We start from the raw sequence: 71,193 nt of genomic DNA on the forward strand, positions 1-71,193 counted from the left end.
TTGTCAGGATTTCACCGGACACTTTGTTTCCCCGAGGCAAAAACGAGCCTTCACAATAGCTAAAGTCTAACACTGCATACTCGTTCCACTTCCAGAACAGGCTACCGCAAGACACTTCTCTAGGGGAAACGTTCCCTTCGCGATGGGCAGGTTTGCCGTGCTCAGTGCGGGGAAGCGAAACCAAATGACGGTTTTCTCTTTCTAACTGCTTTCGTCAGAGGAATGGACGAAGTCAGAGTGTTCTTTCTTTCACCGAGATGCACAAAATCTGATGTTGCCTCTGAGCTCTGTTCTTGGCAAAGAGCTGAAATTGGCATGCCTTCAAGTGGGGAAAGACATGAGTTTCCTAGGATTTTACCGTGCACTGCGTTTTCCCTGGGCCTCACTCTGCTTAAAGTATCTGTTCACGGCAACACTACATAGGATTGACTCTGCCAGGAGAGAGGTTACTGCTTTGCAGTTTGTGCTTGGAAACCTTGCCTTCGCAAGTGCAAATTCACAGAGTTCAGGCAGGATAGATAAGACAAAAGGCCTTTTTCTCCCTGGGTGCTGTCACAATCTCTTAAAGCTAAGACTATGTAGTTGCTCCTCTGGAAGGATAAATCCACTGCGATGCGGTTTTTCAGAAGAAGGGCTGCGTTTGCAACAACAAAAGGGAATTCATTGCAGGAAGGAGGAAGGAAAGAAAAGTTTCTCTCATTACACTTCCCTTGCTCAGAGGACTGGATGAAGAGAGGGAGTTCTCCCTTTCACTGAGAAACATGCAGGCTGCTGTTGTCTCTGCGCTGTCTTCATCGGAAAACAGTCTGTAGTTACACATTTTGCAATGTGGAAATGCCCCAATGATTGTAAGGATTTCACCAGGCACTTTGTTTTCCCTAGGCAAAAACGAGCTTTCGCAGTAGCTTAACGCTAACACTGCATGCTCGTTCCACTTCCAGAACAGGCCTACAAAAAAGGGACTTCTCCGGAGGAAACCTTCCCTTCGCGAAGGGCAGATTTGCCGAGCTCATTGCACGAAAGCGAAACCAACTGACGCTTTTCTCTTTCTACCTGCTTTCGTCAGAGGAATGGATGAAGTCAGAGTGTTCTTTATTTCCCTGAGATACCCTAAATCTGATGTTGCCTCTAAGCTCTGTTCTTGGCAAATAACTGAAATTGACCTGCATTCAAGTGGGGAAATGCATGGGTTTCCGAGGATTTTACTCTGCACTGCGTTTTCCCTGGGCCTCCCTGTGCTCAAAGTATCTCTTCGAGGCAACACTACATAGGATTTGCTCTGCCAGAGGAGAGCTTACTGCTTTGCAGTTTGTACTTGGAAACCTTGCCTTCGCAAGCGCAAATTCACAGACTTCAGGCAGGAAAGGGAATACAAAAGGCCTTTTTCTCCCTGGGTGCTTTCACAATCTCTTCAACTAAGACTATGTAGTTGCTCCTCTGGAAGGATAAATCCACTGCGACGCAGGTTTTCAGAAGAGGCCTTGCCTTGGCAAGAGCAAATGAGGACCTCATTGCAGCAAAGAGGAAGGAAAGAAAAGTTTCTCTCATTATGCTTGCTTTGCCCAGAGAACTGGAGGAAGTCAGGGAGTTCTCCCTTTCCCTGAGAAACATGCAGGCTGCTGTTTGCCTCTGTGCTGTCTTCTTGGAATAAGAGTCTGTCGTTACACACTTGGAACTGTAGAAACGCCCCAGTGTTTGTTAGGATTTCACCAGGCGCTTTGTTTTCCCCAGGCCAAAAGGAGCCTTCACAATAGCTTAACGCTAACACTGCATACTCGTTCCACTTCCAGAACAGGGCTACCGCAAGGCGGAGAAAACCTTCCCTTCGCGAAGGGCACGTTTGCCGTGCTCACTGCAGCAAAGCGAAACCAACTGACGGTTTTCTCTTTCTAACTGCTTTCGTCAGAGGAATGGACGAAGTCAGAGTGTTCTTTCCTTCACCGAGATGCACAAAATCTGACGTTGCCTCTGAGCTCTGTTCTTGGCAAATAGCTGAAATTGACATGCATTCAAGTGGGGAAAGACATGGGTTTCCTAGGATTTTACCGTGCACTGCGTTTTCCCTGGGCCTCACTGTGCACACGGTATCTCTTTAGGGCAACACTACATAGGATTGACTCTGCAGGAGAGAGGTTACTGCTTTGCAGTTTGTGCTTGGAAACCTTGCCTTCGCAAGTGCCAATTGACAGACTTCAGGCAGGAAAGAGAATACAAAAGACCTTTTTCTCCCTGGGTGCTTTCACAATCTCTTAAAACTAACAGTATACAGTTCTCCTCAGGAAGGATAAATCCACCGCGATGCAGTTTTTCCGAAGAAGTCTTGCGTTTGCAAGAGCAAATGAGCAATTCATTGCAGGAACTAGGAAGGAAAGAAAAGTTTCTCTCATTACACTTCCCTTGCTCAGAGGACTGGATGAAGAGAGGGAGTTCTCCCTTTCACTGAGAAACATGCAGGCTGCTGTTGTCTCTGCGCTGTCTTCATCGGAAAAGAGTCTGTAGTTACACACTTTGAACTGTGGAAACGCCCCAGTGATTGTCAGGATTTCACCGGACACTTTGTTTCCCCGAGGCAAAAACGAGCCTTCACAATAGCTAAAGTCTAACACTGCATACTCGTTCCACTTCCAGAACAGGCTACCGCAAGACACTTCTCTAGGGGAAACGTTCCCTTCGCGATGGGCAGGTTTGCCGTGCTCAGTGCGGGGAAGCGAAACCAAATGACGGTTTTCTCTTTCTAACTGCTTTCGTCAGAGGAATGGACGAAGTCAGAGTGTTCTTTCTTTCACCGAGATGCACAAAATCTGATGTTGCCTCTGAGCTCTGTTCTTGGCAAAGAGCTGAAATTGGCATGCCTTCAAGTGGGGAAAGACATGGGTTTCCTAGGATTTTACCGTGCACTGCGTTTTCCCTGGGCCTCACTCTGCTTAAAGTATCTGTTCACGGCAACACTACATAGGATTGACTCTGCCAGGAGAGAGGTTACTGCTTTGCAGTTTGTGCTTGGAAACCTTGCCTTCGCAAGTGCAAATTCACAGAGTTCAGGCAGGATAGATAAGACAAAAGGCCTTTTTCTCCCTGGGTGCTGTCACAATCTCTTAAAGCTAAGACTATGTAGTTGCTCCTCTGGAAGGATAAATCCACTGCGATGCGGTTTTTCAGAAGAAGGGCTGCGTTTGCAACAACAAAAGGGAATTCATTGCAGGAAGGAGGAAGGAAAGAAAAGTTTCTCTCATTACACTTCCCTTGCTCAGAGGACTGGATGAAGAGAGGGAGTTCTCCCTTTCACTGAGAAACATGCAGGCTGCTGTTGTCTCTGCGCTGTCTTCATCGGAAAACAGTCTGTAGTTACACATTTTGCAATGTGGAAATGCCCCAATGATTGTAAGGATTTCACCAGGCACTTTGTTTTCCCTAGGCAAAAACGAGCTTTCGCAGTAGCTTAACGCTAACACTGCATGCTCGTTCCACTTCCAGAACAGGCCTACAAAAAAGGGACTTCTCCGGAGGAAACCTTCCCTTCGCGAAGGGCAGATTTGCCGAGCTCATTGCACGAAAGCGAAACCAACTGACGCTTTTCTCTTTCTACCTGCTTTCGTCAGAGGAATGGATGAAGTCAGAGTGTTCTTTATTTCCCTGAGATACCCTAAATCTGATGTTGCCTCTAAGCTCTGTTCTTGGCAAATAACTGAAATTGACCTGCATTCAAGTGGGGAAATGCATGGGTTTCCGAGGATTTTACTCTGCACTGCGTTTTCCCTGGGCCTCCCTGTGCTCAAAGTATCTCTTCGAGGCAACACTACATAGGATTTGCTCTGCCAGAGGAGAGCTTACTGCTTTGCAGTTTGTACTTGGAAACCTTGCCTTCGCAAGCGCAAATTCACAGACTTCAGGCAGGAAAGGGAATACAAAAGGCCTTTTTCTCCCTGGGTGCTTTCACAATCTCTTCAACTAAGACTATGTAGTTGCTCCTCTGGAAGGATAAATCCACTGCGACGCAGGTTTTCAGAAGAGGCCTTGCCTTGGCAAGAGCAAATGAGGACCTCATTGCAGCAAAGAGGAAGGAAAGAAAAGTTTCTCTCATTATGCTTGCTTTGCCCAGAGAACTGGAGGAAGTCAGGGAGTTCTCCCTTTCCCTGAGAAACATGCAGGCTGCTGTTTGCCTCTGTGCTGTCTTCTTGGAATAAGAGTCTGTCGTTACACACTTGGAACTGTAGAAACGCCCCAGTGTTTGTTAGGATTTCACCAGGCGCTTTGTTTTCCCCAGGCCAAAAGGAGCCTTCACAATAGCTTAACGCTAACACTGCATACTCGTTCCACTTCCAGAACAGGGCTACCGCAAGGCGGAGAAAACCTTCCCTTCGCGAAGGGCACGTTTGCCGTGCTCACTGCAGCAAAGCGAAACCAACTGACGGTTTTCTCTTTCTAACTGCTTTCGTCAGAGGAATGGACGGAGTCAGAGTGTTCTTTCCTTCACCGAGATGCACAAAATCTGACGTTGCCTCTGAGCTCTGTTCTTGGCAAATAGCTGAAATTGACATGCATTCAAGTGGGGAAAGACATGGGTTTCCTAGGATTTTACCGTGCACTGCGTTTTCCCTGGGCCTCACTGTGCACACGGTATCTCTTTAGGGCAACACTACATAGGATTGACTCTGCAGGAGAGAGGTTACTGCTTTGCAGTTTGTGCTTGGAAACCTTGCCTTCGCAAGTGCCAATTGACAGACTTCAGGCAGGAAAGAGAATACAAAAGACCTTTTTCTCCCTGGGTGCTTTCACAATCTCTTAAAACTAACAGTATACAGTTCTCCTCAGGAAGGATAAATCCACCGCGATGCAGTTTTTCCGAAGAAGTCTTGCGTTTGCAAGAGCAAATGAGCAATTCATTGCAGGAACTAGGAAGGAAAGAAAAGTTTCTCTCATTACACTTCCCTTGCTCAGAGGACTGGATGAAGAGAGGGAGTTCTCCCTTTCACTGAGAAACATGCAGGCTGCTGTTGTCTCTGCGCTGTCTTCATCGGAAAAGAGTCTGTAGTTACACACTTTGAACTGTGGAAACGCCCCAGTGATTGTCAGGATTTCACCGGACACTTTGTTTCCCCGAGGCAAAAACGAGCCTTCACAATAGCTAAAGTCTAACACTGCATACTCGTTCCACTTCCAGAACAGGCTACCGCAAGACACTTCTCTAGGGGAAACGTTCCCTTCGCGATGGGCAGGTTTGCCGTGCTCAGTGCGGGGAAGCGAAACCAAATGACGGTTTTCTCTTTCTAACTGCTTTCGTCAGAGGAATGGACGAAGTCAGAGTGTTCTTTCTTTCACCGAGATGCACAAAATCTGATGTTGCCTCTGAGCTCTGTTCTTGGCAAAGAGCTGAAATTGGCATGCCTTCAAGTGGGGAAAGACATGAGTTTCCTAGGATTTTACCGTGCACTGCGTTTTCCCTGGGCCTCACTCTGCTTAAAGTATCTGTTCACGGCAACACTACATAGGATTGACTCTGCCAGGAGAGAGGTTACTGCTTTGCAGTTTGTGCTTGGAAACCTTGCCTTCGCAAGTGCAAATTCACAGAGTTCAGGCAGGATAGATAAGACAAAAGGCCTTTTTCTCCCTGGGTGCTGTCACAATCTCTTAAAGCTAAGACTATGTAGTTGCTCCTCTGGAAGGATAAATCCACTGCGATGCGGTTTTTCAGAAGAAGGGCTGCGTTTGCAACAACAAAAGGGAATTCATTGCAGGAAGGAGGAAGGAAAGAAAAGTTTCTCTCATTACACTTCCCTTGCTCAGAGGACTGGATGAAGAGAGGGAGTTCTCCCTTTCACTGAGAAACATGCAGGCTGCTGTTGTCTCTGCGCTGTCTTCATCGGAAAACAGTCTGTAGTTACACATTTTGCAATGTGGAAATGCCCCAATGATTGTAAGGATTTCACCAGGCACTTTGTTTTCCCTAGGCAAAAACGAGCTTTCGCAGTAGCTTAACGCTAACACTGCATGCTCGTTCCACTTCCAGAACAGGCCTACAAAAAAGGGACTTCTCCGGAGGAAACCTTCCCTTCGCGAAGGGCAGATTTGCCGAGCTCATTGCACGAAAGCGAAACCAACTGACGCTTTTCTCTTTCTACCTGCTTTCGTCAGAGGAATGGATGAAGTCAGAGTGTTCTTTATTTCCCTGAGATACCCTAAATCTGATGTTGCCTCTAAGCTCTGTTCTTGGCAAATAACTGAAATTGACCTGCATTCAAGTGGGGAAATGCATGGGTTTCCGAGGATTTTACTCTGCACTGCGTTTTCCCTGGGCCTCCCTGTGCTCAAAGTATCTCTTCGAGGCAACACTACATAGGATTTGCTCTGCCAGAGGAGAGCTTACTGCTTTGCAGTTTGTACTTGGAAACCTTGCCTTCGCAAGCGCAAATTCACAGACTTCAGGCAGGAAAGGGAATACAAAAGGCCTTTTTCTCCCTGGGTGCTTTCACAATCTCTTCAACTAAGACTATGTAGTTGCTCCTCTGGAAGGATAAATCCACTGCGACGCAGGTTTTCAGAAGAGGCCTTGCCTTGGCAAGAGCAAATGAGGACCTCATTGCAGCAAAGAGGAAGGAAAGAAAAGTTTCTCTCATTATGCTTGCTTTGCCCAGAGAACTGGAGGAAGTCAGGGAGTTCTCCCTTTCCCTGAGAAACATGCAGGCTGCTGTTTGCCTCTGTGCTGTCTTCTTGGAATAAGAGTCTGTCGTTACACACTTGGAACTGTAGAAACGCCCCAGTGTTTGTTAGGATTTCACCAGGCGCTTTGTTTTCCCCAGGCCAAAAGGAGCCTTCACAATAGCTTAACGCTAACACTGCATACTCGTTCCACTTCCAGAACAGGGCTACCGCAAGGCGGAGAAAACCTTCCCTTCGCGAAGGGCACGTTTGCCGTGCTCACTGCAGCAAAGCGAAACCAACTGACGGTTTTCTCTTTCTAACTGCTTTCGTCAGAGGAATGGACGAAGTCAGAGTGTTCTTTCCTTCACCGAGATGCACAAAATCTGACGTTGCCTCTGAGCTCTGTTCTTGGCAAATAGCTGAAATTGACATGCATTCAAGTGGGGAAAGACATGGGTTTCCTAGGATTTTACCGTGCACTGCGTTTTCCCTGGGCCTCACTGTGCACACGGTATCTCTTTAGGGCAACACTACATAGGATTGACTCTGCAGGAGAGAGGTTACTGCTTTGCAGTTTGTGCTTGGAAACCTTGCCTTCGCAAGTGCCAATTGACAGACTTCAGGCAGGAAAGAGAATACAAAAGACCTTTTTCTCCCTGGGTGCTTTCACAATCTCTTAAAACTAACAGTATACAGTTCTCCTCAGGAAGGATAAATCCACCGCGATGCAGTTTTTCCGAAGAAGTCTTGCGTTTGCAAGAGCAAATGAGCAATTCATTGCAGGAACTAGGAAGGAAAGAAAAGTTTCTCTCATTACACTTCCCTTGCTCAGAGGACTGGATGAAGAGAGGGAGTTCTCCCTTTCACTGAGAAACATGCAGGCTGCTGTTGTCTCTGCGCTGTCTTCATCGGAAAAGAGTCTGTAGTTACACACTTTGAACTGTGGAAACGCCCCAGTGATTGTCAGGATTTCACCGGACACTTTGTTTCCCCGAGGCAAAAACGAGCCTTCACAATAGCTAAAGTCTAACACTGCATACTCGTTCCACTTCCAGAACAGGCTACCGCAAGACACTTCTCTAGGGGAAACGTTCCCTTCGCGATGGGCAGGTTTGCCGTGCTCAGTGCAGGGAAGCGAAACCAAATGACGGTTTTCTCTTTCTAACTGCTTTCGTCAGAGGAATGGACGAAGTCAGAGTGTTCTTTCTTTCACCGAGATGCACAAAATCTGATGTTGCCTCTGAGCTCTGTTCTTGGCAAAGAGCTGAAATTGGCATGCCTTCAAGTGGGGAAAGACATGAGTTTCCTAGGATTTTACCGTGCACTGCGTTTTCCCTGGGCCTCACTCTGCTTAAAGTATCTGTTCACGGCAACACTACATAGGATTGACTCTGCCAGGAGAGAGGTTACTGCTTTGCAGTTTGTGCTTGGAAACCTTGCCTTCGCAAGTGCAAATTCACAGAGTTCAGGCAGGATAGATAAGACAAAAGGCCTTTTTCTCCCTGGGTGCTGTCACAATCTCTTAAAGCTAAGACTATGTAGTTGCTCCTCTGGAAGGATAAATCCACTGCGATGCGGTTTTTCAGAAGAAGGGCTGCGTTTGCAACAACAAAAGGGAATTCATTGCAGGAAGGAGGAAGGAAAGAAAAGTTTCTCTCATTACACTTCCCTTGCTCAGAGGACTGGATGAAGAGAGGGAGTTCTCCCTTTCACTGAGAAACATGCAGGCTGCTGTTGTCTCTGCGCTGTCTTCATCGGAAAACAGTCTGTAGTTACACATTTTGCAATGTGGAAATGCCCCAATGATTGTAAGGATTTCACCAGGCACTTTGTTTTCCCTAGGCAAAAACGAGCTTTCGCAGTAGCTTAACGCTAACACTGCATGCTCGTTCCACTTCCAGAACAGGCCTACAAAAAAGGGACTTCTCCGGAGGAAACCTTCCCTTCGCGAAGGGCAGATTTGCCGAGCTCATTGCACGAAAGCGAAACCAACTGACGCTTTTCTCTTTCTACCTGCTTTCGTCAGAGGAATGGATGAAGTCAGAGTGTTCTTTATTTCCCTGAGATACCCTAAATCTGATGTTGCCTCTAAGCTCTGTTCTTGGCAAATAACTGAAATTGACCTGCATTCAAGTGGGGAAATGCATGGGTTTCCGAGGATTTTACTCTGCACTGCGTTTTCCCTGGGCCTCCCTGTGCTCAAAGTATCTCTTCGAGGCAACACTACATAGGATTTGCTCTGCCAGAGGAGAGCTTACTGCTTTGCAGTTTGTACTTGGAAACCTTGCCTTCGCAAGCGCAAATTCACAGACTTCAGGCAGGAAAGGGAATACAAAAGGCCTTTTTCTCCCTGGGTGCTTTCACAATCTCTTCAACTAAGACTATGTAGTTGCTCCTCTGGAAGGATAAATCCACTGCGACGCAGGTTTTCAGAAGAGGCCTTGCCTTGGCAAGAGCAAATGAGGACCTCATTGCAGCAAAGAGGAAGGAAAGAAAAGTTTCTCTCATTATGCTTGCTTTGCCCAGAGAACTGGAGGAAGTCAGGGAGTTCTCCCTTTCCCTGAGAAACATGCAGGCTGCTGTTTGCCTCTGTGCTGTCTTCTTGGAATAAGAGTCTGTCGTTACACACTTGGAACTGTAGAAACGCCCCAGTGTTTGTTAGGATTTCACCAGGCGCTTTGTTTTCCCCAGGCCAAAAGGAGCCTTCACAATAGCTTAACGCTAACACTGCATACTCGTTCCACTTCCAGAACAGGGCTACCGCAAGGCGGAGAAAACCTTCCCTTCGCGAAGGGCACGTTTGCCGTGCTCACTGCAGCAAAGCGAAACCAACTGACGGTTTTCTCTTTCTAACTGCTTTCGTCAGAGGAATGGACGAAGTCAGAGTGTTCTTTCCTTCACCGAGATGCACAAAATCTGACGTTGCCTCTGAGCTCTGTTCTTGGCAAATAGCTGAAATTGACATGCATTCAAGTGGGGAAAGACATGGGTTTCCTAGGATTTTACCGTGCACTGCGTTTTCCCTGGGCCTCACTGTGCACACGGTATCTCTTTAGGGCAACACTACATAGGATTGACTCTGCAGGAGAGAGGTTACTGCTTTGCAGTTTGTGCTTGGAAACCTTGCCTTCGCAAGTGCCAATTGACAGACTTCAGGCAGGAAAGAGAATACAAAAGACCTTTTTCTCCCTGGGTGCTTTCACAATCTCTTAAAACTAACAGTATACAGTTCTCCTCAGGAAGGATAAATCCACCGCGATGCAGTTTTTCCGAAGAAGTCTTGCGTTTGCAAGAGCAAATGAGCAATTCATTGCAGGAACTAGGAAGGAAAGAAAAGTTTCTCTCATTACACTTCCCTTGCTCAGAGGACTGGATGAAGAGAGGGAGTTCTCCCTTTCACTGAGAAACATGCAGGCTGCTGTTGTCTCTGCGCTGTCTTCATCGGAAAAGAGTCTGTAGTTACACACTTTGAACTGTGGAAACGCCCCAGTGATTGTCAGGATTTCACCGGACACTTTGTTTCCCCGAGGCAAAAACGAGCCTTCACAATAGCTAAAGTCTAACACTGCATACTCGTTCCACTTCCAGAACAGGCTACCGCAAGACACTTCTCTAGGGGAAACGTTCCCTTCGCGATGGGCAGGTTTGCCGTGCTCAGTGCAGGGAAGCGAAACCAAATGACGGTTTTCTCTTTCTAACTGCTTTCGTCAGAGGAATGGACGAAGTCAGAGTGTTCTTTCTTTCACCGAGATGCACAAAATCTGATGTTGCCTCTGAGCTCTGTTCTTGGCAAAGAGCTGAAATTGGCATGCCTTCAAGTAGGGAAAGACATGAGTTTCCTAGGATTTTACCGTGCACTGCGTTTTCCCTGGGCCTCACTCTGCTTAAAGTATCTGTTCACGGCAACACTACATAGGATTGACTCTGCCAGGAGAGAGGTTACTGCTTTGCAGTTTGTGCTTGGAAACCTTGCCTTCGCAAGTGCAAATTCACAGAGTTCAGGCAGGATAGATAAGACAAAAGGCCTTTTTCTCCCTGGGTGCTGTCACAATCTCTTAAAGCTAAGACTATGTAGTTGCTCCTCTGGAAGGATAAATCCACTGCGATGCGGTTTTTCAGAAGAAGGGCTGCGTTTGCAACAACAAAAGGGAATTCATTGCAGGAAGGAGGAAGGAAAGAAAAGTTTCTCTCATTACACTTCCCTTGCTCAGAGGACTGGATGAAGAGAGGGAGTTCTCCCTTTCACTGAGAAACATGCAGGCTGCTGTTGTCTCTGCGCTGTCTTCATCGGAAAACAGTCTGTAGTTACACATTTTGCAATGTGGAAATGCCCCAATGATTGTAAGGATTTCACCAGGCACTTTGTTTTCCCTAGGCAAAAACGAGCTTTCGCAGTAGCTTAACGCTAACACTGCATGCTCGTTCCACTTCCAGAACAGGCCTACAAAAAAGGGACTTCTCCGGAGGAAACCTTCCCTTCGCGAAGGGCAGATTTGCCGAGCTCATTGCACGAAAGCGAAACCAACTGACGCTTTTCTCTTTCTACCTGCTTTCGTCAGAGGAATGGATGAAGTCAGAGTGTTCTTTATTTCCCTGAGATACCCTAAATCTGATGTTGCCTCTAAGCTCTGTTCTTGGCAAATAACTGAAATTGACCTGCATTCAAGTGGGGAAATGCATGGGTTTCCGAGGATTTTACTCTGCACTGCGTTTTCCCTGGGCCTCCCTGTGCTCAAAGTATCTCTTCGAGGCAACACTACATAGGATTTGCTCTGCCAGAGGAGAGCTTACTGCTTTGCAGTTTGTACTTGGAAACCTTGCCTTCGCAAGCGCAAATTCACAGACTTCAGGCAGGAAAGGGAATACAAAAGGCCTTTTTCTCCCTGGGTGCTTTCACAATCTCTTCAACTAAGACTATGTAGTTGCTCCTCTGGAAGGATAAATCCACTGCGACGCAGGTTTTCAGAAGAGGCCTTGCCTTGGCAAGAGCAAATGAGGACCTCATTGCAGCAAAGAGGAAGGAAAGAAAAGTTTCTCTCATTATGCTTGCTTTGCCCAGAGAACTGGAGGAAGTCAGGGAGTTCTCCCTTTCCCTGAGAAACATGCAGGCTGCTGTTTGCCTCTGTGCTGTCTTCTTGGAATAAGAGTCTGTCGTTACACACTTGGAACTGTAGAAACGCCCCAGTGTTTGTTAGGATTTCACCAGGCGCTTTGTTTTCCCCAGGCCAAAAGGAGCCTTCACAATAGCTTAACGCTAACACTGCATACTCGTTCCACTTCCAGAACAGGGCTACCGCAAGGCGGAGAAAACCTTCCCTTCGCGAAGGGCACGTTTGCCGTGCTCACTGCAGCAAAGCGAAACCAACTGACGGTTTTCTCTTTCTAACTGCTTTCGTCAGAGGAATGGACGAAGTCAGAGTGTTCTTTCCTTCACCGAGATGCACAAAATCTGACGTTGCCTCTGAGCTCTGTTCTTGGCAAATAGCTGAAATTGACATGCATTCAAGTGGGGAAAGACATGGGTTTCCTAGGATTTTACCGTGCACTGCGTTTTCCCTGGGCCTCACTGTGCACACGGTATCTCTTTAGGGCAACACTACATAGGATTGACTCTGCAGGAGAGAGGTTACTGCTTTGCAGTTTGTGCTTGGAAACCTTGCCTTCGCAAGTGCCAATTGACAGACTTCAGGCAGGAAAGAGAATACAAAAGACCTTTTTCTCCCTGGGTGCTTTCACAATCTCTTAAAACTAACAGTATACAGTTCTCCTCAGGAAGGATAAATCCACCGCGATGCAGTTTTTCCGAAGAAGTCTTGCGTTTGCAAGAGCAAATGAGCAATTCATTGCAGGAACTAGGAAGGAAAGAAAAGTTTCTCTCATTACACTTCCCTTGCTCAGAGGACTGGATGAAGAGAGGGAGTTCTCCCTTTCACTGAGAAACATGCAGGCTGCTGTTGTCTCTGCGCTGTCTTCATCGGAAAAGAGTCTGTAGTTACACACTTTGAACTGTGGAAACGCCCCAGTGATTGTCAGGATTTCACCGGACACTTTGTTTCCCCGAGGCAAAAACGAGCCTTCACAATAGCTAAAGTCTAACACTGCATACTCGTTCCACTTCCAGAACAGGCTACCGCAAGACACTTCTCTAGGGGAAACGTTCCCTTCGCGATGGGCAGGTTTGCCGTGCTCAGTGCAGGGAAGCGAAACCAAATGACGGTTTTCTCTTTCTAACTGCTTTCGTCAGAGGAATGGACGAAGTCAGAGTGTTCTTTCTTTCACCGAGATGCACAAAATCTGATGTTGCCTCTGAGCTCTGTTCTTGGCAAAGAGCTGAAATTGGCATGCCTTCAAGTGGGGAAAGACATGGGTTTCCTAGGATTTTACCGTGCACTGCGTTTTCCCTGGGCCTCACTCTGCTTAAAGTATCTGTTCACGGCAACACTACATAGGATTGACTCTGCCAGGAGAGAGGTTACTGCTTTGCAGTTTGTGCTTGGAAACCTTGCCTTCGCAAGTGCAAATTCACAGAGTTCAGGCAGGATAGATAAGACAAAAGGCCTTTTTCTCCCTGGGTGCTGTCACAATCTCTTAAAGCTAAGACTATGTAGTTGCTCCTCTGGAAGGATAAATCCACTGCGATGCGGTTTTTCAGAAGAAGGGCTGCGTTTGCAACAACAAAAGGGAATTCATTGCAGGAAGGAGGAAGGAAAGAAAAGTTTCTCTCATTACACTTCCCTTGCTCAGAGGACTGGATGAAGAGAGGGAGTTCTCCCTTTCACTGAGAAACATGCAGGCTGCTGTTGTCTCTGCGCTGTCTTCATCGGAAAACAGTCTGTAGTTACACATTTTGCAATGTGGAAATGCCCCAATGATTGTAAGGATTTCACCAGGCACTTTGTTTTCCCTAGGCAAAAACGAGCTTTCGCAGTAGCTTAACGCTAACACTGCATGCTCGTTCCACTTCCAGAACAGGCCTACAAAAAAGGGACTTCTCCGGAGGAAACCTTCCCTTCGCGAAGGGCAGATTTGCCGAGCTCATTGCACGAAAGCGAAACCAACTGACGCTTTTCTCTTTCTACCTGCTTTCGTCAGAGGAATGGATGAAGTCAGAGTGTTCTTTATTTCCCTGAGATACCCTAAATCTGATGTTGCCTCTAAGCTCTGTTCTTGGCAAATAACTGAAATTGACCTGCATTCAAGTGGGGAAATGCATGGGTTTCCGAGGATTTTACTCTGCACTGCGTTTTCCCTGGGCCTCCCTGTGCTCAAAGTATCTCTTCGAGGCAACACTACATAGGATTTGCTCTGCCAGAGGAGAGCTTACTGCTTTGCAGTTTGTACTTGGAAACCTTGCCTTCGCAAGCGCAAATTCACAGACTTCAGGCAGGAAAGGGAATACAAAAGGCCTTTTTCTCCCTGGGTGCTTTCACAATCTCTTCAACTAAGACTATGTAGTTGCTCCTCTGGAAGGATAAATCCACTGCGACGCAGGTTTTCAGAAGAGGCCTTGCCTTGGCAAGAGCAAATGAGGACCTCATTGCAGCAAAGAGGAAGGAAAGAAAAGTTTCTCTCATTATGCTTGCTTTGCCCAGAGAACTGGAGGAAGTCAGGGAGTTCTCCCTTTCCCTGAGAAACATGCAGGCTGCTGTTTGCCTCTGTGCTGTCTTCTTGGAATAAGAGTCTGTCGTTACACACTTGGAACTGTAGAAACGCCCCAGTGTTTGTTAGGATTTCACCAGGCGCTTTGTTTTCCCCAGGCCAAAAGGAGCCTTCACAATAGCTTAACGCTAACACTGCATACTCGTTCCACTTCCAGAACAGGGCTACCGCAAGGCGGAGAAAACCTTCCCTTCGCGAAGGGCACGTTTGCCGTGCTCACTGCAGCAAAGCGAAACCAACTGACGGTTTTCTCTTTCTAACTGCTTTCGTCAGAGGAATGGACGAAGTCAGAGTGTTCTTTCCTTCACCGAGATGCACAAAATCTGACGTTGCCTCTGAGCTCTGTTCTTGGCAAATAGCTGAAATTGACATGCATTCAAGTGGGGAAAGACATGGGTTTCCTAGGATTTTACCGTGCACTGCGTTTTCCCTGGGCCTCACTGTGCACACGGTATCTCTTTAGGGCAACACTACATAGGATTGACTCTGCAGGAGAGAGGTTACTGCTTTGCAGTTTGTGCTTGGAAACCTTGCCTTCGCAAGTGCCAATTGACAGACTTCAGGCAGGAAAGAGAATACAAAAGACCTTTTTCTCCCTGGGTGCTTTCACAATCTCTTAAAACTAACAGTATACAGTTCTCCTCAGGAAGGATAAATCCACCGCGATGCAGTTTTTCCGAAGAAGTCTTGCGTTTGCAAGAGCAAATGAGCAATTCATTGCAGGAACTAGGAAGGAAAGAAAAGTTTCTCTCATTACACTTCCCTTGCTCAGAGGACTGGATGAAGAGAGGGAGTTCTCCCTTTCACTGAGAAACATGCAGGCTGCTGTTGTCTCTGCGCTGTCTTCATCGGAAAAGAGTCTGTAGTTACACACTTTGAACTGTGGAAACGCCCCAGTGATTGTCAGGATTTCACCGGACACTTTGTTTCCCCGAGGCAAAAACGAGCCTTCACAATAGCTAAAGTCTAACACTGCATACTCGTTCCACTTCCAGAACAGGCTACCGCAAGACACTTCTCTAGGGGAAACGTTCCCTTCGCGATGGGCAGGTTTGCCGTGCTCAGTGCAGGGAAGCGAAACCAAATGACGGTTTTCTCTTTCTAACTGCTTTCGTCAGAGGAATGGACGAAGTCAGAGTGTTCTTTCTTTCACCGAGATGCACAAAATCTGATGTTGCCTCTGAGCTCTGTTCTTGGCAAAGAGCTGAAATTGGCATGCCTTCAAGTGGGGAAAGACATGAGTTTCCTAGGATTTTACCGTGCACTGCGTTTTCCCTGGGCCTCACTCTGCTTAAAGTATCTGTTCACGGCAACACTACATAGGATTGACTCTGCCAGGAGAGAGGTTACTGCTTTGCAGTTTGTGCTTGGAAACCTTGCCTTCGCAAGTGCAAATTCACAGAGTTCAGGCAGGATAGATAAGACAAAAGGCCTTTTTCTCCCTGGGTGCTGTCACAATCTCTTAAAGCTAAGACTATGTAGTTGCTCCTCTGGAAGGATAAATCCACTGCGATGCGGTTTTTCAGAAGAAGGGCTGCGTTTGCAACAACAAAAGGGAATTCATTGCAGGAAGGAGGAAGGAAAGAAAAGTTTCTCTCATTACACTTCCCTTGCTCAGAGGACTGGATGAAGAGAGGGAGTTCTCCCTTTCACTGAGAAACATGCAGGCTGCTGTTGTCTCTGCGCTGTCTTCATCGGAAAACAGTCTGTAGTTACACATTTTGCAATGTGGAAATGCCCCAATGATTGTAAGGATTTCACCAGGCACTTTGTTTTCCCTAGGCAAAAACGAGCTTTCGCAGTAGCTTAACGCTAACACTGCATGCTCGTTCCACTTCCAGAACAGGCCTACAAAAAAGGGACTTCTCCGGAGGAAACCTTCCCTTCGCGAAGGGCAGATTTGCCGAGCTCATTGCACGAAAGCGAAACCAACTGACGCTTTTCTCTTTCTACCTGCTTTCGTCAGAGGAATGGATGAAGTCAGAGTGTTCTTTATTTCCCTGAGATACCCTAAATCTGATGTTGCCTCTAAGCTCTGTTCTTGGCAAATAACTGAAATTGACCTGCATTCAAGTGGGGAAATGCATGGGTTTCCGAGGATTTTACTCTGCACTGCGTTTTCCCTGGGCCTCCCTGTGCTCAAAGTATCTCTTCGAGGCAACACTACATAGGATTTGCTCTGCCAGAGGAGAGCTTACTGCTTTGCAGTTTGTACTTGGAAACCTTGCCTTCGCAAGCGCAAATTCACAGACTTCAGGCAGGAAAGGGAATACAAAAGGCCTTTTTCTCCCTGGGTGCTTTCACAATCTCTTCAACTAAGACTATGTAGTTGCTCCTCTGGAAGGATAAATCCACTGCGACGCAGGTTTTCAGAAGAGGCCTTGCCTTGGCAAGAGCAAATGAGGACCTCATTGCAGCAAAGAGGAAGGAAAGAAAAGTTTCTCTCATTATGCTTGCTTTGCCCAGAGAACTGGAGGAAGTCAGGGAGTTCTCCCTTTCCCTGAGAAACATGCAGGCTGCTGTTTGCCTCTGTGCTGTCTTCTTGGAATAAGAGTCTGTCGTTACACACTTGGAACTGTAGAAACGCCCCAGTGTTTGTTAGGATTTCACCAGGCGCTTTGTTTTCCCCAGGCCAAAAGGAGCCTTCACAATAGCTTAACGCTAACACTGCATACTCGTTCCACTTCCAGAACAGGGCTACCGCAAGGCGGAGAAAACCTTCCCTTCGCGAAGGGCACGTTTGCCGTGCTCACTGCAGCAAAGCGAAACCAACTGACGGTTTTCTCTTTCTAACTGCTTTCGTCAGAGGAATGGACGAAGTCAGAGTGTTCTTTCCTTCACCGAGATGCACAAAATCTGACGTTGCCTCTGAGCTCTGTTCTTGGCAAATAGCTGAAATTGACATGCATTCAAGTGGGGAAAGACATGGGTTTCCTAGGATTTTACCGTGCACTGCGTTTTCCCTGGGCCTCACTGTGCACACGGTATCTCTTTAGGGCAACACTACATAGGATTGACTCTGCAGGAGAGAGGTTACTGCTTTGCAGTTTGTGCTTGGAAACCTTGCCTTCGCAAGTGCCAATTGACAGACTTCAGGCAGGAAAGAGAATACAAAAGACCTTTTTCTCCCTGGGTGCTTTCACAATCTCTTAAAACTAACAGTATACAGTTCTCCTCAGGAAGGATAAATCCACCGCGATGCAGTTTTTCCGAAGAAGTCTTGCGTTTGCAAGAGCAAATGAGCAATTCATTGCAGGAACTAGGAAGGAAAGAAAAGTTTCTCTCATTACACTTCCCTTGCTCAGAGGACTGGATGAAGAGAGGGAGTTCTCCCTTTCACTGAGAAACATGCAGGCTGCTGTTGTCTCTGCGCTGTCTTCATCGGAAAAGAGTCTGTAGTTACACACTTTGAACTGTGGAAACGCCCCAGTGATTGTCAGGATTTCACCGGACACTTTGTTTCCCCGAGGCAAAAACGAGCCTTCACAATAGCTAAAGTCTAACACTGCATACTCGTTCCACTTCCAGAACAGGCTACCGCAAGACACTTCTCTAGGGGAAACGTTCCCTTCGCGATGGGCAGGTTTGCCGTGCTCAGTGCAGGGAAGCGAAACCAAATGACGGTTTTCTCTTTCTAACTGCTTTCGTCAGAGGAATGGACGAAGTCAGAGTGTTCTTTCTTTCACCGAGATGCACAAAATCTGATGTTGCCTCTGAGCTCTGTTCTTGGCAAAGAGCTGAAATTGGCATGCCTTCAAGTGGGGAAAGACATGAGTTTCCTAGGATTTTACCGTGCACTGCGTTTTCCCTGGGCCTCACTCTGCTTAAAGTATCTGTTCACGGCAACACTACATAGGATTGACTCTGCCAGGAGAGAGGTTACTGCTTTGCAGTTTGTGCTTGGAAACCTTGCCTTCGCAAGTGCAAATTCACAGAGTTCAGGCAGGATAGATAAGACAAAAGGCCTTTTTCTCCCTGGGTGCTGTCACAATCTCTTAAAGCTAAGACTATGTAGTTGCTCCTCTGGAAGGATAAATCCACTGCGATGCGGTTTTTCAGAAGAAGGGCTGCGTTTGCAACAACAAAAGGGAATTCATTGCAGGAAGGAGGAAGGAAAGAAAAGTTTCTCTCATTACACTTCCCTTGCTCAGAGGACTGGATGAAGAGAGGGAGTTCTCCCTTTCACTGAGAAACATGCAGGCTGCTGTTGTCTCTGCGCTGTCTTCATCGGAAAACAGTCTGTAGTTACACATTTTGCAATGTGGAAATGCCCCAATGATTGTAAGGATTTCACCAGGCACTTTGTTTTCCCTAGGCAAAAACGAGCTTTCGCAGTAGCTTAACGCTAACACTGCATGCTCGTTCCACTTCCAGAACAGGCCTACAAAAAAGGGACTTCTCCGGAGGAAACCTTCCCTTCGCGAAGGGCAGATTTGCCGAGCTCATTGCACGAAAGCGAAACCAACTGACGCTTTTCTCTTTCTACCTGCTTTCGTCAGAGGAATGGATGAAGTCAGAGTGTTCTTTATTTCCCTGAGATACCCTAAATCTGATGTTGCCTCTAAGCTCTGTTCTTGGCAAATAACTGAAATTGACCTGCATTCAAGTGGGGAAATGCATGGGTTTCCGAGGATTTTACTCTGCACTGCGTTTTCCCTGGGCCTCCCTGTGCTCAAAGTATCTCTTCGAGGCAACACTACATAGGATTTGCTCTGCCAGAGGAGAGCTTACTGCTTTGCAGTTTGTACTTGGAAACCTTGCCTTCGCAAGCGCAAATTCACAGACTTCAGGCAGGAAAGGGAATACAAAAGGCCTTTTTCTCCCTGGGTGCTTTCACAATCTCTTCAACTAAGACTATGTAGTTGCTCCTCTGGAAGGATAAATCCACTGCGACGCAGGTTTTCAGAAGAGGCCTTGCCTTGGCAAGAGCAAATGAGGACCTCATTGCAGCAAAGAGGAAGGAAAGAAAAGTTTCTCTCATTATGCTTGCTTTGCCCAGAGAACTGGAGGAAGTCAGGGAGTTCTCCCTTTCCCTGAGAAACATGCAGGCTGCTGTTTGCCTCTGTGCTGTCTTCTTGGAATAAGAGTCTGTCGTTACACACTTGGAACTGTAGAAACGCCCCAGTGTTTGTTAGGATTTCACCAGGCGCTTTGTTTTCCCCAGGCCAAAAGGAGCCTTCACAATAGCTTAACGCTAACACTGCATACTCGTTCCACTTCCAGAACAGGGCTACCGCAAGGCGGAGAAAACCTTCCCTTCGCGAAGGGCACGTTTGCCGTGCTCACTGCAGCAAAGCGAAACCAACTGACGGTTTTCTCTTTCTAACTGCTTTCGTCAGAGGAATGGACGAAGTCAGAGTGTTCTTTCCTTCACCGAGATGCACAAAATCTGACGTTGCCTCTGAGCTCTGTTCTTGGCAAATAGCTGAAATTGACATGCATTCAAGTGGGGAAAGACATGGGTTTCCTAGGATTTTACCGTGCACTGCGTTTTCCCTGGGCCTCACTGTGCACACGGTATCTCTTTAGGGCAACACTACATAGGATTGACTCTGCAGGAGAGAGGTTACTGCTTTGCAGTTTGTGCTTGGAAACCTTGCCTTCGCAAGTGCCAATTGACAGACTTCAGGCAGGAAAGAGAATACAAAAGACCTTTTTCTCCCTGGGTGCTTTCACAATCTCTTAAAACTAACAGTATACAGTTCTCCTCAGGAAGGATAAATCCACCGCGATGCAGTTTTTCCGAAGAAGTCTTGCGTTTGCAAGAGCAAATGAGCAATTCATTGCAGGAACTAGGAAGGAAAGAAAAGTTTCTCTCATTACACTTCCCTTGCTCAGAGGACTGGATGAAGAGAGGGAGTTCTCCCTTTCACTGAGAAACATGCAGGCTGCTGTTGTCTCTGCGCTGTCTTCATCGGAAAAGAGTCTGTAGTTACACACTTTGAACTGTGGAAACGCCCCAGTGATTGTCAGGATTTCACCGGACACTTTGTTTCCCCGAGGCAAAAACGAGCCTTCACAATAGCTAAAGTCTAACACTGCATACTCGTTCCACTTCCAGAACAGGCTACCGCAAGACACTTCTCTAGGGGAAACGTTCCCTTCGCGATGGGCAGGTTTGCCGTGCTCAGTGCAGGGAAGCGAAACCAAATGACGGTTTTCTCTTTCTAACTGCTTTCGTCAGAGGAATGGACGAAGTCAGAGTGTTCTTTCTTTCACCGAGATGCACAAAATCTGATGTTGCCTCTGAGCTCTGTTCTTGGCAAAGAGCTGAAATTGGCATGCCTTCAAGTGGGGAAAGACATGAGTTTCCTAGGATTTTACCGTGCACTGCGTTTTCCCTGGGCCTCACTCTGCTTAAAGTATCTGTTCACGGCAACACTACATAGGATTGACTCTGCCAGGAGAGAGGTTACTGCTTTGCAGTTTGTGCTTGGAAACCTTGCCTTCGCAAGTGCAAATTCACAGAGTTCAGGCAGGATAGATAAGACAAAAGGCCTTTTTCTCCCTGGGTGCTGTCACAATCTCTTAAAGCTAAGACTATGTAGTTGCTCCTCTGGAAGGATAAATCCACTGCGATGCGGTTTTTCAGAAGAAGGGCTGCGTTTGCAACAACAAAAGGGAATTCATTGCAGGAAGGAGGAAGGAAAGAAAAGTTTCTCTCATTACACTTCCCTTGCTCAGAGGACTGGATGAAGAGAGGGAGTTCTCCCTTTCACTGAGAAACATGCAGGCTGCTGTTGTCTCTGCGCTGTCTTCATCGGAAAACAGTCTGTAGTTACACATTTTGCAATGTGGAAATGCCCCAATGATTGTAAGGATTTCACCAGGCACTTTGTTTTCCCTAGGCAAAAACGAGCTTTCGCAGTAGCTTAACGCTAACACTGCATGCTCGTTCCACTTCCAGAACAGGCCTACAAAAAAGGGACTTCTCCGGAGGAAACCTTCCCTTCGCGAAGGGCAGATTTGCCGAGCTCATTGCACGAAAGCGAAACCAACTGACGCTTTTCTCTTTCTACCTGCTTTCGTCAGAGGAATGGATGAAGTCAGAGTGTTCTTTATTTCCCTGAGATACCCTAAATCTGATGTTGCCTCTAAGCTCTGTTCTTGGCAAATAACTGAAATTGACCTGCATTCAAGTGGGGAAATGCATGGGTTTCCGAGGATTTTACTCTGCACTGCGTTTTCCCTGGGCCTCCCTGTGCTCAAAGTATCTCTTCGAGGCAACACTACATAGGATTTACTCTGCCAGAGGAGAGCTTACTGCTTTGCAGTTTGTACTTGGAAACCTTGCCTTCGCAAGCGCAAATTCACAGACTTCAGGCAGGAAAGGGAATACAAAAGGCCTTTTTCTCCCTGGGTGCTTTCACAATCTCTTCAACTAAGACTATGTAGTTGCTCCTCTGGAAGGATAAATCCACTGCGACGCAGGTTTTCAGAAGAGGCCTTGCCTTGGCAAGAGCAAATGAGGACCTCATTGCAGCAAAGAGGAAGGAAAGAAAAGTTTCTCTCATTATGCTTGCTTTGCCCAGAGAACTGGAGGAAGTCAGGGAGTTCTCCCTTTCCCTGAGAAACATGCAGGCTGCTGTTTGCCTCTGTGCTGTCTTCTTGGAATAAGAGTCTGTCGTTACACACTTGGAACTGTAGAAACGCCCCAGTGTTTGTTAGGATTTCACCAGGCGCTTTGTTTTCCCCAGGCCAAAAGGAGCCTTCACAATAGCTTAACGCTAACACTGCATACTCGTTCCACTTCCAGAACAGGGCTACCGCAAGGCGGAGAAAACCTTCCCTTCGCGAAGGGCACGTTTGCCGTGCTCACTGCAGCAAAGCGAAACCAACTGACGGTTTTCTCTTTCTAACTGCTTTCGTCAGAGGAATGGACGAAGTCAGAGTGTTCTTTCCTTCACCGAGATGCACAAAATCTGACGTTGCCTCTGAGCTCTGTTCTTGGCAAATAGCTGAAATTGACATGCATTCAAGTGGGGAAAGACATGGGTTTCCTAGGATTTTACCGTGCACTGCGTTTTCCCTGGGCCTCACTGTGCACACGGTATCTCTTTAGGGCAACACTACATAGGATTGACTCTGCAGGAGAGAGGTTACTGCTTTGCAGTTTGTGCTTGGAAACCTTGCCTTCGCAAGTGCCAATTGACAGACTTCAGGCAGGAAAGAGAATACAAAAGACCTTTTTCTCCCTGGGTGCTTTCACAATCTCTTAAAACTAACAGTATACAGTTCTCCTCAGGAAGGATAAATCCACCGCGATGCAGTTTTTCCGAAGAAGTCTTGCGTTTGCAAGAGCAAATGAGCAATTCATTGCAGGAACTAGGAAGGAAAGAAAAGTTTCTCTCATTACACTTCCCTTGCTCAGAGGACTGGATGAAGAGAGGGAGTTCTCCCTTTCACTGAGAAACATGCAGGCTGCTGTTGTCTCTGCGCTGTCTTCATCGGAAAAGAGTCTGTAGTTACACACTTTGAACTGTGGAAACGCCCCAGTGATTGTCAGGATTTCACCGGACACTTTGTTTCCCCGAGGCAAAAACGAGCCTTCACAATAGCTAAAGTCTAACACTGCATACTCGTTCCACTTCCAGAACAGGCTACCGCAAGACACTTCTCTAGGGGAAACGTTCCCTTCGCGATGGGCAGGTTTGCCGTGCTCAGTGCAGGGAAGCGAAACCAAATGACGGTTTTCTCTTTCTAACTGCTTTCGTCAGAGGAATGGACGAAGTCAGAGTGTTCTTTCTTTCACCGAGATGCACAAAATCTGATGTTGCCTCTGAGCTCTGTTCTTGGCAAAGAGCTGAAATTGGCATGCCTTCAAGTGGGGAAAGACATGAGTTTCCTAGGATTTTACCGTGCACTGCGTTTTCCCTGGGCCTCACTCTGCTTAAAGTATCTGTTCACGGCAACACTACATAGGATTGACTCTGCCAGGAGAGAGGTTACTGCTTTGCAGTTTGTGCTTGGAAACCTTGCCTTCGCAAGTGCAAATTCACAGAGTTCAGGCAGGATAGATAAGACAAAAGGCCTTTTTCTCCCTGGGTGCTGTCACAATCTCTTAAAGCTAAGACTATGTAGTTGCTCCTCTGGAAGGATAAATCCACTGCGATGCGGTTTTTCAGAAGAAGGGCTGCGTTTGCAACAACAAAAGGGAATTCATTGCAGGAAGGAGGAAGGAAAGAAAAGTTTCTCTCATTACACTTCCCTTGCTCAGAGGACTGGATGAAGAGAGGGAGTTCTCCCTTTCACTGAGAAACATGCAGGCTGCTGTTGTCTCTGCGCTGTCTTCATCGGAAAACAGTCTGTAGTTACACATTTTGCAATGTGGAAATGCCCCAATGATTGTAAGGATTTCACCAGGCACTTTGTTTTCCCTAGGCAAAAACGAGCTTTCGCAGTAGCTTAACGCTAACACTGCATGCTCGTTCCACTTCCAGAACAGGCCTACAAAAAAGGGACTTCTCCGGAGGAAACCTTCCCTTCGCGAAGGGCAGATTTGCCGAGCTCATTGCACGAAAGCGAAACCAACTGACGCTTTTCTCTTTCTACCTGCTTTCGTCAGAGGAATGGATGAAGTCAGAGTGTTCTTTATTTCCCTGAGATACCCTAAATCTGATGTTGCCTCTAAGCTCTGTTCTTGGCAAATAACTGAAATTGACCTGCATTCAAGTGGGGAAATGCATGGGTTTCCGAGGATTTTACTCTGCACTGCGTTTTCCCTGGGCCTCCCTGTGCTCAAAGTATCTCTTCGAGGCAACACTACATAGGATTTGCTCTGCCAGAGGAGAGCTTACTGCTTTGCAGTTTGTACTTGGAAACCTTGCCTTCGCAAGCGCAAATTCACAGACTTCAGGCAGGAAAGGGAATACAAAAGGCCTTTTTCTCCCTGGGTGCTTTCACAATCTCTTCAACTAAGACTATGTAGTTGCTCCTCTGGAAGGATAAATCCACTGCGACGCAGGTTTTCAGAAGAGGCCTTGCCTTGGCAAGAGCAAATGAGGACCTCATTGCAGCAAAGAGGAAGGAAAGAAAAGTTTCTCTCATTATGCTTGCTTTGCCCAGAGAACTGGAGGAAGTCAGGGAGTTCTCCCTTTCCCTGAGAAACATGCAGGCTGCTGTTTGCCTCTGTGCTGTCTTCTTGGAATAAGAGTCTGTCGTTACACACTTGGAACTGTAGAAACGCCCCAGTGTTTGTTAGGATTTCACCAGGCGCTTTGTTTTCCCCAGGCCAAAAGGAGCCTTCACAATAGCTTAACGCTAACACTGCATACTCGTTCCACTTCCAGAACAGGGCTACCGCAAGGCGGAGAAAACCTTCCCTTCGCGAAGGGCACGTTTGCCGTGCTCACTGCAGCAAAGCGAAACCAACTGACGGTTTTCTCTTTCTAACTGCTTTCGTCAGAGGAATGGACGAAGTCAGAGTGTTCTTTCCTTCACCGAGATGCACAAAATCTGACGTTGCCTCTGAGCTCTGTTCTTGGCAAATAGCTGAAATTGACATGCATTCAAGTGGGGAAAGACATGGGTTTCCTAGGATTTTACCGTGCACTGCGTTTTCCCTGGGCCTCACTGTGCACACGGTATCTCTTTAGGGCAACACTACATAGGATTGACTCTGCAGGAGAGAGGTTACTGCTTTGCAGTTTGTGCTTGGAAACCTTGCCTTCGCAAGTGCCAATTGACAGACTTCAGGCAGGAAAGAGAATACAAAAGACCTTTTTCTCCCTGGGTGCTTTCACAATCTCTTAAAACTAACAGTATACAGTTCTCCTCAGGAAGGATAAATCCACCGCGATGCAGTTTTTCTGAAGAAGTCTTGCGTTTGCAAGAGCAAATGAGCAATTCATTGCAGGAACTAGGAAGGAAAGAAAAGTTTCTCTCATTACACTTCCCTTGCTCAGAGGACTGGATGAAGAGAGGGAGTTCTCCCTTTCACTGAGAAACATGCAGGCTGCTGTTGTCTCTGCGCTGTCTTCATCGGAAAAGAGTCTGTAGTTACACACTCTGAACTGTGGAAACGCCCCAGTGATTGTCAGGATTTCACCGGACACTTTGTTTCCCCGAGGCAAAAGCGAGCCTTCACAATAGCTAAAGTCTAACACTGCATACTCGTTCCACTTCCAGAACAGGCTACCGCAAGGCACTTCTCTAGGGGAAACCTTCCCTTCGCGATGGGCAGGTTTGCCGTGCTCAGTGCGGGGAAGCGAAACCAAATGACGGTTTTCTCTTTCTAACTGCTTTCGTCAGAGGAATGGACGAAGTCAGAGTGTTCTTTCTTTCACCGAGATGCACAAAATCTGATGTTGCCTCTGAGCTCTGTTCTTGGCAAAGAGCTGAAATTGGCATGCCTTCAAGTGGGGAAAGACATGAGTTTCCTAGGATTTTACCGTGCACTGCGTTTTCCCTGGGCCTCACTCTGCTTAAAGTATCTGTTCACGGCAACACTACATAGGATTGACTCTGCCAGGAGAGAGGTTACTGCTTTGCAGTTTGTGCTTGGAAACCTTGCCTTCGCAAGTGCAAATTCACAGAGTTCAGGCAGGATAGATAAGACAAAAGGCCTTTTTCTCCCTGGGTGCTTTCACAATCTCTTAAAGCTAAGACTATGTAGTTGCTCCTCTGGAAGGATAAATCCACTGCGATGCGGTTTATCAGAAGAAGGGCTGCGTTTGCAACAACAAAAGGGAATTCATTGCAGGAACGAGGAAGGAAAGAAAAGTTTCTCTCATTACACTTCCCTTGCTCAGAGGACTGGATGAAGAGAGGGAGTTCTCCCTTTCACTGAGAAACATGCAGGCTGCTGTTGTCTCTGCGCTGTCTTCATCGGAAAACAGTCTGTAGTTACACATTTTGCAATGTGGAAATGCCCCAATGATTGTAAGGATTTCACCAGGCACTTTGTTTTCCCTAGGCAAAAACGAGCTTTCGCAGTAGCTTAACGCTAACACTGCATGCTCGTTCCACTTCCAGAACAGGCCTACAAAAAAGGGACTTCTCCGGAGGAAACCTTCCCTTCGCGAAGGGCAGATTTGCCGAGCTCATTGCACGAAAGCGAAACCAACTGACGCTTTTCTCTTTCTACCTGCTTTCGTCAGAGGAATGGATGAAGTCAGAGTGTTCTTTATTTCCCTGAGATACCCTAAATCTGATGTTGCCTCTAAGCTCTGTTCTTGGCAAATAACTGAAATTGACCTGCATTCAAGTGGGGAAATGCATGGGTTTCCGAGGATTTTACTCTGCACTGCGTTTTCCCTGGGCCTCCCTGTGCTCAAAGTATCTCTTCGAGGCAACACTACATAGGATTTACTCTGCCAGAGGAGAGCTTACTGCTTTGCAGTTTGTACTTGGAAACCTTGCCTTCGCAAGCGCAAATTCACAGACTTCAGGCAGGAAAGGGAATACAAAAGGCCTTTTTCTCCCTGGGTGCTTTCACAATCTCTTCAACTAAGACTATGTAGTTGCTCCTCTGGAAGGATAAATCCACTGCGATGCAGGTTTTCAGAAGAGGCCTTGCCTTGGCAAGAGCAAATGAGGACCTCATTGCAGCAAAGAGGAAGGAAAGAAAAGTTTCTCTCATTATGCTTGCTTTGCCCAGAGAACTGGAGGAAGTCAGGGAGTTCTCCCTTTCCCTGAGAAACATGCAGGCTGCTGTTTGCCTCTGTGCTGTCTTCTTGGAATAAGAGTCTGTCGTTACACACTTGGAACTGTAGAAACGCCCCAGTGTTTGTTAGGATTTCACCAGGCGCTTTGTTTTCCCCAGGCCAAAAGGAGCCTTCACAATAGCTTAACGCTAACACTGCATACTCGTTCCACTTCCAGAACAGGGCTACCGCAAGGCGGAGAAAACCTTCCCTTCGCGAAGGGCACGTTTGCCGTGCTCACTGCAGCAAAGCGAAACCAACTGACGGTTTTCTCTTTCTAACTGCTTTCGTCAGAGGAATGGACGAAGTCAGAGTGTTCTTTCCTTCACCGAGATGCACAAAATCTGACGTTGCCTCTGAGCTCTGTTCTTGGCAAATAGCTGAAATTGACATGCATTCAAGTGGGGAAAGACATGGGTTTCCTAGGATTTTACCGTGCACTGCGTTTTCCCTGGGCCTCACTGTGCACACGGTATCTCTTTAGGGCAACACTACATAGGATTGACTCTGCAGGAGAGAGGTTACTGCTTTGCAGTTTGTGCTTGGAAACCTTGCCTTCGCAAGTGCCAATTGACAGACTTCAGGCAGGAAAGAGAATACAAAAGACCTTTTTCTCCCTGGGTGCTTTCACAATCTCTTAAAACTAACAGTATACAGTTCTCCTCAGGAAGGATAAATCCACCGCGATGCAGTTTTTCCGAAGAAGTCTTGCGTTTGCAAGAGCAAATGAGCAATTCATTGCAGGAACTAGGAAGGAAAGAAAAGTTTCTCTCATTACACTTCCCTTGCTCAGAGGACTGGATGAAGAGAGGGAGTTCTCCCTTTCACTGAGAAACATGCAGGCTGCTGTTGTCTCTGCGCTGTCTTCATCGGAAAAGAGTCTGTAGTTACACACTTTGAACTGTGGAAACGCCCCAGTGATTGTCAGGATTTCACCGGACACTTTGTTTCCCCGAGGCAAAAACGAGCCTTCACAATAGCTAAAGTCTAACACTGCATACTCGTTCCACTTCCAGAACAGGCTACCGCAAGACACTTCTCTAGGGGAAACGTTCCCTTCGCGATGGGCAGGTTTGCCGTGCTCAGTGCAGGGAAGCGAAACCAAATGACGGTTTTCTCTTTCTAACTGCTTTCGTCAGAGGAATGGACGAAGTCAGAGTGTTCTTTCTTTCACCGAGATGCACAAAATCTGATGTTGCCTCTGAGCTCTGTTCTTGGCAAAGAGCTGAAATTGGCATGCCTTCAAGTGGGGAAAGACATGAGTTTCCTAGGATTTTACCGTGCACTGCGTTTTCCCTGGGCCTCACTCTGCTTAAAGTATCTGTTCACGGCAACACTACATAGGATTGACTCTGCCAGGAGAGAGGTTACTGCTTTGCAGTTTGTGCTTGGAAACCTTGCCTTCGCAAGTGCAAATTCACAGAGTTCAGGCAGGATAGATAAGACAAAAGGCCTTTTTCTCCCTGGGTGCTGTCACAATCTCTTAAAGCTAAGACTATGTAGTTGCTCCTCTGGAAGGATAAATCCACTGCGATGCGGTTTTTCAGAAGAAGGGCTGCGTTTGCAACAACAAAAGGGAATTCATTGCAGGAAGGAGGAAGGAAAGAAAAGTTTCTCTCATTACACTTCCCTTGCTCAGAGGACTGGATGAAGAGAGGGAGTTCTCCCTTTCACTGAGAAACATGCAGGCTGCTGTTGTCTCTGCGCTGTCTTCATCGGAAAACAGTCTGTAGTTACACATTTTGCAATGTGGAAATGCCCCAATGATTGTAAGGATTTCACCAGGCACTTTGTTTTCCCTAGGCAAAAACGAGCTTTCGCAGTAGCTTAACGCTAACACTGCATGCTCGTTCCACTTCCAGAACAGGCCTACAAAAAAGGGACTTCTCCGGAGGAAACCTTCCCTTCGCGAAGGGCAGATTTGCCGAGCTCATTGCACGAAAGCGAAACCAACTGACGCTTTTCTCTTTCTACCTGCTTTCGTCAGAGGAATGGATGAAGTCAGAGTGTTCTTTATTTCCCTGAGATACCCTAAATCTGATGTTGCCTCTAAGCTCTGTTCTTGGCAAATAACTGAAATTGACCTGCATTCAAGTGGGGAAATGCATGGGTTTCCGAGGATTTTACTCTGCACTGCGTTTTCCCTGGGCCTCCCTGTGCTCAAAGTATCTCTTCGAGGCAACACTACATAGGATTTGCTCTGCCAGAGGAGAGCTTACTGCTTTGCAGTTTGTACTTGGAAACCTTGCCTTCGCAAGCGCAAATTCACAGACTTCAGGCAGGAAAGGGAATACAAAAGGCCTTTTTCTCCCTGGGTGCTTTCACAATCTCTTCAACTAAGACTATGTAGTTGCTCCTCTGGAAGGATAAATCCACTGCGACGCAGGTTTTCAGAAGAGGCCTTGCCTTGGCAAGAGCAAATGAGGACCTCATTGCAGCAAAGAGGAAGGAAAGAAAAGTTTCTCTCATTATGCTTGCTTTGCCCAGAGAACTGGAGGAAGTCAGGGAGTTCTCCCTTTCCCTGAGAAACATGCAGGCTGCTGTTTGCCTCTGTGCTGTCTTCTTGGAATAAGAGTCTGTCGTTACACACTTGGAACTGTAGAAACGCCCCAGTGTTTGTTAGGATTTCACCAGGCGCTTTGTTTTCCCCAGGCCAAAAGGAGCCTTCACAATAGCTTAACGCTAACACTGCATACTCGTTCCACTTCCAGAACAGGGCTACCGCAAGGCGGAGAAAACCTTCCCTTCGCGAAGGGCACGTTTGCCGTGCTCACTGCAGCAAAGCGAAACCAACTGACGGTTTTCTCTTTCTAACTGCTTTCGTCAGAGGAATGGACGAAGTCAGAGTGTTCTTTCCTTCACCGAGATGCACAAAATCTGACGTTGCCTCTGAGCTCTGTTCTTGGCAAATAGCTGAAATTGACATGCATTCAAGTGGGGAAAGACATGGGTTTCCTAGGATTTTACCGTGCACTGCGTTTTCCCTGGGCCTCACTGTGCACACGGTATCTCTTTAGGGCAACACTACATAGGATTGACTCTGCAGGAGAGAGGTTACTGCTTTGCAGTTTGTGCTTGGAAACCTTGCCTTCGCAAGTGCCAATTGACAGACTTCAGGCAGGAAAGAGAATACAAAAGACCTTTTTCTCCCTGGGTGCTTTCACAATCTCTTAAAACTAACAGTATACAGTTCTCCTCAGGAAGGATAAATCCACCGCGATGCAGTTTTTCCGAAGAAGTCTTGCGTTTGCAAGAGCAAATGAGCAATTCATTGCAGGAACTAGGAAGGAAAGAAAAGTTTCTCTCATTACACTTCCCTTGCTCAGAGGACTGGATGAAGAGAGGGAGTTCTCCCTTTCACTGAGAAACATGCAGGCTGCTGTTGTCTCTGCGCTGTCTTCATCGGAAAAGAGTCTGTAGTTACACACTTTGAACTGTGGAAACGCCCCAGTGATTGTCAGGATTTCACCGGACACTTTGTTTCCCCGAGGCAAAAACGAGCCTTCACAATAGCTAAAGTCTAACACTGCATACTCGTTCCACTTCCAGAACAGGCTACCGCAAGACACTTCTCTAGGGGAAACGTTCCCTTCGCGATGGGCAGGTTTGCCGTGCTCAGTGCAGGGAAGCGAAACCAAATGACGGTTTTCTCTTTCTAACTGCTTTCGTCAGAGGACTGGACGAAGTCAGAGTGTTCTTTCTTTCACCGAGATGCACAAAATCTGATGTTGCCTCTGAGCTCTGTTCTTGGCAAAGAGCTGAAATTGGCATGCCTTCAAGTGGGGAAAGACATGAGTTTCCTAGGATTTTACCGTGCACTGCGTTTTCCCTGGGCCTCACTCTGCTTAAAGTATCTGTTCACGGCAACACTACATAGGATTGACTCTGCCAGGAGAGAGGTTACTGCTTTGCAGTTTGTGCTTGGAAACCTTGCCTTCGCAAGTGCAAATTCACAGAGTTCAGGCAGGATAGATAAGACAAAAGGCCTTTTTCTCCCTGGGTGCTGTCACAATCTCTTAAAGCTAAGACTATGTAGTTGCTCCTCTGGAAGGATAAATCCACTGCGATGCGGTTTTTCAGAAGAAGGGCTGCGTTTGCAACAACAAAAGGGAATTCATTGCAGGAAGGAGGAAGGAAAGAAAAGTTTCTCTCATTACACTTCCCTTGCTCAGAGGACTGGATGAAGAGAGGGAGTTCTCCCTTTCACTGAGAAACATGCAGGCTGCTGTTGTCTCTGCGCTGTCTTCATCGGAAAAGAGTCTGTAGTTACACACTTTGAACTGTGGAAACGCCCCAGTGATTGTCAGGATTTCACCGGACACTTTGTTTCCCCGAGGCAAAAACGAGCCTTCACAATAGCTAAAGTCTAACACTGCATACTCGTTCCACTTCCAGAACAGGCTACCGCAAGACACTTCTCTAGGGGAAACGTTCCCTTCGCGATGGGCAGGTTTGCCGTGCTCAGTGCAGGGAAGCGAAACCAAATGACGGTTTTCTCTTTCTAACTGCTTTCGTCAGAGGAATGGACGAAGTCAGAGTGTTCTTTCTTTCACCGAGATGCACAAAATCTGATGTTGCCTCTGAGCTCTGTTCTTGGCAAAGAGCTGAAATTGGCATGCCTTCAAGTGGGGAAAGACATGAGTTTCCTAGGATTTTACCGTGCACTGCGTTTTCCCTGGGCCTCACTCTGCTTAAAGTATCTGTTCACGGCAACACTACATAGGATTGACTCTGCCAGGAGAGAGGTTACTGCTTTGCAGTTTGTGCTTGGAAACCTTGCCTTCGCAAGTGCAAATTCACAGAGTTCAGGCAGGATAGATAAGACAAAAGGCCTTTTTCTCCCTGGGTGCTGTCACAATCTCTTAAAGCTAAGACTATGTAGTTGCTCCTCTGGAAGGATAAATCCACTGCGATGCGGTTTTTCAGAAGAAGGGCTGCGTTTGCAACAACAAAAGGGAATTCATTGCAGGAAGGAGGAAGGAAAGAAAAGTTTCTCTCATTACACTTCCCTTGCTCAGAGGACTGGATGAAGAGAGGGAGTTCTCCCTTTCACTGAGAAACATGCAGGCTGCTGTTGTCTCTGCGCTGTCTTCATCGGAAAACAGTCTGTAGTTACACATTTTGCAATGTGGAAATGCCCCAATGATTGTAAGGATTTCACCAGGCACTTTGTTTTCCCTAGGCAAAAACGAGCTTTCGCAGTAGCTTAACGCTAACACTGCATGCTCGTTCCACTTCCAGAACAGGCCTACAAAAAAGGGACTTCTCCGGAGGAAACCTTCCCTTCGCGAAGGGCAGATTTGCCGAGCTCATTGCACGAAAGCGAAACCAACTGACGCTTTTCTCTTTCTACCTGCTTTCGTCAGAGGAATGGATGAAGTCAGAGTGTTCTTTATTTCCCTGAGATACCCTAAATCTGATGTTGCCTCTAAGCTCTGTTCTTGGCAAATAACTGAAATTGACCTGCATTCAAGTGGGGAAATGCATGGGTTTCCGAGGATTTTACTCTGCACTGCGTTTTCCCTGGGCCTCCCTGTGCTCAAAGTATCTCTTCGAGGCAACACTACATAGGATTTGCTCTGCCAGAGGAGAGCTTACTGCTTTGCAGTTTGTACTTGGAAACCTTGCCTTCGCAAGCGCAAATTCACAGACTTCAGGCAGGAAAGGGAATACAAAAGGCCTTTTTCTCCCTGGGTGCTTTCACAATCTCTTCAACTAAGACTATGTAGTTGCTCCTCTGGAAGGATAAATCCACTGCGACGCAGGTTTTCAGAAGAGGCCTTGCCTTGGCAAGAGCAAATGAGGACCTCATTGCAGCAAAGAGGAAGGAAAGAAAAGTTTCTCTCATTATGCTTGCTTTGCCCAGAGAACTGGAGGAAGTCAGGGAGTTCTCCCTTTCCCTGAGAAACATGCAGGCTGCTGTTTGCCTCTGTGCTGTCTTCTTGGAATAAGAGTCTGTCGTTACACACTTGGAACTGTAGAAACGCCCCAGTGTTTGTTAGGATTTCACCAGGCGCTTTGTTTTCCCCAGGCCAAAAGGAGCCTTCACAATAGCTTAACGCTAACACTGCATACTCGTTCCACTTCCAGAACAGGGCTACCGCAAGGCGGAGAAAACCTTCCCTTCGCGAAGGGCACGTTTGCCGTGCTCACTGCAGCAAAGCGAAACCAACTGACGGTTTTCTCTTTCTAACTGCTTTCGTCAGAGGAATGGACGAAGTCAGAGTGTTCTTTCCTTCACCGAGATGCACAAAATCTGACGTTGCCTCTGAGCTCTGTTCTTGGCAAATAGCTGAAATTGACATGCATTCAAGTGGGGAAAGACATGGGTTTCCTAGGATTTTACCGTGCACTGCGTTTTCCCTGGGCCTCACTGTGCACACGGTATCTCTTTAGGGCAACACTACATAGGATTGACTCTGCAGGAGAGAGGTTACTGCTTTGCAGTTTGTGCTTGGAAACCTTGCCTTCGCAAGTGCCAATTGACAGACTTCAGGCAGGAAAGAGAATACAAAAGACCTTTTTCTCCCTGGGTGCTTTCACAATCTCTTAAAACTAACAGTATACAGTTCTCCTCAGGAAGGATAAATCCACCGCGATGCAGTTTTTCCGAAGAAGTCTTGCGTTTGCAAGAGCAAATGAGCAATTCATTGCAGGAACTAGGAAGGAAAGAAAAGTTTCTCTCATTACACTTCCCTTGCTCAGAGGACTGGATGAAGAGAGGGAGTTCTCCCTTTCACTGAGAAACATGCAGGCTGCTGTTGTCTCTGCGCTGTCTTCATCGGAAAAGAGTCTGTAGTTACACACTTTGAACTGTGGAAACGCCCCAGTGATTGTCAGGATTTCACCGGACACTTTGTTTCCCCGAGGCAAAAACGAGCCTTCACAATAGCTAAAGTCTAACACTGCATACTCGTTCCACTTCCAGAACAGGCTACCGCAAGACACTTCTCTAGGGGAAACGTTCCCTTCGCGATGGGCAGGTTTGCCGTGCTCAGTGCAGGGAAGCGAAACCAAATGACGGTTTTCTCTTTCTAACTGCTTTCGTCAGAGGACTGGACGAAGTCAGAGTGTTCTTTCTTTCACCGAGATGCACAAAATCTGATGTTGCCTCTGAGCTCTGTTCTTGGCAAAGAGCTGAAATTGGCATGCCTTCAAGTGGGGAAAGACATGAGTTTCCTAGGATTTTACCGTGCACTGCGTTTTCCCTGGGCCTCACTCTGCTTAAAGTATCTGTTCACGGCAACACTACATAGGATTGACTCTGCCAGGAGAGAGGTTACTGCTTTGCAGTTTGTGCTTGGAAACCTTGCCTTCGCAAGTGCAAATTCACAGAGTTCAGGCAGGATAGATAAGACAAAAGGCCTTTTTCTCCCTGGGTGCTGTCACAATCTCTTAAAGCTAAGACTATGTAGTTGCTCCTCTGGAAGGATAAATCCACTGCGATGCGGTTTTTCAGAAGAAGGGCTGCGTTTGCAACAACAAAAGGGAATTCATTGCAGGAAGGAGGAAGGAAAGAAAAGTTTCTCTCATTACACTTCCCTTGCTCAGAGGACTGGATGAAGAGAGGGAGTTCTCCCTTTCACTGAGAAACATGCAGGCTGCTGTTGTCTCTGCGCTGTCTTCATCGGAAAAGAGTCTGTAGTTACACACTTTGAACTGTGGAAACGCCCCAGTGATTGTCAGGATTTCACCGGACACTTTGTTTCCCCGAGGCAAAAACGAGCCTTCACAATAGCTAAAGTCTAACACTGCATACTCGTTCCACTTCCAGAACAGGCTACCGCAAGACACTTCTCTAGGGGAAACGTTCCCTTCGCGATGGGCAGGTTTGCCGTGCTCAGTGCAGGGAAGCGAAACCAAATGACGGTTTTCTCTTTCTAACTGCTTTCGTCAGAGGAATGGACGAAGTCAGAGTGTTCTTTCTTTCACCGAGATGCACAAAATCTGATGTTGCCTCTGAGCTCTGTTCTTGGCAAAGAGCTGAAATTGGCATGCCTTCAAGTGGGGAAAGACATGAGTTTCCTAGGATTTTACCGTGCACTGCGTTTTCCCTGGGCCTCACTCTGCTTAAAGTATCTGTTCACGGCAACACTACATAGGATTGACTCTGCCAGGAGAGAGGTTACTGCTTTGCAGTTTGTGCTTGGAAACCTTGCCTTCGCAAGTGCAAATTCACAGAGTTCAGGCAGGATAGATAAGACAAAAGGCCTTTTTCTCCCTGGGTGCTGTCACAATCTCTTAAAGCTAAGACTATGTAGTTGCTCCTCTGGAAGGATAAATCCACTGCGATGCGGTTTTTCAGAAGAAGGGCTGCGTTTGCAACAACAAAAGGGAATTCATTGCAGGAAGGAGGAAGGAAAGAAAAGTTTCTCTCATTACACTTCCCTTGCTCAGAGGACTGGATGAAGAGAGGGAGTTCTCCCTTTCACTGAGAAACATGCAGGCTGCTGTTGTCTCTGCGCTGTCTTCATCGGAAAACAGTCTGTAGTTACACATTTTGCAATGTGGAAATGCCCCAATGATTGTAAGGATTTCACCAGGCACTTTGTTTTCCCTAGGCAAAAACGAGCTTTCGCAGTAGCTTAACGCTAACACTGCATGCTCGTTCCACTTCCAGAACAGGCCTACAAAAAAGGGACTTCTCCGGAGGAAACCTTCCCTTCGCGAAGGGCAGATTTGCCGAGCTCATTGCACGAAAGCGAAACCAACTGACGCTTTTCTCTTTCTACCTGCTTTCGTCAGAGGAATGGATGAAGTCAGAGTGTTCTTTATTTCCCTGAGATACCCTAAATCTGATGTTGCCTCTAAGCTCTGTTCTTGGCAAATAACTGAAATTGACCTGCATTCAAGTGGGGAAATGCATGGGTTTCCGAGGATTTTACTCTGCACTGCGTTTTCCCTGGGCCTCCCTGTGCTCAAAGTATCTCTTCGAGGCAACACTACATAGGATTTGCTCTGCCAGAGGAGAGCTTACTGCTTTGCAGTTTGTACTTGGAAACCTTGCCTTCGCAAGCGCAAATTCACAGACTTCAGGCAGGAAAGGGAATACAAAAGGCCTTTTTCTCCCTGGGTGCTTTCACAATCTCTTCAACTAAGACTATGTAGTTGCTCCTCTGGAAGGATAAATCCACTGCGACGCAGGTTTTCAGAAGAGGCCTTGCCTTGGCAAGAGCAAATGAGGACCTCATTGCAGCAAAGAGGAAGGAAAGAAAAGTTTCTCTCATTATGCTTGCTTTGCCCAGAGAACTGGAGGAAGTCAGGGAGTTCTCCCTTTCCCTGAGAAACATGCAGGCTGCTGTTTGCCTCTGTGCTGTCTTCTTGGAATAAGAGTCTGTCGTTACACACTTGGAACTGTAGAAACGCCCCAGTGTTTGTTAGGATTTCACCAGGCGCTTTGTTTTCCCCAGGCCAAAAGGAGCCTTCACAATAGCTTAACGCTAACACTGCATACTCGTTCCACTTCCAGAACAGGGCTACCGCAAGGCGGAGAAAACCTTCCCTTCGCGAAGGGCACGTTTGCCGTGCTCACTGCAGCAAAGCGAAACCAACTGACGGTTTTCTCTTTCTAACTGCTTTCGTCAGAGGAATGGACGAAGTCAGAGTGTTCTTTCCTTCACCGAGATGCACAAAATCTGACGTTGCCTCTGAGCTCTGTTCTTGGCAAATAGCTGAAATTGACATGCATTCAAGTGGGGAAAGACATGGGTTTCCTAGGATTTTACCGTGCACTGCGTTTTCCCTGGGCCTCACTGTGCACACGGTATCTCTTTAGGGCAACACTACATAGGATTGACTCTGCAGGAGAGAGGTTACTGCTTTGCAGTTTGTGCTTGGAAACCTTGCCTTCGCAAGTGCCAATTGACAGACTTCAGGCAGGAAAGAGAATACAAAAGACCTTTTTCTCCCTGGGTGCTTTCACAATCTCTTAAAACTAACAGTATACAGTTCTCCTCAGGAAGGATAAATCCACCGCGATGCAGTTTTTCCGAAGAAGTCTTGCGTTTGCAAGAGCAAATGAGCAATTCATTGCAGGAACTAGGAAGGAAAGAAAAGTTTCTCTCATTACACTTCCCTTGCTCAGAGGACTGGATGAAGAGAGGGAGTTCTCCCTTTCACTGAGAAACATGCAGGCTGCTGTTGTCTCTGCGCTGTCTTCATCGGAAAAGAGTCTGTAGTTACACACTTTGAACTGTGGAAACGCCCCAGTGATTGTCAGGATTTCACCGGACACTTTGTTTCCCCGAGGCAAAAACGAGCCTTCACAATAGCTAAAGTCTAACACTGCATACTCGTTCCACTTCCAGAACAGGCTACCGCAAGACACTTCTCTAGGGGAAACGTTCCCTTCGCGATGGGCAGGTTTGCCGTGCTCAGTGCAGGGAAGCGAAACCAAATGACGGTTTTCTCTTTCTAACTGCTTTCGTCAGAGGACTGGACGAAGTCAGAGTGTTCTTTCTTTCACCGAGATGCACAAAATCTGATGTTGCCTCTGAGCTCTGTTCTTGGCAAAGAGCTGAAATTGGCATGCCTTCAAGTGGGGAAAGACATGAGTTTCCTAGGATTTTACCGTGCACTGCGTTTTCCCTGGGCCTCACTCTGCTTAAAGTATCTGTTCACGGCAACACTACATAGGATTGACTCTGCCAGGAGAGAGGTTACTGCTTTGCAGTTTGTGCTTGGAAACCTTGCCTTCGCAAGTGCAAATTCACAGAGTTCAGGCAGGATAGATAAGACAAAAGGCCTTTTTCTCCCTGGGTGCTGTCACAATCTCTTAAAGCTAAGACTATGTAGTTGCTCCTCTGGAAGGATAAATCCACTGCGATGCGGTTTTTCAGAAGAAGGGCTGCGTTTGCAACAACAAAAGGGAATTCATTGCAGGAAGGAGGAAGGAAAGAAAAGTTTCTCTCATTACACTTCCCTTGCTCAGAGGACTGGATGAAGAGAGGGAGTTCTCCCTTTCACTGAGAAACATGCAGGCTGCTGTTGTCTCTGCGCTGTCTTCATCGGAAAAGAGTCTGTAGTTACACACTTTGAACTGTGGAAACGCCCCAGTGATTGTCAGGATTTCACCGGACACTTTGTTTCCCCGAGGCAAAAACGAGCCTTCACAATAGCTAAAGTCTAACACTGCATACTCGTTCCACTTCCAGAACAGGCTACCGCAAGACACTTCTCTAGGGGAAACGTTCCCTTCGCGATGGGCAGGTTTGCCGTGCTCAGTGCAGGGAAGCGAAACCAAATGACGGTTTTCTCTTTCTAACTGCTTTCGTCAGAGGAATGGACGAAGTCAGAGTGTTCTTTCTTTCACCGAGATGCACAAAATCTGATGTTGCCTCTGAGCTCTGTTCTTGGCAAAGAGCTGAAATTGGCATGCCTTCAAGTGGGGAAAGACATGAGTTTCCTAGGATTTTACCGTGCACTGCGTTTTCCCTGGGCCTCACTCTGCTTAAAGTATCTGTTCACGGCAACACTACATAGGATTGACTCTGCCAGGAGAGAGGTTACTGCTTTGCAGTTTGTGCTTGGAAACCTTGCCTTCGCAAGTGCAAATTCACAGAGTTCAGGCAGGATAGATAAGACAAAAGGCCTTTTTCTCCCTGGGTGCTGTCACAATCTCTTAAAGCTAAGACTATGTAGTTGCTCCTCTGGAAGGATAAATCCACTGCGATGCGGTTTTTCAGAAGAAGGGCTGCGTTTGCAACAACAAAAGGGAATTCATTGCAGGAAGGAGGAAGGAAAGAAAAGTTTCTCTCATTACACTTCCCTTGCTCAGAGGACTGGATGAAGAGAGGGAGTTCTCCCTTTCACTGAGAAACATGCAGGCTGCTGTTGTCTCTGCGCTGTCTTCATCGGAAAACAGTCTGTAGTTACACATTTTGCAATGTGGAAATGCCCCAATGATTGTAAGGATTTCACCAGGCACTTTGTTTTCCCTAGGCAAAAACGAGCTTTCGCAGTAGCTTAACGCTAACACTGCATGCTCGTTCCACTTCCAGAACAGGCCTACAAAAAAGGGACTTCTCCGGAGGAAACCTTCCCTTCGCGAAGGGCAGATTTGCCGAGCTCATTGCACGAAAGCGAAACCAACTGACGCTTTTCTCTTTCTACCTGCTTTCGTCAGAGGAATGGATGAAGTCAGAGTGTTCTTTATTTCCCTGAGATACCCTAAATCTGATGTTGCCTCTAAGCTCTGTTCTTGGCAAATAACTGAAATTGACCTGCATTCAAGTGGGGAAATGCATGGGTTTCCGAGGATTTTACTCTGCACTGCGTTTTCCCTGGGCCTCCCTGTGCTCAAAGTATCTCTTCGAGGCAACACTACATAGGATTTGCTCTGCCAGAGGAGAGCTTACTGCTTTGCAGTTTGTACTTGGAAACCTTGCCTTCGCAAGCGCAAATTCACAGACTTCAGGCAGGAAAGGGAATACAAAAGGCCTTTTTCTCCCTGGGTGCTTTCACAATCTCTTCAACTAAGACTATGTAGTTGCTCCTCTGGAAGGATAAATCCACTGCGACGCAGGTTTTCAGAAGAGGCCTTGCCTTGGCAAGAGCAAATGAGGACCTCATTGCAGCAAAGAGGAAGGAAAGAAAAGTTTCTCTCATTATGCTTGCTTTGCCCAGAGAACTGGAGGAAGTCAGGGAGTTCTCCCTTTCCCTGAGAAACATGCAGGCTGCTGTTTGCCTCTGTGCTGTCTTCTTGGAATAAGAGTCTGTCGTTACACACTTGGAACTGTAGAAACGCCCCAGTGTTTGTTAGGATTTCACCAGGCGCTTTGTTTTCCCCAGGCCAAAAGGAGCCTTCACAATAGCTTAACGCTAACACTGCATACTCGTTCCACTTCCAGAACAGGGCTACCGCAAGGCGGAGAAAACCTTCCCTTCGCGAAGGGCACGTTTGCCGTGCTCACTGCAGCAAAGCGAAACCAACTGACGGTTTTCTCTTTCTAACTGCTTTCGTCAGAGGAATGGACGAAGTCAGAGTGTTCTTTCCTTCACCGAGAGGCACAAAATAAGACGTTGCCTCTGAGCTCTGTTCTTGGCAAATAGCTGAAATTGACATGCATTCAAGTGGGGAAAGACATGGGTTTCCTAGGATTTTACCGTGCACTGCGTTTTCCCTGGGCCTCACTGTGCACACGGTATCTCTTTAGGGCAACACTACATAGGATTGACTCTGCCAGGAGAGAGGTTACTGCTTTGCAGTTTGTGCTTGGAAACCTTGCCTTCGCAAGTGCCAATTGACAGACTTCAGGCAGGAAAGAGAATACAAAAGACCTTTTTCTCCCTGGGTGCTTTCACAATCTCTTAAAACTAACAGTATACAGTTCTCCTCAGGAAGGATAAATCCACCGCGATGCAGTTTTTCCGCAGAAGTCTTGCGTTTGCAAGAGCAAATGAGCAATTCATTGCAGGAACTAGGAAGGAAAGAAAAGTTTCTCTCATTACACTTCCCTTGCTCAGAGGACTGGATGAAGAGAGGGAGTTCTCCCTTTCACTGAGAAACATGCAGGCTGCTGTTGTCTCTGCGCTGTCTTCATCCGAAAAGAGTCTGGAGTTACACACTCTGAACTGTGGAAACGCCCCAGTGATTGTCAGGATTTCACCGGACACTTTGTTTCCCCGAGGCAAAAACGAGCCTTCACAATAGCTAAAGTCTAACACTGCATACTCGTTCCACTTCCAGAACAGGCTACCGCAAGGCACTTCTCTAGGGGAAACCTTCCCTTCGCGATGGGCAGGTTTGTCGTGCTCAGTGCGGGGAAGCGAAACCAAATGACGGTTTTCTCTTTCTAACTGCTTTCGTCAGAGGAATGGACGAAGTCAGAGTGTTCTTTCTTTCACCGAGATGCACAAAATCTGATGTTGCCTCTGAGCTCTGTTCTTGGCAAAGAGCTGAAATTGGCATGCCTTCAAGTGGGGAAAGACATGAGTTTCCTAGGATTTTACCGTGCACTGCGTTTTCCCTGGGCCTCACTCTGCTTAAAGTATCTGTTCACGGCAACACTACATAGGATTGACTCTGCCAGGAGAGAGGTTACTGCTTTGCAGTTTGTGCTTGGAAACCTTGCCTTCGCAAGTGCAAATTCACAGAGTTCAGGCAGGATAGATAATACAAAAGGCCTTTTTCTCCCTGGGTGCTTTCACAATCTCTTAAAGCTAAGACTATGTAGTTGCTCCTCTGGAAGGATAAATCCACTGCGATGCGGTTTATCAGAAGAAGGGCTGCGTTTGCAACAACAAAAGGGAATTCATTGCAGGAACGAGGAAGGAAAGAAAAGTTTCTCTCATTACACTTCCCTTGCTCAGAGGACTGGATGAAGAGAGGGAGTTCTCCCTTTCACTGAGAAACATGCAGGCTGCTGTTGTCTCTGCGCTGTCTTCATCGGAAAACAGTCTGTAGTTACACATTTTGCAATGTGGAAATGCCCCAATGATTGTAAGGATTTCACCAGTCACTTTGTTTTCCCTAGGCAAAAACGAGCTTTCGCAGTAGCTTAACGCTAACACTGCATGCTCGTTCCACTTCCAGAACAGGGCTACAAAAAAGGGACTTCTCCGGAGGAAACCTTCCCTTCGCGAAGGGCAGATTTGCCGAGCTCATTGCACGAAAGCGAAACCAACTGACGCTTTTCTCTTTCTACCTGCTTTCGTCAGAGGAATGGATGAAGTCAGAGTGTTCTTTATTTCCCTGAGATACCCTAAATCTGATGTTGCCTCTAAGCTCTGTTCTTGGCAAATAACTGAAATTGACCTGCATTCAAGTGGGGAAATGCATGGGTTTCCGAGGATTTTACTCTGCACTGCGTTTTCCCTGGGCCTCCCTGTGCTCAAAGTATCTCTTCGAGGCAACACTACATAGGATTTACTCTGCCAGAGGAGAGCTTACTGCTTTGCAGTTTGTACTTGGAAACCTTGCCTTCGCAAGCGCAAATTCACAGACTTCAGGCAGGAAAGGGAATACAAAAGGCCTTTTTCTCCCTGGGTGCTTTCACAATCTCTTCAACTAAGACTATGTAGTTGCTCCTCTGGAAGGATAAATCCACTGCGATGCAGGTTTTCAGAAGAGGCCTTGCCTTGGCAAGAGCAAATGAGGACCTCATTGCAGCAAAGAGGAAGGAAAGAAAAGTTTCTCTCATTATGCTTGCTTTGCCCAGAGAACTGGAGGAAGTCAGGGAGTTCTCCCTTTCCCTGAGAAACATGCAGGCTGCTGTTTGCCTCTGTGCTGTCTTCTTGGAATAAGAGTCTGTCGTTACACACTTGGAACTGTAGAAACGCCCCAGTGTTTGTTAGGATTTCACCAGGCGCTTTGTTTTCCCCAGGCCAAAAGGAGCCTTCACAATAGCTTAACGCTAACACTGCATACTCGTTCCACTTCCAGAACAGGGCTACCGCCAGGCGGAGAAAACCTTCCCTTCGCGAAGGGCACGTTTGCCGTGCTCACTGCAGCAAAGCGAAACCAACTGACGGTTTTCTCTTTCTAACTGCTTTCGTCAGAGGAATGGACGAAGTCAGAGTGTTCTTTCCTTCACCGAGATGCACAAAATCTGACGTTGCCTCTGAGCTCTGTTCTTGGCAAATAGCTGAAATTGACATGCATTCAAGTGGGGAAAGACATGGGTTTCCTAGGATTTTACCGTGCACTGCGTTTTCCCTGGGCCTCACTGTGCACACGGTATCTCTTTAGGGCAACACTACATAGGATTGACTCTGCAGGAGAGAGGTTACTGCTTTGCAGTTTGTGCTTGGAAACCTTGCCTTCGCAAGTGCCAATTGACAGACTTCAGGCAGGAAAGAGAATACAAAAGACCTTTTTCTCCCTGGGTGCTTTCACAATCTCTTAAAACTAACAGTATACAGTTCTCCTCAGGAAGGATAAATCCACCGCGATGCAGTTTTTCCGAAGAAGTCTTGCGTTTGCAAGAGCAAATGAGCAATTCATTGCAGGAACTAGGAAGGAAAGAAAAGTTTCTCTCATTACACTTCCCTTGCTCAGAGGACTGGATGAAGAGAGGGAGTTCTCCCTTTCACTGAGAAACATGCAGGCTGCTGTTGTCTCTGCGCTGTCTTCATCGGAAAAGAGTCTGTAGTTACACACTTTGAACTGTGGAAACGCCCCAGTGATTGTCAGGATTTCACCGGACACTTTGTTTCCCCGAGGCAAAAACGAGCCTTCACAATAGCTAAAGTCTAACACTGCATACTCGTTCCACTTCCAGAACAGGCTACCGCAAGACACTTCTCTAGGGGAAACGTTCCCTTCGCGATGGGCAGGTTTGCCGTGCTCAGTGCAGGGAAGCGAAACCAAATGACGGTTTTCTCTTTCTAACTGCTTTCGTCAGAGGAATGGACGAAGTCAGAGTGTTCTTTCTTTCACCGAGATGCACAAAATCTGATGTTGCCTCTGAGCTCTGTTCTTGGCAAAGAGCTGAAATTGGCATGCCTTCAAGTGGGGAAAGACATGGGTATCCTAGGATTTTACCGTGCACTGCGTTTTCCCTGGGCCTCACTCTGCTTAAAGTATCTGTTCACGGCAACACTACATAGGATTGACTCTGCCAGGAGAGAGGTTACTGCTTTGCAGTTTGTGCTTGGAAACCTTGCCTTCGCAAGTGCAAATTCACAGAGTTCAGGCAGGATAGATAAGACAAAAGGCCTTTTTCTCCCTGGGTGCTTTCACAATCTCTTAAAGCTAAGACTATGTAGTTGCTCCTCTGGAAGGATAAATCCACTGCGATGCGGTTTTTCAGAAGAAGGGCTGCGTTTGCAACAACAAAAGGGAATTCATTGCAGGAACGAGGAAGGAAAGAAAAGTTTCTCTCATTACACTTCCCTTGCTCAGAGGACTGGATGAAGAGAGGGAGTTCTCCCTTTCACTGAGAAATATGCAGGCTGCTGTTGTCTCTGCGCTGTCTTCATCGGAAAACAGTCTGTAGTTACACATTTTGAAATGTGGAAATGCCCCAATGATTGTAAGGATTTCACCAGGCACTTTGTTTTCCCTAGGCAAAAACGAGCTTTCGCAGTAGCTTAACGCTAACACTGCATGCTCGTTCCACTTCCAGAACAGGCCTACAAAAAAGGGACTTCTCCGGAGGAAACCTTCCCTTCGCGAAGGGCAGATTTGCCGAGCTCATTGCACGAAAGCGAAACCAACTGACGCTTTTCTCTTTCTACCTGCTTTCGTCAGAGGAATGGATGAAGTCAGAGTGTTCTTTATTTCCCTGAGATACCCTAAATCTGATGTTGCCTCTAAGCTCTGTTCTTGGCAAATAACTGAAATTGACCTGCATTCAAGTGGGGAAATGCATGGGTTTCCGAGGATTTTACTCTGCACTGCGTTTTCCCTGGGCCTCCCTGTGCTCAAAGTATCTCTTCGAGGCAACACTACATAGGATTTACTCTGCCAGAGGAGAGCTTACTGCTTTGCAGTTTGTACTTGGAAACCTTGCCTTCGCAAGCGCAAATTCACAGACTTCAGGCAGGAAAGGGAATACAAAAGGCCTTTTTCTCCCTGGGTGCTTTCACAATATCTTCAACTAAGACTATGTAGTTGCTCCTCTGGAAGGATAAATCCACTGCGATGCAGGTTTTCAGAAGAGGCCTTGCCTTGGCAAGAGCAAATGAGGACCTCATTGCAGCAAAGAGGAAGGAAAGAAAAGTTTCTCTCATTATGCTTGCTTTGCCCAGAGAACTGGAGGAAGTCAGGGAGTTCTCCCTTTCCCTGAGAAACATGCAGGCTGCTGTTTGCCTCTGTGCTGTCTTCTTGGAATAAGAGTCTGTCGTTACACACTTGGAACTGTAGAAACGCCCCAGTGTTTGTTAGGATTTCACCAGGCGCTTTGTTTTCCCCAGGCCAAAAGGAGCCTTCACAATAGCTTAACGCTAACACTGCATACTCGTTCCACTTCCAGAACAGGGCTACCGCAAGGCGGAGAAAACCTTCCCTTCGCGAAGGGCACGTTTGCCGTGCTCACTGCAGCAAAGCGAAACCAACTGACGGTTTTCTCTTTCTAACTGCTTTCGTCAGAGGAATGGACGAAGTCAGAGTGTTCTTTCCTTCACCGAGATGCACAAAATCTGACGTTGCCTCTGAGCTCTGTTCTTGGCAAATAGCTGAAATTGACATGCATTCAAGTGGGGAAAGACATGGGTTTCCTAGGATTTTACCGTGCACTGCGTTTTCCCTGGGCCTCACTGTGCACACGGTATCTCTTTAGGGCAACACTACATAGGATTGACTCTGCAGGAGAGAGGTTACTGCTTTGCAGTTTGTGCTTGGAAACCTTGCCTTCGCAAGTGCCAATTGACAGACTTCAGGCAGGAAAGAGAATACAAAAGACCTTTTTCTCCCTGGGTGCTTTCACAATCTCTTAAAACTAACAGTATACAGTTCTCCTCAGGAAGGATAAATCCACCGCGATGCAGTTTTTCCGAAGAAGTCTTGCGTTTGCAAGAGCAAATGAGCAATTCATTGCAGGAACTAGGAAGGAAAGAAAAGTTTCTCTCATTACACTTCCCTTGCTCAGAGGACTGGATGAAGAGAGGGAGTTCTCCCTTTCACTGAGAAACATGCAGGCTGCTGTTGTCTCTGCGCTGTCTTCATCGGAAAAGAGTCTGTAGTTACACACTTTGAACTGTGGAAACGCCCCAGTGATTGTCAGGATTTCACCGGACACTTTGTTTCCCCGAGGCAAAAACGAGCCTTCACAATAGCTAAAGTCTAACACTGCATACTCGTTCCACTTCCAGAACAGGCTACCGCAAGACACTTCTCTAGGGGAAACGTTCCCTTCGCGATGGGCAGGTTTGCCGTGCTCAGTGCAGGGAAGCGAAACCAAATGACGGTTTTCTCTTTCTAACTGCTTTCGTCAGAGGAATGGACGAAGTCAGAGTGTTCTTTCTTTCACCGAGATGCACAAAATCTGATGTTGCCTCTGAGCTCTGTTCTTGGCAAAGAGCTGAAATTGGCATGCCTTCAAGTGGGGAAAGACATGGGTATCCTAGGATTTTACCGTGCACTGCGTTTTCCCTGGGCCTCACTCTGCTTAAAGTATCTGTTCACGGCAACACTACATAGGATTGACTCTGCCAGGAGAGAGGTTACTGCTTTGCAGTTTGTGCTTGGAAACCTTGCCTTCGCAAGTGCAAATTCACAGAGTTCAGGCAGGATAGATAAGACAAAAGGCCTTTTTCTCCCTGGGTGCTTTCACAATCTCTTAAAGCTAAGACTATGTAGTTGCTCCTCTGGAAGGATAAATCCACTGCGATGCGGTTTTTCAGAAGAAGGGCTGCGTTTGCAACAACAAAAGGGAATTCATTGCAGGAAGGAGGAAGGAAAGAAAAGTTTCTCTCATTACACTTCCCTTGCTCAGAGGACTGGATGAAGAGAGGGAGTTCTCCCTTTCACTGAGAAACATGCAGGCTGCTGTTGTCTCTGCGCTGTCTTCATCGGAAAACAGTCTGTAGTTACACATTTTGCAATGTGGAAATGCCCCAATGATTGTAAGGATTTCACCAGGCACTTTGTTTTCCCTAGGCAAAAACGAGCTTTCGCAGTAGCTTAACGCTAACACTGCATGCTCGTTCCACTTCCAGAACAGGCCTACAAAAAAGGGACTTCTCCGGAGGAAACCTTCCCTTCGCGAAGGGCAGATTTGCCGAGCTCATTGCACGAAAGCGAAACCAACTGACGCTTTTCTCTTTCTACCTGCTTTCGTCAGAGGAATGGATGAAGTCAGAGTGTTCTTTATTTCCCTGAGATACCCTAAATCTGATGTTGCCTCTAAGCTCTGTTCTTGGCAAATAACTGAAATTGACCTGCATTCAAGTGGGGAAATGCATGGGTTTCCGAGGATTTTACTCTGCACTGCGTTTTCCCTGGGCCTCCCTGTGCTCAAAGTATCTCTTCGAGGCAACACTACATAGGATTTACTCTGCCAGAGGAGAGCTTACTGCTTTGCAGTTTGTACTTGGAAACCTTGCCTTCGCAAGCGCAAATTCACAGACTTCAGGCAGGAAAGGGAATACAAAAGGCCTTTTTCTCCCTGGGTGCTTTCACAATCTCTTCAACTAAGACTATGTAGTTGCTCCTCTGGAAGGATAAATCCACTGCGATGCAGGTTTTCAGAAGAGGCCTTGCCTTGGCAAGAGCAAATGAGGACCTCATTGCAGCAAAGAGGAAGGAAAGAAAAGTTTCTCTCATTATGCTTGCTTTGCCCAGAGAACTGGAGGAAGTCAGGGAGTTCTCCCTTTCCCTGAGAAACATGCAGGCTGCTGTTTGCCGCTGTGCTGTCTTCTTGGAATAAGAGTCTGTCGTTACACACTTGGAACTGTAGAAACGCCCCAGTGTTTGTTAGGATTTCACCAGGCGCTTTGTTTTCCCAGGCCAAAAGGAGCCTTCACAATAGCTTAACGCTAACACTGCATACTCGTTCCACTTCCAGAACAGGGCTACCGCAAGGCGGAGAAAACCTTCCCTTCGCGAAGGGCACGTTTGCCGTGCTCACTGCAGCAAAGCGAAACCAACTGACGGTTTTCTCTTTCTAACTGCTTTCGTCAGAGGAATGGACGAAGTCAGAGTGTTCTTTCCTTCACCGAGAGGCACAAAATAAGACGTTGCCTCTGAGCTCTGTTCTTGGCAAATAGCTGAAATTGACATGCATTCAAGTGGGGAAAGACATGGGTTTCCTAGGATTTTACCGTGCACTGCGTTTTCCCTGGGCCTCACTGTGCACACGGTATCTCTTTAGGGCAACACTACATAGGATTGACTCTGCAGGAGAGAGGTTACTGCTTTGCAGTTTGTGCTTGGAAACCTTGCCTTCGCAAGTGCCAATTGACAGACTTCAGGCAGGAAAGAGAATACAAAAGACCTTTTTCTCCCTGGGTGCTTTCACAATCTCTTAAAACTAACAGTATACAGTTCTCCTCAGGAAGGATAAATCCACCGCGATGCAGTTTTTCCGAAGAAGTCTTGCGTTTGCAAGAGCAAATGAGCAATTCATTGCAGGAACTAGGAAGGAAAGAAAAGTTTCTCTCATTACACTTCCCTTGCTCAGAGGACTGGATGAAGAGAGGGAGTTCTCCCTTTCACTGAGAAACATGCAGGCTGCTGTTGTCTCTGCGCTGTCTTCATCGGAAAAGAGTCTGGAGTTACACACTCTGAACTGTGGAAACGCCCCAGTGATTGTCAGGATTTCACCGGACACTTTGTTTCCCCGAGGCAAAAACGAGCCTTCACAATAGCTAAAGTCTAACACTGCATACTCGTTCCACTTCCAGAACAGGCTACCGCAAGGCACTTCTCTAGGGGAAACCTTCCCTTCGCGATGGGCAGGTTTGTCGTGCTCAGTGCGGGGAAGCGAAACCAAATGACGGTTTTCTCTTTCTAACTGCTTTCGTCAGAGGAATGGACGAAGTCAGAGTGTTCTTTCTTTCACCGAGATGCACAAAATCTGATGTTGCCTCTGAGCTCTGTTCTTGGCAAAGAGCTGAAATTGGCATGCCTTCAAGTGGGGAAAGACATGAGTTTCCTAGGATTTTACCGTGCACTGCGTTTTCCCTGGGCCTCACTCTGCTTAAAGTATCTGTTCACGGCAACACTACATAGGATTGACTCTGCCAGGAGAGAGGTTACTGCTTTGCAGTTTGTGCTTGGAAACCTTGCCTTCGCAAGTGCAAATTCACAGAGTTCAGGCAGGATAGATAATACAAAAGGCCTTTTTCTCCCTGGGTGCTTTCACAATCTCTTAAAGCTAAGACTATGTAGTTGCTCCTCTGGAAGGATAAATCCACTGCGATGCGGTTTATCAGAAGAAGGGCTGCGTTTGCAACAACAAAAGGGAATTCATTGCAGGAACGAGGAAGGAAAGAAAAGTTTCTCTCATTACACTTCCCTTGCTCAGAGGACTGGATGAAGAGAGGGAGTTCTCCCTTTCACTGAGAAACATGCAGGCTGCTGTTGTCTCTGCGCTGTCTTCATCGGAAAACAGTCTGTAGTTACACATTTTGCAATGTGGAAATGCCCCAATGATTGTAAGGATTTCACCAGGCACTTTGTTTTCCCTAGGCAAAAACGAGCTTTCGCAGTAGCTTAACGCTAACACTGCATGCTCGTTCCACTTCCAGAACAGGCCTACAAAAAAGGGACTTCTCCGGAGGAAACCTTCCCTTCGCGAAGGGCAGATTTGCCGAGCTCATTGCACGAAAGCGAAACCAACTGACGCTTTTCTCTTTCTACCTGCTTTCGTCAGAGGAATGGATGAAGTCAGAGTGTTCTTTATTTCCCTGAGATACCCTAAATCTGATGTTGCCTCTAAGCTCTGTTCTTGGCAAATAACTGAAATTGACCTGCATTCAAGTGGGGAAATGCATGGGTTTCCGAGGATTTTACTCTGCACTGCGTTTTCCCTGGGCCTCCCTGTGCTCAAAGTATCTCTTCGAGGCAACACTACATAGGATTTACTCTGCCAGAGGAGAGCTTACTGCTTTGCAGTTTGTACTTGGAAACCTTGCCTTCGCAAGCGCAAATTCACAGACTTCAGGCAGGAAAGGGAATACAAAAGGCCTTTTTCTCCCTGGGTGCTTTCACAATCTCTTCAACTAAGACTATGTAGTTGCTCCTCTGGAAGGATAAATCCACTGCGATGCAGGTTTTCAGAAGAGGCCTTGCCTTGGCAAGAGCAAATGAGGACCTCATTGCAGCAAAGAGGAAGGAAAGAAAAGTTTCTCTCATTATGCTTGCTTTGCCCAGAGAACTGGAGGAAGTCAGGGAGTTCTCCCTTTCCCTGAGAAACATGCAGGCTGCTGTTTGCCTCTGTGCTGTCTTCTTGGAATAAGAGTCTGTCGTTACACACTTGGAACTGTAGAAACGCCCCAGTGTTTGTTAGGATTTCACCAGGCGCTTTGTTTTCCCCAGGCCAAAAGGAGCCTTCACAATAGCTTAACGCTAACACTGCATACTCGTTCCACTTCCAGAACAGGGCTACCGCAAGGCGGAGAAAACCTTCCCTTCGCGAAGGGCACGTTTGCCGTGCTCACTGCAGCAAAGCGAAACCAACTGACGGTTTTCTCTTTCTAACTGCTTTCGTCAGAGGAATGGACGAAGTCAGAGTGTTCTTTCCTTCACCGAGATGCACAAAATCTGACGTTGCCTCTGAGCTCTGTTCTTGGCAAATAGCTGAAATTGACATGCATTCAAGTGGGGAAAGACATGGGTTTCCTAGGATTTTACCGTGCACTGCGTTTTCCCTGGGCCTCACTGTGCACACGGTATCTCTTTAGGGCAACACTACATAGGATTGACTCTGCAGGAGAGAGGTTACTGCTTTGCAGTTTGTGCTTGGAAACCTTGCCTTCGCAAGTGCCAATTGACAGACTTCAGGCAGGAAAGAGAATACAAAAGACCTTTTTCTCCCTGGGTGCTTTCACAATCTCTTAAAACTAACAGTATACAGTTCTCCTCAGGAAGGATAAATCCACCGCGATGCAGTTTTTCCGAAGAAGTCTTGCGTTTGCAAGAGCAAATGAGCAATTCATTGCAGGAACTAGGAAGGAAAGAAAAGTTTCTCTCATTACACTTCCCTTGCTCAGAGGACTGGATGAAGAGAGGGAGTTCTCCCTTTCACTGAGAAACATGCAGGCTGCTGTTGTCTCTGCGCTGTCTTCATCGGAAAAGAGTCTGTAGTTACACACTTTGAACTGTGGAAACGCCCCAGTGATTGTCAGGATTTCACCGGACACTTTGTTTCCCCGAGGCAAAAACGAGCCTTCACAATAGCTAAAGTCTAACACTGCATACTCGTTCCACTTCCAGAACAGGCTACCGCAAGACACTTCTCTAGGGGAAACGTTCCCTTCGCGATGGGCAGGTTTGCCGTGCTCAGTGCAGGGAAGCGAAACCAAATGACGGTTTTCTCTTTCTAACTGCTTTCGTCAGAGGAATGGACGAAGTCAGAGTGTTCTTTCTTTCACCGAGATGCACAAAATCTGATGTTGCCTCTGAGCTCTGTTCTTGGCAAAGAGCTGAAATTGGCATGCCTTCAAGTGGGGAAAGACATGGGTATCCTAGGATTTTACCGTGCACTGCGTTTTCCCTGGGCCTCACTCTGCTTAAAGTATCTGTTCACGGCAACACTACATAGGATTGACTCTGCCAGGAGAGAGGTTACTGCTTTGCAGTTTGTGCTTGGAAACCTTGCCTTCGCAAGTGCAAATTCACAGAGTTCAGGCAGGATAGATAAGACAAAAGGCCTTTTTCTCCCTGGGTGCTGTCACAATCTCTTAAAGCTAAGACTATGTAGTTGCTCCTCTGGAAGGATAAATCCACTGCGATGCGGTTTTTCAGAAGAAGGGCTGCGTTTGCAACAACAAAAGGGAATTCATTGCAGGAACGAGGAAGGAAAGAAAAGTTTCTCTCATTACACTTCCCTTGCTCAGAGGACTGGATGAAGAGAGGGAGTTCTCCCTTTCACTGAGAAACATGCAGGCTGCTGTTGTCTCTGCGCTGTCTTCATCGGAAAACAGTCTGTAGTTACACATTTTGAAATGTGGAAATGCCCCAATGATTGTAAGGATTTCACCAGGCACTTTGTTTTCCCTAGGCAAAAACGAGCTTTCGCAGTAGCTTAACGCTAACACTGCATGCTCGTTCCACTTCCAGAACAGGCCTACAAAAAAGGGACTTCTCCGGAGGAAACCTTCCCTTCGCGAAGGGCAGATTTGCCGAGCTCATTGCACGAAAGCGAAACCAACTGACGCTTTTCTCTTTCTACCTGCTTTCGTCAGAGGAATGGATGAAGTCAGAGTGTTCTTTATTTCCCTGAGATACCCTAAATCTGATGTTGCCTCTAAGCTCTGTTCTTGGCAAATAACTGAAATTGACCTGCATTCAAGTGGGGAAATGCATGGGTTTCCGAGGATTTTACTCTGCACTGCGTTTTCCCTGGGCCTCCCTGTGCTCAAAGTATCTCTTCGAGGCAACACTACATAGGATTTACTCTGCCAGAGGAGAGCTTACTGCTTTGCAGTTTGTACTTGGAAACCTTGCCTTCGCAAGCGCAAATTCACAGACTTCAGGCAGGAAAGGGAATACAAAAGGCCTTTTTCTCCCTGGGTGCTTTCACAATCTCTTCAACTAAGACTATGTAGTTGCTCCTCTGGAAGGATAAATCCACTGCGATGCAGGTTTTCAGAAGAGGCCTTGCCTTGGCAAGAGCAAATGAGGACCTCATTGCAGCAAAGAGGAAGGAAAGAAAAGTTTCTCTCATTATGCTTGCTTTGCCCAGAGAACTGGAGGAAGTCAGGGAGTTCTCCCTTTCCCTGAGAAACATGCAGGCTGCTGTTTGCCTCTGTGCTGTCTTCTTGGAATAAGAGTCTGTCGTTACACACTTGGAACTGTAGAAACGCCCCAGTGTTTGTTAGGATTTCACCAGGCGCTTTGTTTTCCCCAGGCCAAAAGGAGCCTTCACAATAGCTTAACGCTAACACTGCATACTCGTTCCACTTCCAGAACAGGGCTACCGCAAGGCGGAGAAAACCTTCCCTTCGCGAAGGGCACGTTTGCCGTGCTCACTGCAGCAAAGCGAAACCAACTGACGGTTTTCTCTTTCTAACTGCTTTCGTCAGAGGAATGGACGAAGTCAGAGTGTTCTTTCCTTCACCGAGATGCACAAAATCTGACGTTGCCTCTGAGCTCTGTTCTTGGCAAATAGCTGAAATTGACATGCATTCAAGTGGGGAAAGACATGGGTTTCCTAGGATTTTACCGTGCACTGCGTTTTCCCTGGGCCTCACTGTGCACACGGTATCTCTTTAGGGCAACACTACATAGGATTGACTCTGCAGGAGAGAGGTTACTGCTTTGCAGTTTGTGCTTGGAAACCTTGCCTTCGCAAGTGCCAATTGACAGACTTCAGGCAGGAAAGAGAATACAAAAGACCTTTTTCTCCCTGGGTGCTTTCACAATCTCTTAAAACTAACAGTATACAGTTCTCCTCAGGAAGGATAAATCCACCGCGATGCAGTTTTTCCGAAGAAGTCTTGCGTTTGCAAGAGCAAATGAGCAATTCATTGCAGGAACTAGGAAGGAAAGAAAAGTTTCTCTCATTACACTTCCCTTGCTCAGAGGACTGGATGAAGAGAGGGAGTTCTCCCTTTCACTGAGAAACATGCAGGCTGCTGTTGTCTCTGCGCTGTCTTCATCGGAAAAGAGTCTGTAGTTACACACTTTGAACTGTGGAAACGCCCCAGTGATTGTCAGGATTTCACCGGACACTTTGTTTCCCCGAGGCAAAAACGAGCCTTCACAATAGCTAAAGTCTAACACTGCATACTCGTTCCACTTCCAGAACAGGCTACCGCAAGACACTTCTCTAGGGGAAACGTTCCCTTCGCGATGGGCAGGTTTGCCGTGCTCAGTGCAGGGAAGCGAAACCAAATGACGGTTTTCTCTTTCTAACTGCTTTCGTCAGAGGAATGGACGAAGTCAGAGTGTTCTTTCTTTCACCGAGATGCACAAAATCTGATGTTGCCTCTGAGCTCTGTTCTTGGCAAAGAGCTGAAATTGGCATGCCTTCAAGTGGGGAAAGACATGGGTATCCTAGGATTTTACCGTGCACTGCGTTTTCCCTGGGCCTCACTCTGCTTAAAGTATCTGTTCACGGCAACACTACATAGGATTGACTCTGCCAGGAGAGAGGTTACTGCTTTGCAGTTTGTGCTTGGAAACCTTGCCTTCGCAAGTGCAAATTCACAGAGTTCAGGCAGGATAGATAAGACAAAAGGCCTTTTTCTCCCTGGGTGCTTTCACAATCTCTTAAAGCTAAGACTATGTAGTTGCTCCTCTGGAAGGATAAATCCACTGCGATGCGGTTTTTCAGAAGAAGGGCTGCGTTTGCAACAACAAAAGGGAATTCATTGCAGGAAGGAGGAAGGAAAGAAAAGTTTCTCTCATTACACTTCCCTTGCTCAGAGGACTGGATGAAGAGAGGGAGTTCTCCCTTTCACTGAGAAACATGCAGGCTGCTGTTGTCTCTGCGCTGTCTTCATCGGAAAACAGTCTGTAGTTACACATTTTGCAATGTGGAAATGCCCCAATGATTGTAAGGATTTCACCAGGCACTTTGTTTTCCCTAGGCAAAAACGAGCTTTCGCAGTAGCTTAACGCTAACACTGCATGCTCGTTCCACTTCCAGAACAGGCCTACAAAAAAGGGACTTCTCCGGAGGAAACCTTCCCTTCGCGAAGGGCAGATTTGCCGAGCTCATTGCACGAAAGCGAAACCAACTGACGCTTTTCTCTTTCTACCTGCTTTCGTCAGAGGAATGGATGAAGTCAGAGTGTTCTTTATTTCCCTGAGATACCCTAAATCTGATGTTGCCTCTAAGCTCTGTTCTTGGCAAATAACTGAAATTGACCTGCATTCAAGTGGGGAAATGCATGGGTTTCCGAGGATTTTACTCTGCACTGCGTTTTCCCTGGGCCTCCCTGTGCTCAAAGTATCTCTTCGAGGCAACACTACATAGGATTTACTCTGCCAGAGGAGAGCTTACTGCTTTGCAGTTTGTACTTGGAAACCTTGCCTTTGCAAGCGCAAATTCACAGACTTCAGGCAGGAAAGGGAATACAAAAGGCCTTTTTCTCCCTGGGTGCTTTCACAATCTCTTCAACTAAGACTATGTAGTTGCTCCTCTGGAAGGATAAATCCACTGCGATGCAGGTTTTCAGAAGAGGCCTTGCCTTGGCAAGAGCAAATGAGGACCTCATTGCAGCAAAGAGGAAGGAAAGAAAAGTTTCTCTCATTATGCTTGCTTTGCCCAGAGAACTGGAGGAAGTCAGGGAGTTCTCCCTTTCCCTGAGAAACATGCAGGCTGCTGTTTGCCTCTGTGCTGTCTTCTTGGAATAAGAGTCTGTCGTTACACACTTGGAACTGTAGAAACGCCCCAGTGTTTGTTAGGATTTCACCAGGCGCTTTGTTTTCCCCAGGCCAAAAGGAGCCTTCACAATAGCTTAACGCTAACACTGCATACTCGTTCCACTTCCAGAACAGGGCTACCGCAAGGCGGAGAAAACCTTCCCTTCGCGAAGGGCACGTTTGCCGTGCTCACTGCAGCAAAGCGAAACCAACTGACGGTTTTCTCTTTCTAACTGCTTTCGTCAGAGGAATGGACGAAGTCAGAGTGTTCTTTCCTTCACCGAGATGCACAAAATCTGACGTTGCCTCTGAGCTCTGTTCTTGGCAAATAGCTGAAATTGACATGCATTCAAGTGGGGAAAGACATGGGTTTCCTAGGATTTTACCGTGCACTGCGTTTTCCCTGGGCCTCACTGTGCACACGGTATCTCTTTAGGGCAACACTACATAGGATTGACTCTGCAGGAGAGAGGTTACTGCTTTGCAGTTTGTGCTTGGAAACCTTGCCTTCGCAAGTGCCAATTGACAGACTTCAGGCAGGAAAGAGAATACAAAAGACCTTTTTCTCCCTGGGTGCTTTCACAATCTCTTAAAACTAACAGTATACAGTTCTCCTCAGGAAGGATAAATCCACCGCGATGCAGTTTTTCCGAAGAAGTCTTGCGTTTGCAAGAGCAAATGAGCAATTCATTGCAGGAACTAGGAAGGAAAGAAAAGTTTCTCTCATTACACTTCCCTTGCTCAGAGGACTGGATGAAGAGAGGGAGTTCTCCCTTTCACTGAGAAACATGCAGGCTGCTGTTGTCTCTGCGCTGTCTTCATCGGAAAAGAGTCTGTAGTTACACACTTTGAACTGTGGAAACGCCCCAGTGATTGTCAGGATTTCACCGGACACTTTGTTTCCCCGAGGCAAAAACGAGCCTTCACAATAGCTAAAGTCTAACACTGCATACTCGTTCCACTTCCAGAACAGGCTACCGCAAGACACTTCTCTAGGGGAAACGTTCCCTTCGCGATGGGCAGGTTTGCCGTGCTCAGTGCAGGGAAGCGAAACCAAATGACGGTTTTCTCTTTCTAACTGCTTTCGTCAGAGGAATGGACGAAGTCAGAGTGTTCTTTCTTTCACCGAGATGCACAAAATCTGATGTTGCCTCTGAGCTCTGTTCTTGGCAAAGAGCTGAAATTGGCATGCCTTCAAGTGGGGAAAGACATGGGTATCCTAGGATTTTACCGTGCACTGCGTTTTCCCTGGGCCTCACTCTGCTTAAAGTATCTGTTCACGGCAACACTACATAGGATTGACTCTGCCAGGAGAGAGGTTACTGCTTTGCAGTTTGTGCTTGGAAACCTTGCCTTCGCAAGTGCAAATTCACAGAGTTCAGGCAGGATAGATAAGACAAAAGGCCTTTTTCTCCCTGGGTGCTGTCACAATCTCTTAAAGCTAAGACTATGTAGTTGCTCCTCTGGAAGGATAAATCCACTGCGATGCGGTTTTTCAGAAGAAGGGCTGCGTTTGCAACAACAAAAGGGAATTCATTGCAGGAACGAGGAAGGAAAGAAAAGTTTCTCTCATTACACTTCCCTTGCTCAGAGGACTGGATGAAGAGAGGGAGTTCTCCCTTTCACTGAGAAACATGCAGGCTGCTGTTGTCTCTGCGCTGTCTTCATCGGAAAACAGTCTGTAGTTACACATTTTGAAATGTGGAAATGCCCCAATGATTGTAAGGATTTCACCAGGCACTTTGTTTTCCCTAGGCAAAAACGAGCTTTCGCAGTAGCTTAACGCTAACACTGCATGCTCGTTCCACTTCCAGAACAGGCCTACAAAAAAGGGACTTCTCCGGAGGAAACCTTCCCTTCGCGAAGGGCAGATTTGCCGAGCTCATTGCACGAAAGCGAAACCAACTGACGCTTTTCTCTTTCTACCTGCTTTCGTCAGAGGAATGGATGAAGTCAGAGTGTTCTTTATTTCCCTGAGATACCCTAAATCTGATGTTGCCTCTAAGCTCTGTTCTTGGCAAATAACTGAAATTGACCTGCATTCAAGTGGGGAAATGCATGGGTTTCCGAGGATTTTACTCTGCACTGCGTTTTCCCTGGGCCTCCCTGTGCTCAAAGTATCTCTTCGAGGCAACACTACATAGGATTTACTCTGCCAGAGGAGAGCTTACTGCTTTGCAGTTTGTACTTGGAAACCTTGCCTTCGCAAGCGCAAATTCACAGACTTCAGGCAGGAAAGGGAATACAAAAGGCCTTTTTCTCCCTGGGTGCTTTCACAATCTCTTCAACTAAGACTATGTAGTTGCTCCTCTGGAAGGATAAATCCACTGCGATGCAGGTTTTCAGAAGAGGCCTTGCCTTGGCAAGAGCAAATGAGGACCTCATTGCAGCAAAGAGGAAGGAAAGAAAAGTTTCTCTCATTATGCTTGCTTTGCCCAGAGAACTGGAGGAAGTCAGGGAGTTCTCCCTTTCCCTGAGAAACATGCAGGCTGCTGTTTGCCTCTGTGCTGTCTTCTTGGAATAAGAGTCTGTCGTTACACACTTGGAACTGTAGAAACGCCCCAGTGTTTGTTAGGATTTCACCAGGCGCTTTGTTTTCCCCAGGCCAAAAGGAGCCTTCACAATAGCTTAACGCTAACACTGCATACTCGTTCCACTTCCAGAACAGGGCTACCGCAAGGCGGAGAAAACCTTCCCTTCGCGAAGGGCACGTTTGCCGTGCTCACTGCAGCAAAGCGAAACCAACTGACGGTTTTCTCTTTCTAACTGCTTTCGTCAGAGGAATGGACGAAGTCAGAGTGTTCTTTCCTTCACCGAGATGCACAAAATCTGACGTTGCCTCTGAGCTCTGTTCTTGGCAAATAGCTGAAATTGACATGCATTCAAGTGGGGAAAGACATGGGTTTCCTAGGATTTTACCGTGCACTGCGTTTTCCCTGGGCCTCACTGTGCACACGGTATCTCTTTAGGGCAACACTACATAGGATTGACTCTGCAGGAGAGAGGTTACTGCTTTGCAGTTTGTGCTTGGAAACCTTGCCTTCGCAAGTGCCAATTGACAGACTTCAGGCAGGAAAGAGAATACAAAAGACCTTTTTCTCCCTGGGTGCTTTCACAATCTCTTAAAACTAACAGTATACAGTTCTCCTCAGGAAGGATAAATCCACCGCGATGCAGTTTTTCCGAAGAAGTCTTGCGTTTGCAAGAGCAAATGAGCAATTCATTGCAGGAACTAGGAAGGAAAGAAAAGTTTCTCTCATTACACTTCCCTTGCTCAGAGGACTGGATGAAGAGAGGGAGTTCTCCCTTTCACTGAGAAACATGCAGGCTGCTGTTGTCTCTGCGCTGTCTTCATCGGAAAAGAGTCTGTAGTTACACACTTTGAACTGTGGAAACGCCCCAGTGATTGTCAGGATTTCACCGGACACTTTGTTTCCCCGAGGCAAAAACGAGCCTTCACAATAGCTAAAGTCTAACACTGCATACTCGTTCCACTTCCAGAACAGGCTACCGCAAGACACTTCTCTAGGGGAAACGTTCCCTTCGCGATGGGCAGGTTTGCCGTGCTCAGTGCAGGGAAGCGAAACCAAATGACGGTTTTCTCTTTCTAACTGCTTTCGTCAGAGGAATGGACGAAGTCAGAGTGTTCTTTCTTTCACCGAGATGCACAAAATCTGATGTTGCCTCTGAGCTCTGTTCTTGGCAAAGAGCTGAAATTGGCATGCCTTCAAGTGGGGAAAGACATGGGTATCCTAGGATTTTACCGTGCACTGCGTTTTCCCTGGGCCTCACTCTGCTTAAAGTATCTGTTCACGGCAACACTACATAGGATTGACTCTGCCAGGAGAGAGGTTACTGCTTTGCAGTTTGTGCTTGGAAACCTTGCCTTCGCAAGTGCAAATTCACAGAGTTCAGGCAGGATAGATAAGACAAAAGGCCTTTTTCTCCCTGGGTGCTTTCACAATCTCTTAAAGCTAAGACTATGTAGTTGCTCCTCTGGAAGGATAAATCCACTGCGATGCGGTTTTTCAGAAGAAGGGCTGCGTTTGCAACAACAAAAGGGAATTCATTGCAGGAAGGAGGAAGGAAAGAAAAGTTTCTCTCATTACACTTCCCTTGCTCAGAGGACTGGATGAAGAGAGGGAGTTCTCCCTTTCACTGAGAAACATGCAGGCTGCTGTTGTCTCTGCGCTGTCTTCATCGGAAAACAGTCTGTAGTTACACATTTTGCAATGTGGAAATGCCCCAATGATTGTAAGGATTTCACCAGGCACTTTGTTTTCCCTAGGCAAAAACGAGCTTTCGCAGTAGCTTAACGCTAACACTGCATGCTCGTTCCACTTCCAGAACAGGCCTACAAAAAAGGGACTTCTCCGGAGGAAACCTTCCCTTCGCGAAGGGCAGATTTGCCGAGCTCATTGCACGAAAGCGAAACCAACTGACGCTTTTCTCTTTCTACCTGCTTTCGTCAGAGGAATGGATGAAGTCAGAGTGTTCTTTATTTCCCTGAGATACCCTAAATCTGATGTTGCCTCTAAGCTCTGTTCTTGGCAAATAACTGAAATTGACCTGCATTCAAGTGGGGAAATGCATGGGTTTCCGAGGATTTTACTCTGCACTGCGTTTTCCCTGGGCCTCCCTGTGCTCAAAGTATCTCTTCGAGGCAACACTACATAGGATTTACTCTGCCAGAGGAGAGCTTACTGCTTTGCAGTTTGTACTTGGAAACCTTGCCTTCGCAAGCGCAAATTCACAGACTTCAGGCAGGAAAGGGAATACAAAAGGCCTTTTTCTCCCTGGGTGCTTTCACAATCTCTTCAACTAAGACTATGTAGTTGCTCCTCTGGAAGGATAAATCCACTGCGATGCAGGTTTTCAGAAGAGGCCTTGCCTTGGCAAGAGCAAATGAGGACCTCATTGCAGCAAAGAGGAAGGAAAGAAAAGTTTCTCTCATTATGCTTGCTTTGCCCAGAGAACTGGAGGAAGTCAGGGAGTTCTCCCTTTCCCTGAGAAACATGCAGGCTGCTGTTTGCCGCTGTGCTGTCTTCTTGGAATAAGAGTCTGTCGTTACACACTTGGAACTGTAGAAACGCCCCAGTGTTTGTTAGGATTTCACCAGGCGCTTTGTTTTCCCAGGCCAAAAGGAGCCTTCACAATAGCTTAACGCTAACACTGCATACTCGTTCCACTTCCAGAACAGGGCTACCGCAAGGCGGAGAAAACCTTCCCTTCGCGAAGGGCACGTTTGCCGTGCTCACTGCAGCAAAGCGAAACCAACTGACGGTTTTCTCTTTCTAACTGCTTTCGTCAGAGGAATGGACGAAGTCAGAGTGTTCTTTCCTTCACCGAGAGGCACAAAATAAGACGTTGCCTCTGAGCTCTGTTCTTGGCAAATAGCTGAAATTGACATGCATTCAAGTGGGGAAAGACATGGGTTTCCTAGGATTTTACCGTGCACTGCGTTTTCCCTGGGCCTCACTGTGCACACGGTATCTCTTTAGGGCAACACTACATAGGATTGACTCTGCCAGGAGAGAGGTTACTGCTTTGCAGTTTGTGCTTGGAAACCTTGCCTTCGCAAGTGCCAATTGACAGACTTCAGGCAGGAAAGAGAATACAAAAGACCTTTTTCTCCCTGGGTGCTTTCACAATCTCTTAAAACTAACAGTATACAGTTCTCCTCAGGAAGGATAAATCCACCGCGATGCAGTTTTTCCGAAGAAGTCTTGCGTTTGCAAGAGCAAATGAGCAATTCATTGCAGGAACTAGGAAGGAAAGAAAAGTTTCTCTCATTACACTTCCCTTGCTCAGAGGACTGGATGAAGAGAGGGAGTTCTCCCTTTCACTGAGAAACATGCAGGCTGCTGTTGTCTCTGCGCTGTCTTCATCGGAAAAGAGTCTGGAGTTACACACTCTGAACTGTGGAAACGCCCCAGTGATTGTCAGGATTTCACCGGACACTTTGTTTCCCCGAGGCAAAAACGAGCCTTCACAATAGCTAAAGTCTAACACTGCATACTCGTTCCACTTCCAGAACAGGCTACCGCAAGGCACTTCTCTAGGGGAAACCTTCCCTTCGCGATGGGCAGGTTTGTCGTGCTCAGTGCGGGGAAGCGAAACCAAATGACGGTTTTCTCTTTCTAACTGCTTTCGTCAGAGGAATGGACGAAGTCAGAGTGTTCTTTCTTTCACCGAGATGCACAAAATCTGATGTTGCCTCTGAGCTCTGTTCTTGGCAAAGAGCTGAAATTGGCATGCCTTCAAGTGGGGAAAGACATGAGTTTCCTAGGATTTTACCGTGCACTGCGTTTTCCCTGGGCCTCACTCTGCTTAAAGTATCTGTTCACGGCAACACTACATAGGATTGACTCTGCCAGGAGAGAGGTTACTGCTTTGCAGTTTGTGCTTGGAAACCTTGCCTTCGCAAGTGCAAATTCACAGAGTTCAGGCAGGATAGATAATACAAAAGGCCTTTTTCTCCCTGGGTGCTTTCACAATCTCTTAAAGCTAAGACTATGTAGTTGCTCCTCTGGAAGGATAAATCCACTGCGATGCGGTTTATCAGAAGAAGGGCTGCGTTTGCAACAACAAAAGGGAATTCATTGCAGGAACGAGGAAGGAAAGAAAAGTTTCTCTCATTACACTTCCCTTGCTCAGAGGACTGGATGAAGAGAGGGAGTTCTCCCTTTCACTGAGAAACATGCAGGCTGCTGTTGTCTCTGCGCTGTCTTCATCGGAAAACAGTCTGTAGTTACACATTTTGCAATGTGGAAATGCCCCAATGATTGTAAGGATTTCACCAGTCACTTTGTTTTCCCTAGGCAAAAACGAGCTTTCGCAGTAGCTTAACGCTAACACTGCATGCTCGTTCCACTTCCAGAACAGGGCTACAAAAAAGGGACTTCTCCGGAGGAAACCTTCCCTTCGCGAAGGGCAGATTTGCCGAGCTCATTGCACGAAAGCGAAACCAACTGACGCTTTTCTCTTTCTACCTGCTTTCGTCAGAGGAATGGATGAAGTCAGAGTGTTCTTTATTTCCCTGAGATACCCTAAATCTGATGTTGCCTCTAAGCTCTGTTCTTGGCAAATAACTGAAATTGACCTGCATTCAAGTGGGGAAATGCATGGGTTTCCGAGGATTTTACTCTGCACTGCGTTTTCCCTGGGCCTCCCTGTGCTCAAAGTATCTCTTCGAGGCAACACTACATAGGATTTACTCTGCCAGAGGAGAGCTTACTGCTTTGCAGTTTGTACTTGGAAACCTTGCCTTCGCAAGCGCAAATTCACAGACTTCAGGCAGGAAAGGGAATACAAAAGGCCTTTTTCTCCCTGGGTGCTTTCACAATCTCTTCAACTAAGACTATGTAGTTGCTCCTCTGGAAGGATAAATCCACTGCGATGCAGGTTTTCAGAAGAGGCCTTGCCTTGGCAAGAGCAAATGAGGACCTCATTGCAGCAAAGAGGAAGGAAAGAAAAGTTTCTCTCATTATGCTTGCTTTGCCCAGAGAACTGGAGGAAGTCAGGGAGTTCTCCCTTTCCCTGAGAAACATGCAGGCTGCTGTTTGCCTCTGTGCTGTCTTCTTGGAATAAGAGTCTGTCGTTACACACTTGGAACTGTAGAAACGCCCCAGTGTTTGTTAGGATTTCACCAGGCGCTTTGTTTTCCCCAGGCCAAAAGGAGCCTTCACAATAGCTTAACGCTAACACTGCATACTCGTTCCACTTCCAGAACAGGGCTACCGCAAGGCGGAGAAAACCTTCCCTTCGCGAAGGGCACGTTTGCCGTGCTCACTGCAGCAAAGCGAAACCAACTGACGGTTTTCTCTTTCTAACTGCTTTCGTCAGAGGAATGGACGAAGTCAGAGTGTTCTTTCCTTCACCGAGATGCACAAAATCTGACGTTGCCTCTGAGCTCTGTTCTTGGCAAATAGCTGAAATTGACATGCATTCAAGTGGGGAAAGACATGGGTTTCCTAGGATTTTACCGTGCACTGCGTTTTCCCTGGGCCTCACTGTGCACACGGTATCTCTTTAGGGCAACACTACATAGGATTGACTCTGCAGGAGAGAGGTTACTGCTTTGCAGTTTGTGCTTGGAAACCTTGCCTTCGCAAGTGCCAATTGACAGACTTCAGGCAGGAAAGAGAATACAAAAGACCTTTTTCTCCCTGGGTGCTTTCACAATCTCTTAAAACTAACAGTATACAGTTCTCCTCAGGAAGGATAAATCCACCGCGATGCAGTTTTTCCGAAGAAGTCTTGCGTTTGCAAGAGCAAATGAGCAATTCATTGCAGGAACTAGGAAGGAAAGAAAAGTTTCTCTCATTACACTTCCCTTGCTCAGAGGACTGGATGAAGAGAGGGAGTTCTCCCTTTCACTGAGAAACATGCAGGCTGCTGTTGTCTCTGCGCTGTCTTCATCGGAAAAGAGTCTGTAGTTACACACTTTGAACTGTGGAAACGCCCCAGTGATTGTCAGGATTTCACCGGACACTTTGTTTCCCCGAGGCAAAAACGAGCCTTCACAATAGCTAAAGTCTAACACTGCATACTCGTTCCACTTCCAGAACAGGCTACCGCAAGACACTTCTCTAGGGGAAACGTTCCCTTCGCGATGGGCAGGTTTGCCGTGCTCAGTGCAGGGAAGCGAAACCAAATGACGGTTTTCTCTTTCTAACTGCTTTCGTCAGAGGAATGGACGAAGTCAGAGTGTTCTTTCTTTCACCGAGATGCACAAAATCTGATGTTGCCTCTGAGCTCTGTTCTTGGCAAAGAGCTGAAATTGGCATGCCTTCAAGTGGGGAAAGACATGGGTATCCTAGGATTTTACCGTGCACTGCGTTTTCCCTGGGCCTCACTCTGCTTAAAGTATCTGTTCACGGCAACACTACATAGGATTGACTCTGCCAGGAGAGAGGTTACTGCTTTGCAGTTTGTGCTTGGAAACCTTGCCTTCGCAAGTGCAAATTCACAGAGTTCAGGCAGGATAGATAAGACAAAAGGCCTTTTTCTCCCTGGGTGCTTTCACAATCTCTTAAAGCTAAGACTATGTAGTTGCTCCTCTGGAAGGATAAATCCACTGCGATGCGGTTTTTCAGAAGAAGGGCTGCGTTTGCAACAACAAAAGGGAATTCATTGCAGGAAGGAGGAAGGAAAGAAAAGTTTCTCTCATTACACTTCCCTTGCTCAGAGGACTGGATGAAGAGAGGGAGTTCTCCCTTTCACTGAGAAACATGCAGGCTGCTGTTGTCTCTGCGCTGTCTTCATCGGAAAACAGTCTGTAGTTACACATTTTGCAATGTGGAAATGCCCCAATGATTGTAAGGATTTCACCAGGCACTTTGTTTTCCCTAGGCAAAAACGAGCTTTCGCAGTAGCTTAACGCTAACACTGCATGCTCGTTCCACTTCCAGAACAGGCCTACAAAAAAGGGACTTCTCCGGAGGAAACCTTCCCTTCGCGAAGGGCAGATTTGCCGAGCTCATTGCACGAAAGCGAAACCAACTGACGCTTTTCTCTTTCTACCTGCTTTCGTCAGAGGAATGGATGAAGTCAGAGTGTTCTTTATTTCCCTGAGATACCCTAAATCTGATGTTGCCTCTAAGCTCTGTTCTTGGCAAATAACTGAAATTGACCTGCATTCAAGTGGGGAAATGCATGGGTTTCCGAGGATTTTACTCTGCACTGCGTTTTCCCTGGGCCTCCCTGTGCTCAAAGTATCTCTTCGAGGCAACACTACATAGGATTTACTCTGCCAGAGGAGAGCTTACTGCTTTGCAGTTTGTACTTGGAAACCTTGCCTTCGCAAGCGCAAATTCACAGACTTCAGGCAGGAAAGGGAATACAAAAGGCCTTTTTCTCCCTGGGTGCTTTCACAATCTCTTCAACTAAGACTATGTAGTTGCTCCTCTGGAAGGATAAATCCACTGCGATGCAGGTTTTCAGAAGAGGCCTTGCCTTGGCAAGAGCAAATGAGGACCTCATTGCAGCAAAGAGGAAGGAAAGAAAAGTTTCTCTCATTATGCTTGCTTTGCCCAGAGAACTGGAGGAAGTCAGGGAGTTCTCCCTTTCCCTGAGAAACATGCAGGCTGCTGTTTGCCGCTGTGCTGTCTTCTTGGAATAAGAGTCTGTCGTTACACACTTGGAACTGTAGAAACGCCCCAGTGTTTGTTAGGATTTCACCAGGCGCTTTGTTTTCCCAGGCCAAAAGGAGCCTTCACAATAGCTTAACGCTAACACTGCATACTCGTTCCACTTCCAGAACAGGGCTACCGCAAGGCGGAGAAAACCTTCCCTTCGCGAAGGGCACGTTTGCCGTGCTCACTGCAGCAAAGCGAAACCAACTGACGGTTTTCTCTTTCTAACTGCTTTCGTCAGAGGAATGGACGAAGTCAGAGTGTTCTTTCCTTCACCGAGAGGCACAAAATAAGACGTTGCCTCTGAGCTCTGTTCTTGGCAAATAGCTGAAATTGACATGCATTCAAGTGGGGAAAGACATGGGTTTCCTAGGATTTTACCGTGCACTGCGTTTTCCCTGGGCCTCACTGTGCACACGGTATCTCTTTAGGGCAACACTACATAGGATTGACTCTGCCAGGAGAGAGGTTACTGCTTTGCAGTTTGTGCTTGGAAACCTTGCCTTCGCAAGTGCCAATTGACAGACTTCAGGCAGGAAAGAGAATACAAAAGACCTTTTTCTCCCTGGGTGCTTTCACAATCTCTTAAAACTAACAGTATACAGTTCTCCTCAGGAAGGATAAATCCACCGCGATGCAGTTTTTCCGAAGAAGTCTTGCGTTTGCAAGAGCAAATGAGCAATTCATTGCAGGAACTAGGAAGGAAAGAAAAGTTTCTCTCATTACACTTCCCTTGCTCAGAGGACTGGATGAAGAGAGGGAGTTCTCCCTTTCACTGAGAAACATGCAGGCTGCTGTTGTCTCTGCGCTGTCTTCATCGGAAAAGAGTCTGGAGTTACACACTCTGAACTGTGGAAACGCCCCAGTGATTGTCAGGATTTCACCGGACACTTTGTTTCCCCGAGGCAAAAACGAGCCTTCACAATAGCTAAAGTCTAACACTGCATACTCGTTCCACTTCCAGAACAGGCTACCGCAAGGCACTTCTCTAGGGGAAACCTTCCCTTCGCGATGGGCAGGTTTGTCGTGCTCAGTGCGGGGAAGCGAAACCAAATGACGGTTTTCTCTTTCTAACTGCTTTCGTCAGAGGAATGGACGAAGTCAGAGTGTTCTTTCTTTCACCGAGATGCACAAAATCTGATGTTGCCTCTGAGCTCTGTTCTTGGCAAAGAGCTGAAATTGGCATGCCTTCAAGTGGGGAAAGACATGAGTTTCCTAGGATTTTACCGTGCACTGCGTTTTCCCTGGGCCTCACTCTGCTTAAAGTATCTGTTCACGGCAACACTACATAGGATTGACTCTGCCAGGAGAGAGGTTACTGCTTTGCAGTTTGTGCTTGGAAACCTTGCCTTCGCAAGTGCAAATTCACAGAGTTCAGGCAGGATAGATAATACAAAAGGCCTTTTTCTCCCTGGGTGCTTTCACAATCTCTTAAAGCTAAGACTATGTAGTTGCTCCTCTGGAAGGATAAATCCACTGCGATGCGGTTTATCAGAAGAAGGGCTGCGTTTGCAACAACAAAAGGGAATTCATTGCAGGAACGAGGAAGGAAAGAAAAGTTTCTCTCATTACACTTCCCTTGCTCAGAGGACTGGATGAAGAGAGGGAGTTCTCCCTTTCACTGAGAAACATGCAGGCTGCTGTTGTCTCTGCGCTGTCTTCATCGGAAAACAGTCTGTAGTTACACATTTTGCAATGTGGAAATGCCCCAATGATTGTAAGGATTTCACCAGTCACTTTGTTTTCCCTAGGCAAAAACGAGCTTTCGCAGTAGCTTAACGCTAACACTGCATGCTCGTTCCACTTCCAGAACAGGGCTACAAAAAAGGGACTTCTCCGGAGGAAACCTTCCCTTCGCGAAGGGCAGATTTGCCGAGCTCATTGCACGAAAGCGAAACCAACTGACGCTTTTCTCTTTCTACCTGCTTTCGTCAGAGGAATGGATGAAGTCAGAGTGTTCTTTATTTCCCTGAGATACCCTAAATCTGATGTTGCCTCTAAGCTCTGTTCTTGGCAAATAACTGAAATTGACCTGCATTCAAGTGGGGAAATGCATGGGTTTCCGAGGATTTTACTCTGCACTGCGTTTTCCCTGGGCCTCCCTGTGCTCAAAGTATCTCTTCGAGGCAACACTACATAGGATTTACTCTGCCAGAGGAGAGCTTACTGCTTTGCAGTTTGTACTTGGAAACCTTGCCTTCGCAAGCGCAAATTCACAGACTTCAGGCAGGAAAGGGAATACAAAAGGCCTTTTTCTCCCTGGGTGCTTTCACAATCTCTTCAACTAAGACTATGTAGTTGCTCCTCTGGAAGGATAAATCCACTGCGATGCAGGTTTTCAGAAGAGGCCTTGCCTTGGCAAGAGCAAATGAGGACCTCATTGCAGCAAAGAGGAAGGAAAGAAAAGTTTCTCTCATTATGCTTGCTTTGCCCAGAGAACTGGAGGAAGTCAGGGAGTTCTCCCTTTCCCTGAGAAACATGCAGGCTGCTGTTTGCCTCTGTGCTGTCTTCTTGGAATAAGAGTCTGTCGTTACACACTTGGAACTGTAGAAACGCCCCAGTGTTTGTTAGGATTTCACCAGGCGCTTTGTTTTCCCCAGGCCAAAAGGAGCCTTCACAATAGCTTAACGCTAACACTGCATACTCGTTCCACTTCCAGAACAGGGCTACCGCAAGGCGGAGAAAACCTTCCCTTCGCGAAGGGCACGTTTGCCGTGCTCACTGCAGCAAAGCGAAACCAACTGACGGTTTTCTCTTTCTAACTGCTTTCGTCAGAGGAATGGACGAAGTCAGAGTGTTCTTTCCTTCACCGAGATGCACAAAATCTGACGTTGCCTCTGAGCTCTGTTCTTGGCAAATAGCTGAAATTGACATGCATTCAAGTGGGGAAAGACATGGGTTTCCTAGGATTTTACCGTGCACTGCGTTTTCCCTGGGCCTCACTGTGCACACGGTATCTCTTTAGGGCAACACTACATAGGATTGACTCTGCAGGAGAGAGGTTACTGCTTTGCAGTTTGTGCTTGGAAACCTTGCCTTCGCAAGTGCCAATTGACAGACTTCAGGCAGGAAAGAGAATACAAAAGACCTTTTTCTCCCTGGGTGCTTTCACAATCTCTTAAAACTAACAGTATACAGTTCTCCTCAGGAAGGATAAATCCACCGCGATGCAGTTTTTCCGAAGAAGTCTTGCGTTTGCAAGAGCAAATGAGCAATTCATTGCAGGAACTAGGAAGGAAAGAAAAGTTTCTCTCATTACACTTCCCTTGCTCAGAGGACTGGATGAAGAGAGGGAGTTCTCCCTTTCACTGAGAAACATGCAGGCTGCTGTTGTCTCTGCGCTGTCTTCATCGGAAAAGAGTCTGTAGTTACACACTTTGAACTGTGGAAACGCCCCAGTGATTGTCAGGATTTCACCGGACACTTTGTTTCCCCGAGGCAAAAACGAGCCTTCACAATAGCTAAAGTCTAACACTGCATACTCGTTCCACTTCCAGAACAGGCTACCGCAAGACACTTCTCTAGGGGAAACGTTCCCTTCGCGATGGGCAGGTTTGCCGTGCTCAGTGCAGGGAAGCGAAACCAAATGACGGTTTTCTCTTTCTAACTGCTTTCGTCAGAGGAATGGACGAAGTCAGAGTGTTCTTTCTTTCACCGAGATGCACAAAATCTGATGTTGCCTCTGAGCTCTGTTCTTGGCAAAGAGCTGAAATTGGCATGCCTTCAAGTGGGGAAAGACATGAGTTTCCTAGGATTTTACCGTGCACTGCGTTTTCCCTGGGCCTCACTCTGCTTAAAGTATCTGTTCACGGCAACACTACATAGGATTGACTCTGCCAGGAGAGAGGTTACTGCTTTGCAGTTTGTGCTTGGAAACCTTGCCTTCGCAAGTGCAAATTCACAGAGTTCAGGCAGGATAGATAAGACAAAAGGCCTTTTTCTCCCTGGGTGCTTTCACAATCTCTTAAAGCTAAGACTATGTAGTTGCTCCTCTGGAAGGATAAATCCACTGCGATGCGGTTTTTCAGAAGAAGGGCTGCGTTTGCAACAACAAAAGGGAATTCATTGCAGGAACGAGGAAGGAAAGAAAAGTTTCTCTCATTACACTTCCCTTGCTCAGAGGACTGGATGAAGAGAGGGAGTTCTCCCTTTCACTGAGAAACATGCAGGCTGCTGTTGTCTCTGCGCTGTCTTCATCGGAAAACAGTCTGTAGTTACACATTTTGAAATGTGGAAATGCCCCAATGATTGTAAGGATTTCACCAGGCACTTTGTTTTCCCTAGGCAAAAACGAGCTTTCGCAGTAGCTTAACGCTAACACTGCATGCTCGTTCCACTTCCAGAACAGGCCTACAAAAAAGGGACTTCTCCGGAGGAAACCTTCCCTTCGCGAAGGGCAGATTTGCCGAGCTCATTGCACGAAAGCGAAACCAACTGACGCTTTTCTCTTTCTACCTGCTTTCGTCAGAGGAATGGATGAAGTCAGAGTGTTCTTTATTTCCCTGAGATACCCTAAATCTGATGTTGCCTCTAAGCTCTGTTCTTGGCAAATAACTGAAATTGACCTGCATTCAAGTGGGGAAATGCATGGGTTTCCGAGGATTTTACTCTGCACTGCGTTTTCCCTGGGCCTCCCTGTGCTCAAAGTATCTCTTCGAGGCAACACTACATAGGATTTACTCTGCCAGAGGAGAGCTTACTGCTTTGCAGTTTGTACTTGGAAACCTTGCCTTCGCAAGCGCAAATTCACAGACTTCAGGCAGGAAAGGGAATACAAAAGGCCTTTTTCTCCCTGGGTGCTTTCACAATCTCTTCAACTAAGACTATGTAGTTGCTCCTCTGGAAGGATAAATCCACTGCGATGCAGGTTTTCAGAAGAGGCCTTGCCTTGGCAAGAGCAAATGAGGACCTCATTGCAGCAAAGAGGAAGGAAAGAAAAGTTTCTCTCATTATGCTTGCTTTGCCCAGAGAACTGGAGGAAGTCAGGGAGTTCTCCCTTTCCCTGAGAAACATGCAGGCTGCTGTTTGCCTCTGTGCTGTCTTCTTGGAATAAGAGTCTGTCGTTACACACTTGGAACTGTAGAAACGCCCCAGTGTTTGTTAGGATTTCACCAGGCGCTTTGTTTTCCCCAGGCCAAAAGGAGCCTTCACAATAGCTTAACGCTAACACTGCATACTCGTTCCACTTCCAGAACAGGGCTACCGCAAGGCGGAGAAAACCTTCCCTTCGCGAAGGGCACGTTTGCCGTGCTCACTGCAGCAAAGCGAAACCAACTGACGGTTTTCTCTTTCTAACTGCTTTCGTCAGAGGAATGGACGAAGTCAGAGTGTTCTTTCCTTCACCGAGATGCACAAAATCTGACGTTGCCTCTGAGCTCTGTTCTTGGCAAATAGCTGAAATTGACATGCATTCAAGTGGGGAAAGACATGGGTTTCCTAGGATTTTACCGTGCACTGCGTTTTCCCTGGGCCTCACTGTGCACACGGTATCTCTTTAGGGCAACACTACATAGGATTGACTCTGCAGGAGAGAGGTTACTGCTTTGCAGTTTGTGCTTGGAAACCTTGCCTTCGCAAGTGCCAATTGACAGACTTCAGGCAGGAAAGAGAATACAAAAGACCTTTTTCTCCCTGGGTGCTTTCACAATCTCTTAAAACTAACAGTATACAGTTCTCCTCAGGAAGGATAAATCCACCGCGATGCAGTTTTTCCGAAGAAGTCTTGCGTTTGCAAGAGCAAATGAGCAATTCATTGCAGGAACTAGGAAGGAAAGAAAAGTTTCTCTCATTACACTTCCCTTGCTCAGAGGACTGGATGAAGAGAGGGAGTTCTCCCTTTCACTGAGAAACATGCAGGCTGCTGTTGTCTCTGCGCTGTCTTCATCGGAAAAGAGTCTGTAGTTACACACTTTGAACTGTGGAAACGCCCCAGTGATTGTCAGGATTTCACCGGACACTTTGTTTCCCCGAGGCAAAAACGAGCCTTCACAATAGCTAAAGTCTAACACTGCATACTCGTTCCACTTCCAGAACAGGCTACCGCAAGACACTTCTCTAGGGGAAACGTTCCCTTCGCGATGGGCAGGTTTGCCGTGCTCAGTGCAGGGAAGCGAAACCAAATGACGGTTTTCTCTTTCTAACTGCTTTCGTCAGAGGAATGGACGAAGTCAGAGTGTTCTTTCTTTCACCGAGATGCACA

The sequence above is a fragment of the Elephas maximus genome, chromosome X, assembly GCF_024166365.1.
Source record: "Elephas maximus indicus isolate mEleMax1 chromosome X, mEleMax1 primary haplotype, whole genome shotgun sequence".
Taxonomy (NCBI): Eukaryota; Metazoa; Chordata; class Mammalia; order Proboscidea; family Elephantidae; genus Elephas; species Elephas maximus.